The sequence below is a fragment of the Pseudopodoces humilis genome, chromosome 12, assembly GCF_049639895.1.
Source record: "Pseudopodoces humilis isolate 2021_Gansu_Grassland_sample_001 chromosome 12, ASM4963989v1, whole genome shotgun sequence".
NCBI classification, from domain to species: domain Eukaryota; kingdom Metazoa; phylum Chordata; class Aves; order Passeriformes; family Paridae; genus Pseudopodoces; species Pseudopodoces humilis.
In genome coordinates, this window is record NC_142211.1 from 19,837,224 (window position 1) to 19,909,312 (window position 72,089).

The window sequence follows — 72,089 nt, forward strand, 5'->3', positions numbered from 1 at the left end:
GTATAAACATGATCTAGTTCAGCAGCAAGTAATGCCACTGCTTCAAGCCAATTACATTACATTTCTTTATTTTTTTTTTAGTAATGTTATAAATTTGTATTGTGATATTGGCTTTCGCAGACGAATATTATATGTTAAATACTTTTTAGCTATGTATGTACTTTTTTCTTGCTAACAAGTCTTAAGCTTAAAAGAATTTCGTAGGTACAAGGCAAGGAAACCCCAGAGGGCAAGGACAGTGGGGCCCAAACTCTTATCAAGAAAACAATAGAAGCCAAACTGTTATCAGCGGAAGATATGAAACCCATCTGCCCTCAGAAGAAGGATGAGAGGCCCAGACCCTTATCAACAACTGACCATCTGCAGAAAAAAGGAAACCAGACTCCAAAAGAATGCTGACCAGCAAGAATAATGATGACCAGCAAAAAAATTATGATGACCAGCAGAAAATAAAACTGCAAAAGCATGATCTAAGAAGGCGGAACCAGGGAGGGGACATGCTTGAATATGCATTAACCCCTCACAGCAAGGATGGGATAAAAGGGGTATCCATGGGATACCAGGTGTGCTCTTGGCAACGCGCCAAGGCACCCGGCCGTTTTAACCCTTTGCTTTATTTCTTATGTCTCCTAATTGTCTTTTATTTATATTAAATTCTTTTTATAATTTATTAAGTGAATCTCGTTTTTAAGAGTAACTAACCACTCTCTATCTCAATTTTTGCATCAAGTCCATCTTAGGCATAGGGAGGTGACTTACAAATTAACTTCCATTAAGGAAACTCTAATATTTATAACATTTTATAACTTTTAACATTTAAAACTTCTATTAAGGAAAGAAACAAAATACTTTCCTTTAAAGTTTTCTCATAACTTCCACAGAGGAAGTGCATGACAAATACCCAGGCCTTCTATAGGACACTATTTTTACAAGGTTGCAGTTACAGAATTTGCTTTAAGGCTACAACAAACCACAGACTGGTGGGGATGTTCCTCACAAGGTATGACTTGCAGCATTGGCTTCATAACTGAAACTTGCCAATTCTGGCTTTTTACAACAAAACATACAAAAAGCAGAGGGGTATGGTCCCCTCCAAACTGGAGCCATTCTGCACAAAACTTCATGTAGACAAATTAATTAAATCTCCAAATTAATTTACTACAATTTTTACAATTCTTTCAGAGAAAGATGTGTTCAAACTTCTGAGCCCACAGAAGAAACTACAATTCTCACAACTCTTTTGAATGATTAAAAAATTCTTTAGACAATTTTCCCCCTCGGGGATAAAAATTAAGGTGAATCGAGAGGTCTTTGTTTTTACTAAGACACACACTTCTCCTCGATCCAGATCCACTTTAAAAGTTGACAATGGCTCTAGGTTGGTGGATATAATGAGAGCTTTTGACACTCTTAACAATCCATTTCTCTTATCTTCTGGACTTTATCTGCAGTCCAGTTGTTTTTGGCTTTTTTGCAGACATTGCCGTTTTCAGTGTCTTATGCCCTGAAGACAGCACACTGATCCTTTCCCAACCGCTGTTTGGCTTGGGTCTTTCCTGCTGGGGAGAAAAAGCCTCTGCCACGATCCCGTCCCCTCTGTCCCGGGGGACCCCTTGGACCTTGCGGTTTTTCCTTCTTTGGCTTGAAAAAGGCTATCACTTTCGCCTTTCCTCCTTGTGCTCACTCTATTTACTACACACCAAATACCAGAGCCAGTCCCTGTCCTGCCACGTTGTCCAAACAGCTCCTCCCCGCTCCAGTGCTCCCGGTGGGCACGGCCGGCAGCACCACAGGCAGCCAGGGCGTCCTGCAGCCTCAAAGGGCCGGCAGCTGCTGCTGCCCCTGCCCGGGGCCGGTGGGGTCAGGCACTGCCCAGTGCTGAGTCCCAGCAGCTTCACAGGCCCCCAGCCTGTGCTCCTGGTCCCGCACCTCCACTCCTGCTCCCGCACCTCCACTCCTGCTCCCGCACCTCCACTCCTGGTCCCTGCTTCAACCACATCTCTCCACACTCCGCATTAACCAATTCTGTTCCAGCACACCAACACAATCCATCCATCCCCTGCTGTCAAAGACTCTTTCTTGACTCCCCTTATTGCCCCCCCACCCCGGGCGTGGATTCTTGAGATCCCTTCTAGTTCCAGGTGTTGATATGATATGCTGCTCCCTTCCCTCTACACCACTGTTATTTTCAGGTGAAGCTGTAGGAACAGCATTTCCCTGATCCCTTCTAGTTCTGGAAGGTGAGGATACAGGGACTTGCAGCTGGCCTTAGGTCAGCTGGTAACACCGGAGGACAAGACGGGGGAAGGTGATGAAAAACATTTTAATCTTCACTGTTTTCTTCTTCCCCCTCCCCCCCCCCCTTTTTCCTCTTCTCCTTTTTTCTTAACACACAGATTTCTCTTGTTGTTTGTTTAAACCATATCAATCCACATTCCCTTTTAATCCATTTTTTCCAATTCTCCTCTAGATACTGTCATAAATGCAATGGCAAAATAGGGTTAATATAAAAAGCGATTTATTATAAAACAATTTCAATCACAAACAACGAGAGAAAAAAACCACAATAAATCAGCGCAGCACTGGGTGGATAGGGAGACGTCTATAGCCGGAGGTACAGATTTACCCAAATCCACAAAGGAGGGTAGACTGTCCGGGGTTTTTATAGGGATTTTGTGTCCTGAGGCCAAAACTCCGAGCAGTTACTGTTCAACAAAGAGTCTAGATGGTTGGTTGAATGAATTTTCTGGAACCGTGGAACTGAATCAATAGACGACTGGGCAGAGTCTTTTCGCATGTGAAAGGTTCTGAGTGCTTCTTGATTGTATCTTCGGTTGGACTCTCAGGGTGGAGTGTCCAGGTCCGGTGCGGAGTTGATGGATATCTCGGCTGGGCTCTTCTTATTGTCTGGCCTGATTGCATCTTCAGTCGGGGCTTGCAGGGAGGGGTGTCCCGGTGTGGTGTGGAGTCGATGGCCATCTCGGCCTGGCTCCTTTCTTTGTTTAGCTTAATTGTTCGTGTCCTGCTCTTTCTTTCAGGCTGATGAACGTCGCCTAGGGTCGTTACCACCTGAATGGGTAGTTACTGCTGGGTTTGGGGAAATTCTTAGGCCACACTATATTTTATATAATTTTTACATTGTTACAAATCCAGTTATATACTTATTTATTCTTTCACAAATTTTTATCCAAGGTTACATTTATCACAATACCTTCACAGAACTCAACAGAAATGAATTCTGTTTTCTAAGGTGGCCATATAAGTCCATTTGGCAACTTATACTCTGGCCATACATAATAACAATATTTAACCATCATCTCTATAGTTACCTCTGTGTGAATGCATAATCTGTCCCAAGATCTTAGCATTCTTCCCAAGGGACTCTCCGGGGCTATTATGGGATCGTCATCCCTTTTGCCGAGACCCCTTCCCGGCTGTACCCTTGCAACCCTCCATGGGTGCTCTGTTTAGCCTGTGCTACCCTCCATGGGTGCCCTCCCAGGCTTGCCTGTGCTACCCTCCCTGGGTGCCCTCCCAGGCTTCCTCCCCGAAGATCCCATTTTACTCACCGGTGAGGTTTTCAGTGGTCCTTTCTTGTGGACTCTTCACGGACCCCCCTGGTCTGCCACTCGTCTGTCTCCTGGACAGTCTCGGGAACCCAATCGATCGCCCAGTGCTGGCGGCCACCCAGGGGAGCTGATCACCGAAACTGGGTGAGGCGCGCCTTCAGCTCCACTCGCTGCCCACCGCCCCAGACGGTGGAAATATCCTGGACCGAGCCCCCAGAAATATATCTGGAAAATTAATCCAGAAACACCAGAAGTTTATGTCCAAAAAGGAGACAGAGGAGTCCTTTTACTTTATTCGAATAAAGGGAGAGGCCATGGGGCATTCCCCTGGGGTCTCTCAAATTTTTGGAGGGCGCAGCCTCCTTTTTATCCTAATTCCCGGCCGCTTGTCCCTTCTCTCTTTCCCCATAGGCTGAGGTACTTGAGAGGTACAGGCTTCCCGGAACGCCTGATACCGGCGGCGATACCTTCCCCCCCACACCCCCAATGCATAATCCCTTCTTAACTTTTATGGAATTCATAGTGTTCTTTCAGTGCCTCTTTGATCTTCTACTGGAATCCATCCCATTGTTTCCGTCGTCTCTCACTGATAGCTACATCTTATCAACTGACCCACAGCTTGTTTGTAAAGACAAGCTCATCATTCCTCTCATGATGGATGCACCTGCTATGAGTGAGTGAACAGTACTTTGGTTCAGGCATCATCAACAACTAGGCTTGACTGAAGTCATCCTTGATGTGCAGACCTTGAAAATTGTGATAGGCCATATTGTCTCAGGAACTAAGGAGTCTATCAGGAGCTAACAACACTAGCCTGAGCTGGGACTAGACAAAAAACTGATACGATGTTGGAGTCAGAGGCACAAAGAGTGTGCCCTTATCTCTGATACCTGGCTCTGACATCCAAGAAAGAACTGAATTTCATATAACATCCTGAAAACAATTGTTAAGGTTAAATAGAAAAGCTAGGAGTGTAAATGTGTAAATTAGAAAGTTTTCTTGTCACTGGGTGAAAAAGTTAAAGTTTGGAGTTTAAACTAGTTTAGAGAGCAGAAGACAAGATGGAGGACTTAGGGTGTTGTCTCTTGTCCTTCTTTCTTCTTCATCTTCTTCTTCTAGAGGTTTTTGGGTAGTAGTAGGTGATTGGATAGAGAATCCTGCTGATATGCGGATAGAAAGGACTCTATAACTTGCAGAGTAGTTATAAGAGTAGGTATGAATTTATTCAGTGCTGAGGTGCCTGAGGGATATCTCCTCCAAAGGCATGCACACCTCGGAGACTTGTTTCTCCCCTTTTTATTCTCTACAAAGTAGGGTTACACAGTACGCCTAATACATATTCATTTGCTAACCCCGCCTGTCCCCGCTTCATATTAAAATTAGTTCCACGCCTATTTGCAGCTGTGCACTGCTCCTTGTTGGTCACTCTGGTGGTCTTCTGGGGGTCTTTGGGGCTGAAGGCAGCATTTTTCCTTCAGCTGAACTTTTTACCTTGTCTTCTTGCGCATGCTCCCTTCAGTTTTTTGACCCCCCTCTTTCCATTTCCTCTGACTTAGGGGTCCAAAAGAATCCAAGGAAGCCCCTCATCCTATGGCGCATTTAGGCTTGCATCCTGTTTACGTATTCCAGCTCCTTACCTCATCCTATAGTCTTTATTCTCTTCCTGCTATTATGGGAACAGTCAGTATTTCACATGGGTTTTGTAGCCCCTTCTTTTACACAAAGCAATTTTAAAAATTATTCCTAATTCTTAATTTCTCTGTTTCACTGCAGTACAGCACACCAGTATTGGGTCATTGGGTCACTAAGAAAAATAATTTACTTGGCATCTGTTAATTGGGTAAATAGACATATAAAAGACCTTGAAGAAGATCTTTGTTAGCCATTTTTCACCTTTCTATCTTGGTGCACATAGCTCTTTGTACCTTGTATGCATGTAATGCTGATAAGAGAAGAATAAACAACCAAGTCCGAAGGAGGGAAAACTGCCTCTCATCAATTTCAGTTCAAGGGGAGAAAGAACCTAACCACGAGGTCCATATCGAGACACTACAACTGCATTCCTGCACATACACCAAAGGGTGGTTTGACTACAAGTCAATCACTTTATGTTATAAATATCTGTAGCTCCCTTAAACCCATTGAGCTCTCTCGTATGGCAGCAGGCTACACAGCCATGATCTCCCCCTTGAACAGGGATGCCTCTTAAGATTACACCTTGCAGGTGAGACCCCTTATCCAGCATCTGATATCTATAACAAGGTGTAATACATAGCATAAATAAATTCATGCTGAAGTTATAATCTTGTCTGAATAGATTCCTAGCATATTTCCAGGAAACCTTCCCTGACGAGATTATAGCGATATGGAGCAAGGCCAATGTGAATATGCATCTGCAAGGAGCATATTTCCAAGAAACCTCTGTCCGATAAGATTATAACTCACAAATATTCATCTGCAAGAAGTGTATTTCCAAGAGACCCCTGAAAAGCCTAAAAACATATAAAAAGCACCCTGGGACAGTCGCAATTTGTGAAGTACAGTGGAGAGGTGCTATAGAGAGCCCTCTCCCATCTCACCTGATGCTGTTCGCCTGGTAGAGCATCAAACTAACTTTTGCTTGTGGCTTTCTACGATTGTATTTTGATTATAGAATAAATTATTTTTCTATTAATCAAATTGGCTACTAATTTATAACACGAGGTAAGCAACATTTCACATTAGGCCTAAAAGCATATTGTATGCTAGCAACTTTTATATATCTAGCTAGAGCTTACTTATTAAAAGTATAGTAAGTAGTGTAGTGTTTAACTGCTATCAAAATCACTGTCTAAATTGTTAAATCGTTGAAATATTTGTCAAATCACTCTCAAATTACCATTCAATTATTGCTTAATCATTATTTGTCATTTACTTTTTATTCAATCATCAATAACTATCATTTAATCATTAATGATTAATAGAACCCCTTTAGTTAACCCCACAATGATGACTTCTTTTAATAATTCACTTGTGTCACCACTGCACGTGCAAGTTTAAATGGAAATGTTAACTAGGGGCGGGAGGTGTCTGTTATTAGGACAAGTGGATGGGGAAAGGCTTTGTTTCCTCTTTGCGCGCAGCTCCATCCTCTTTCTGTGGACAGGGTGAGGCCGCGCGAGCCAGTTGTCACTGCTCTGGACACAGCTCCTTGCGTTTTCCCCCCCACTGGAGAGCAGACGACATTCTCCGATAACGCGCGGCGTCTGTCCATTCCTTTATAGTCCCTAGTCTCGGGGAGGGGGAGGTTGGTGACTCCGCAGGCAAAGGCGACGGTGCTGTAAGCCGCCTCACGTCTGTTTTGTGCTCTCTTTCCCCTCGTGTAGGACCGCGCTGGTGTGTAGGCCTCAGCAACAGCCACAAGGGGGCGGAGCTGACGCGAGCGGACCAGCTGGTTCAGATCCCTCCTTCATCCACCCTTCTCCCTCAATTATTTTTTTCGTCTTCTTTTCGTCTTTCTCCTGTGCGTTGCGCGTCTCATTCCGTGCTGCTGCCGCAGAAGGAAAGTGATGGTGGCACCGCCAGCTTCTTGCCCCCACACCATCTTGCCTTTCGCTCTCCCAGAAATAGTCTGAAGCCATCTGCAGCGCCTCCGACATCGGCTGTGGGGTTTCTCGCTCCGCCCCCTTCCAGGAGTAGGTACGCGGGCGCTGAAGAGTGGCTGCGGGAGGATGTGGATTCGATTTCTGAGTTGTTAGCGCGGTGGTGTTGTGCGCAAAGGAGCGCTGCGGGGGTGCTTGACCCCCCTCGGGGTGTTTTTGCTGCCTTCCGCGAGGAAGGGCAGGGCATCTATCGTTTTCCCCGGCAGACTCTCACTCTGACACGACGGGTACTGCGGCGGGTGGCCGCGGGCCAGGGTGGCACACACACTACTACTCCCTCCTTAGTTGGGGCAGACAGGGAGCGAGACAATGAAGCTTCCTCAGTCTTCGATGGGAGAGGAGCTGTTTTTTTGTTTGCTTTTTCTCCTTAGAACGGTAGCTTTCACGTCTTTGTGTTTTGGTGTCGGGAGGGGGTGGGGTGAGGCGGGTGTGTGGAGGCGATGGCGACTAAAACCACGCTTTGAGCACTTGGCGGTGCCGCCCTTTTTGTCTGGATTATCGAGCTGCATTTAATTGTCATTGGGAAATGCTTGGGTTTGATTCGCGTTCTTCGCATATACTTCGTCTTTTTGCTTCACCTAGATCACTGTTAGAGAGGTGTATACCTGAAATATCCTTGCTGGGTTTTTTTTGTTTTGTGTTTGTGTTTTTTATGGTCCATTTTCTAGCTGAGGATATTCAGGTAAAAGAAATATTTAACCAGCCAGTTTAGGTTTTATTATTGATTTAAAATTAGTTAGTATTTGTATTCCCTTATTATATTAAGTAATTAAGTTAATCTAGTACCTAAAGGAGGCCTACAATAAAGTAGGTGAGGGATTTTTTACAAGGGCATGTAGTGATAAGAAAAGGGGGAATGGCTTTTAACTAAAAGAGGGTAGGTTTAGATTAGATATTAGGAAGAAATTATTTGCTATAAAGGTGGTGTGACACTGGAACAGGTTGCCCAAAGAAATTGTGGATTCACAATCTCTGGAAGTGTTCAAGGCCGGGCTGGATGGGGCCCTGAGCAACCTCATCTAATGAAAGATTCCCTGACTGTGGCAGGGGGTTGGAACTAGATGATTTTTAAGAACCTTTCCAACCCAAACCATTCTAGGAGTCTGTGAAGTATTAGGGTAACTTGAAATGCTTTTATTATGTATTTCACATAGTTCATAAATTGTTTCTTGGAAGTGCACTTGCTGTGCACAAAAGCTTAATTATATTTGCCACTCAAATAATCTAAATATCTGCTGTTATTAGAGTTGACTATGCCTCAGATTAGTTGTAATTTGGAATGAAAAGATGTCTTAGTTATGAGACTGTTAACTTTAATAATAACAAAGTATTTATGTTCCCCTTTTAGTTTGGCTGGGTAAATTTGCCAGTAACTGTGAAGGTCAGTGGTGTAAATTATTACTGTTTGAGTTAACACACTGAAAAAAATAGCTCCTTTTTATTGTGAGATCAGGGTTAAACAGGGATATCTCTTAAGTGTTAAGACTCTTTTTGGAGGTAAGAGAGATAATTATATTTTTTGTAAAAGTTTGGTTGTAACCAGTCAACCAAAAGCTTGGGGAATGTAAGGTTGTGAGAGTGTAATATGTTAGGTCTCAGATCATAGCCAGTTTTTTGTTCTTGCTGTGAAATAGAGATGAAAATGACTGAGATGACTGCCTCATGATGCTGCATTTTCTTGACTGAAGTATCTGCACTCTCTTTTCCTCTAGAAAAGAAGCTGTAGTCATGTTAATTGAATTTCATGTTTTCCTCTTATAGTGGGTATATGCTTGGCTGCTTCAGTTCTGTGGGTTGTAGGAGTTGGCAGCTTTCAGAGATATAAATAGAAGTTGATTTCAGAGGCCCTTGTTGACAAGGTTTTGTGTCTGAGCCTTTAGATTAGTCTGTCACACTGCAGCCTGGTGACAGGCAGAAGCTAATGTGCTCAACCATGTGACCCAAGTATTATGATCCAATTATTAAAAATTTTTAGAGAGGTGCCTCTGCCCAAATTAAGGTGCAAATGAGAGCATATGCTGAAGTCAATAGTATGGATTTTATTTAATAGTAAATGTGTGTGAGAGAGATAGAAAGAAATAGAAAAAGAGGTGGGGGGGAGAGAAAGAGAATGACAGATTAAGTAGGAAACCTCATCACTCTGGATCCCGACGGTGTCCTGTTGATCCTCTTCTTGTCTTCTCAGTCGTGAGGGTCCAGCAAAACAGAGTTCAATGGATTAATATACGTTTGGGCCAGGTGTGAATGCATAGGTGCCTCCCCTGGGGAGGGCAAGTTTGACACTGTCTCTTGCAACAGACTCTGGATCTGTTGCATTACTTTGCATCATGTGCAGTCGTCTGGTGTAAAGCCTCAGGAACCAGTCTGGTGGGCGCTTCGGGGGGTCTTTGATGGTTTACAACACCTTCTTAAGCTGCCTCTCATGTGAATGTCCCGTGTGGATGTGGCTTTCCCAGGGTGGGGGGTTTTACAACTGAGCCAGCTTGTGTAAAGGAAGATGGATGTTAACACCCTCTGACCAGAGATTACTACACACACCCAAAAACTTTCCTCCTCCTCCCTTGGTTGGGAGCAGTGTGTGCAAACTTGGCCTCAGCAGATGAGCCTGTGGGCTATGGCCTCACCCACCCCAAACCCAGCCAGAGCTGATTTTTAGGACAGCTGCTGGGTTTGGCTTTCTTGTGGATACATTCTTCTCCCTCAGCCTTGTTTACTTCTCCCTAGACCTGAGATAATTGGACAGTAGTGTCACCTTATTTCAGGTTCTATTAGGCAGCTTAACTCACAGTCTAAGGTTCCAGTCAGGAGGCAAATACAGGAAGGGGTGGGCTTTGGTGGTCACAGCTTCTTTATACAGTTTTGCCATAATGGGAAAAATTCATAACAATATTTAAGCTATTAACCATAACATTTCAGTCTCTCACACCAAGTTTCTGAGAAACATTCAGGAAAGCAGATACATAATGATATTTGCTTGTTTTTCAGGGTAATAGAACTGAATTTGTAAGGCCTTAGGTACTGACTGATCTTAGAAAAGTTAGTAAGGAAGAATTGCAGAAGTCTGTAATCTGTCTTTTCAGAAAGCTTTACTTTTGCTGTTGGTTCAAAATATTAAATGGCATATTTTAGTGTTCTGATTATTAGATTAAACTCTGGAAAGTGTATTATAACCTAGTCAGGTGATACCTAGAACTGAAAGAGTGAAAAAGCAAAATTTCTTAAGCATTGGATAACAACTTGATCTTTTTTTTTTTAATAAGCAGCATGTATTTCAGGTAGTGAAGGACTGTGTGAAAAAGAGCTATAAATACTCATTAGTAATATGTTAATATCATCATGTCCTGGTTTAGGGCAAATTTGGGAGAAAACCTCCAATGGGGGCCCCCCCCCAGGAAGCAAACCCATGTGGCCCTTTTCTCTCACCCCCTAACCGGTTCGGGAAGTGATTTCTTTGAGAGAAGTGGAAAAACTTGTTTATTTCATAGGCACAGCACTACCCAGCACAAAAATGAATTATATCAAATTACAAAACTTCTCGCCCTTCAGAAGAGATGACAAACTTCAGAGGGTCTCTTTCCTGTGGGTGTTTGCTCTGTTATCAGTCCCTCTGGCGCTGGAAAATGCCGCTGCTCAGGCTGGGCTCTCGGTAGTCCATGGGTGCAAGCTCCAGGTGCTCCCCTGAGTCCCCAGTCCAGAGCAGGTTCGATTCGTTTCAGAAAAGGGAAAGAAAAGAGTCCAGGAAGACCTCTCTGCTCCGGCTAGTTGGAAAGCCAAGGCGATCTGTGTCTTGTTGTCTGTCTGTGCTGTAGTCAAAACTCCCGATACGGGGGGGGGAGCAAGTACAGTCTCTGATAACAGACTCGGTGCTTCTTTTCCACTCACTTTTACTCTCAGATGGAATTTTAAGGATACAAAACCTGTGTCTGGGTTAGGTGGACGAATGGGGATACAATTTAACATCATCAACCCAGGACATTCCACCCCTTATCCCCATATAGTCGACTTACTACCAAAACTAACATTCCAACTCTGCACACATTTACATACATAGAAACTTCCCCTCCGTTCCACCCAAAAAAATACAAGCAATATATCCATCATGCCCCTGTCAAGCCCCACAACAAGCTACTGAATCCAGACTCCCACGCTGGAGAGCTGCAGGATTCCCCACTCTCTCATTTTACTCACTCAAAACACCATCTTTCACCTGCTCATATACCTTCAACACTTACACATTTCCTTCTATTTCATGTCTGCGTGGTTTAATGTATAGACAATGGCAGTAACCTTTTACCCAATGATCAGGTCTCCCTGAGGTACACATCGTGTTGTTCCATCTATCTGCATTATCCACCATGTACAACCTGGTCCTTGAGCAAAGACAACCCCATGAATGGGTTTGTCTGTGCTCGAGGTAGAATTGACCCAAACTGTCTTCCCTAGCAGACCTCTGACATGTACCACTGGGACTTTGTCTCCGTCTGCTACATGTAAAGACTCAGACTGGGCAGGACCTGCTCGGTTAGTGGAACCTCTGGTGTTGACTAACCAGGTGGCCTTTGCTAGATGTTGCTCCCAGTTTTTAAAAGATCCTCCACCCAGTGCCTTTAAGGTGATTTTTAATAGTCCATTGTACCTCTCCACTTTCCCAGCTGCTGGTGCATGGTAAGGGATATGGTACACCCACTCAATGCCATGTTCCCTAGCCCAGGTGTTTATAAGGCTGTGCTTGAAATGAGTCCCATTGTCTGACTCAATCCTCTCAGGGGTACCATGCCTCCAAAGGACCTGCTTTTCAGGTCCCAGGATGGTGTTACGGGCTGTAGCATGAGGCACAGGGTAGGTTTCCAACCATCCTGTGGTGGCTTCTACCATCGTGAGCACGTAGCGCTTGCCTTGGCGGGTTTGGGGCAGTGTGATGTAGTCAATCTGCCAGGCCTCCCCATACTTGTATCTGGACCACCTCCCACCGTACCAGAGGGGCTTCAACCGCTTGGCCTGCTTGATCGTGGCACATGTCTCACAGTCATGAATAACCTGAGAAATGCTGTCCATGGTTAAATCCACCCCTCGGTCTCGTGCCCACTTATAGGTGGCATCTCTACCCTGATGACCTGAGGCATCATGAGCCCATCGGGCTAGGAACAACTCTCCCTTATGTTCCCAATCCAAATCTATTTTTGACACTTGTATCTTTGCAGCCTGATCTACCTGCTTATTATTTTGGTGTTCCTCATTAGCTCTACTCTTGGGGACATGGGCATCTACGTGGCGGACTTTCACTGGTAGTGTCCCTACCCTGGTAGCAATATCTTTCCACTCTTTAGCAGCCCAAATTGGTTTTCTTCTACACTGTCAATTAGCCTCTATCCACCTCTCCAACCATCCCCACAGAGCATTGGCCACCATCCATGAATCCGTGTAGAGGTAGAGTTTTGGCCACCTCTCTCTTTCAGCAATGTCCAGGGCCAGCTGAACAGCTTTGAGTTCCGCAAGTTGACTTGATTCACCTTCTCCTTCAGTGGCCTCTGCGACCTGTCGTGTGGGGCTCCATACGGCTGCTTTCCACTTCCGGTTCATCCCTACGATGCGACAGGAACCATCAGTGAAAAGAGCGTAGCATGTTTCTTCTGCTGGCAGCTGGTTGTATGGTGGAGCTTCTTCAGCCCTTGTCACTTCCTCTTGTTCTTCATCTGTGAGACCAAAATTTTCACCTTCAGAAGTCCTACTGTAGATGGATTCTCGGACAGTCCAGGCAAGGTGTTCAGTTGCTGGACACCCTCTGTCTCCACAGCTGCTATCCCAAATGCCCACCTGAATCCTTTTGGGTCTTTGAAATACCCACTTCGGAGGTAGTCTATGCCCAAAATGCATGGGGCCTCTGGGCCTGTCACAATAGGGTGTTTCTTCCATTCATTTCCAGTCAGGCTCACGTCTGCTTCCACCAAGGTAAAATCCTGCGATCCCCCTGTCACACCAGCAATAGAAATAGATTCTGCCCCTGTCCTGGTTTAGGGCAAAATTTGGGAGAAAACCTCCAGTGGGGCTCCCCCTGGGAAGCAAACCCACGTGGCCCTTTTTTTCCCACCCCCCAACCGGTTCGGGAAGAGATTTCTCTGAGAGAAGTGGAAAAAACCTGTTTATTTCACAGGCACAGCACTACCCAGCACAAAAATGAACGATATCAAATTACAAAACCTCTCGCCCTTCAGAAGAGATGACAAACTTCAGAGGGTCTCTTTCCTGTAGGTGTTCGCTCTGTTATCAGTCCCTCTGGCGCTGGAAAATGCCGCTGCCCAGGCTGGGCTCTCGGTAGTCCATGGGTGCAAGCTCCAGGTGCTCCCCTGAGTCCCCAGTCCAGAGCAGGTTCGATTCGTTTCAGAAAAGGGAAAGAAAAGAGTCCAGGAAGACCTCTCTGCTCCGGCTAGTTGGAAAGCCAAGGCGATCTGTGTCTTGTTGTCTGTCTGTGCTGTAGTCAAAACTCCCGATACGGGGGGGGGAGCAAGTACAGTCTCTGATAACAGACTCGGTGCTTCTTTTCCACTCACTTTTACTCTCAGATGGAATTTTAAGGATACAAAACCTGTGTCTGGGTTAGGTGGACGAATGGGGATACAATTTAACATCATCAACCCAGGACATTCCACCCCTTATCCCCATATAGTCGACTTACTACCAAAACTAACATTCCAACTCTGCACACATTTACATACATAGAAACTTCCCCTCCGTTCCACCCAAAAAAATACAAGCAATATATCCATCATGCCCCTGTCAAGCCCCACAACAAGCTACTGAATCCAGACTCCCACGCTGGAGAGCTGCAGGATTCCCCACTCTCTCATTTTACTCACTCAAAACACCATCTTTCACCTGCTCATACCTTCAACACTTACACATTTCCTTCTATTTCATGTCTGCGTGGTTTAATGTATAGACAATGGCAGTAACCTTTTACCCAATGATCAGGTCTCCCTGAGGTACACATCGTGTTGTTCCATCTATCTGCATTATCCACCATGTACAACCTGGTCCTTGAGCAAAGACAACCCCATGAATGGGTTTGTCTGTGCTCGAGGTAGAATTGACCCAAACTGTCTTCCCTAGCAGACCTCTGACATGTACCACTGGGACTTTGTCTCCGTCTGCTACATGTAAAGACTCAGACTGGGCAGGACCTGCTCGGTTAGTGGAACCTCTGGTGTTGACTAACCAGGTGGCCTTTGCTAGATGTTGCTCCCAGTTTTTAAAAGATCCTCCACCCAGTGCCTTTAAGGTGATTTTTAATAGTCCATTGTACCTCTCCACTTTCCCAGCTGCTGGTGCATGGTAAGGGATATGGTACACCCACTCAATGCCATGTTCCCTAGCCCAGGTGTTTATAAGGCTGTGCTTGAAATGAGTCCCATTGTCTGACTCAATCCTCTCAGGGGTACCATGCCTCCAAAGGACCTGCTTTTCAGGTCCCAGGATGGTGTTACGGGCTGTAGCATGAGGCACAGGGTAGGTTTCCAACCATCCTGTGGTGGCTTCTACCATCGTGAGCACGTAGCGCTTGCCTTGGCGGGTTTGGGGCAGTGTGATGTAGTCAATCTGCCAGGCCTCCCCATACTTGTATCTGGACCACCTCCCACCGTACCAGAGGGGCTTCAACCGCTTGGCCTGCTTGATCGTGGCACATGTCTCACAGTCATGAATAACCTGAGAAATGCTGTCCATGGTTAAATCCACCCCTCGGTCTCGTGCCCACTTATAGGTGGCATCTCTACCCTGATGACCTGAGGCATCATGAGCCCATCGGGCTAGGAACAACTCTCCCTTATGTTCCCAATCCAAATCTATTTTTGACACTTGTATCTTTGCAGCCTGATCTACCTGCTTATTATTTTGGTGTTCCTCATTAGCTCTACTCTTGGGGACATGGGCATCTACGTGGCGGACTTTCACTGGTAGTGTCCCTACCCTGGTAGCAATATCTTTCCACTCTTTAGCAGCCCAAATTGGTTTTCTTCTACACTGTCAATTAGCCTCTATCCACCTCTCCAACCATCCCCACAGAGCATTGGCCACCATCCATGAATCCGTGTAGAGGTAGAGTTTTGGCCACCTCTCTCTTTCAGCAATGTCCAGGGCCAGCTGAACAGCTTTGAGTTCCGCAAGTTGACTTGATTCACCTTCTCCTTCAGTGGCCTCTGCGACCTGTCGTGTGGGGCTCCATACGGCTGCTTTCCACTTCCGGTTCATCCCTACGATGCGACAGGAACCATCAGTGAAAAGAGCGTAGCGTGTTTCTTCTGCTGGCAGCTGGTTGTATGGTGGAGCTTCTTCAGCCCTTGTCACTTCCTCTTGTTCTTCATCTGTGAGACCAAAATTTTCACCTTCAGAAGTCCTACTGTAGATGGATTCTCGGACAGTCCAGGCAAGGTGTTCAGTTGCTGGACACCCTCTGTCTCCACAGCTGCTATCCCAAATGCCCACCTGAATCCTTTTGGGTCTTTGAAATACCCACTTCGGAGGTAGTCTATGCCCAAAATGCATGGGGCCTCTGGGCCTGTCACAATAGGGTGTTTCTTCCATTCATTTCCAGTCAGGCTCACGTCTGCTTCCACCAAGGTAAAATCCTGCGATCCCCCTGTCACACCAGCAATAGAAATAGATTCTGCCCCTGTCCTGGTTTAGGGCAAAATTTGGGAGAAAACCTCCAGTGGGGCTCCCCCTGGGAAGCAAACCCACGTGGCCCTTTTTTTCCCACCCCCCAACCGGTTCGGGAAGAGATTTCTCTGAGAGAAGTGGAAAAAACCTGTTTATTTCACAGGCACAGCACTACCCAGCACAAAAATGAACGATATCAAATTACAAAACCTCTCGCCCTTCAGAAGAGATGACAAACTTCAGAGGGTCTCTTTCCTGTAGGTGTTCGCTCTGTTATCAGTCCCTCTGGCGCTGGAAAATGCCGCTGCCCAGGCTGGGCTCCCGGTAGTCCACGGGTGCGAGCTCCCGGTGCTCCTCCGAGTACCCAGTCCAGAGCAGGTTCGATTCGTTTCAAAAAAAGGAAAGAAAACAGTCCAGGAAGACCTCTCTGCTCCGGCTAGTTGGAAAGCCAAGGCGATCTGTGTCTTGTTGTCTGTCTGTGCTGTAGTCAAAACTCCCGATGCGGGGGGAGAGCAAGTACAGTCTCTGATAACAGACTCGGTGCTTCTTTTCCACTCACTTTTACTCTCAGATGGAATTTTAAGAATACAAAACCTGTGTCTGGGTTAGGTGGACGAATGGGGATACAATTTAACATCATAATCAACCCAGGACAGCCCCTACATGTCTTGATGGGATCAGCGTGCACTGTGCACCAGTGTCAACCAAAGCCTCATATCATTGTGGTTCTGATGTGCCAGGCCAATGAATCTACACAGTCCAAAAAACATGATTTTCCCTAGCCTCTACCTGGCTAGAGGCAGGGCCCCTCTAAGCCTGGTTATCCTTCTTTCCTTTGGTATATGTCTTGGATGTTCCTTCAAGGGGATCGGACATGTCATCATCATCATACCTGGCAGTTCGGCTACGTGCAACTGGAGCTGCTTCTCTTTTGGTGGAACTTCCTTTGTGACTCTTCTCCTCCTTCAATTCACGCACCCGTTGTGCCAGAGCTGCAGTAGATTTCCCATCTTATCTCCTCATGTTTTCTCCGCAATCACGCAGGAAGAGCCACAGCTCAGCTCGTGGGGTATACCTTCTCTCCCGATCTGGGGAACGCCTGCGTTGAGTGCCAGGTCCTCTGATCTGTACTGCTGAGATTTGGAGAAGGTCCTATTTAATCCCATCTCTACGTTTCTTGTGATTCCCCTCTATCTTATCTTCTAATTTCTGCAGACGTGTTTCCACAGCTGCGATTCTTGCATGTGTGGGGCCATGCACAGCATCTGCATGTGCTTGAAGCTTCTTTGCCATATCCAGCACGGTCTCCTCCCTTTCATCCCGTTTCATCATTGTTAAAGCAGATGCATATTCTTGTGGCCCAAGTCGTACCAATTTTCGCCACATCACAGATGTACATGGCACCAAGTCTGGATTCTTAGTTGGTATGTCATCTGAAAAAACAATCTCTGCCACTGCCATTTCTCTCAGGCGTTGGATCCCTTGTTCGATGGTTTTCCACTGTGTTTGCTGCATGTAGAGGTCATCTACACACAGATATCTTTGGGCTACACTTTCAAGGACCCGTGCCCAGAGACTGTGAGGGTTAGCCCCCCTCATCATCCCCTGGTCGATAACTGGATCATGTGACAGGGATCCCAGATGCCTCGCTTCAGTGCCATCCAGAACTGTAGCTTCACCTGCGGCGTCCCACAGACGGACTAACCAACTAATTATAGATTCATCAGGTCGTCGAGTGTAGTCCTTCCTCAGGCCACGAAGATCTTTCAGGGAAAAGGACTCAATATTAACCTCTGATCTTGTGCCAGTTGCTTTGACTCTTGGTTTTGTGTCAGGGGGCGTTGAGGGTCCTTCTCCTGCATCATCATCATCATCCACTGGTCGATCGGTTTTGTCTGTGCACTTTCCACTTCTTGTGCTAGTAGCAACAGCCATTGGTTGAGGCTTGCTGTCTGGTTTAGCTACCAGCTTTGTAACTGGGAGGTTGGCTGCAGCCTGAGTAATTGGGGTAACTGTTGATTTATCTCCCTGTCCCCTTTCTCCTGTTTGCTGCCCTACAGTATCCAGCAATGTGCGATAAGCATATGCCAGGGCCCAGCTTACTGCAATGATCTTTTTTTCTTTGCAATTATCCTGACACTTCTCTTTCAGGTATTTCCCCACCTCAGCTGGATTCAGAATTTGTTCATGTGGAAAGTCCCAACCTACAGGGTCAGAAAATTCCTTCAGGATTTGGCCCATATCCTCCCATTCTCCACCCCACTCAGGTATTTCCATGCTTGGTTCAGGGGTCTCATCAGTCCCTCTAGAAATCTCAGCCCTCATTCTAGAGAGGCTGAAGACTGTATAGAGGAAACTTGCCAGATTAAATGCCAGAAAGATGGTCTCTTTAACATTCAGGGGAAACTGAACACTCGCCAATAGTGATGTAACCGATTCAGAGGAGAAGAAGGAAAGGAAAGGTTGAAAAGCCTCATCCCCTGCTCTTCCTCCAACAAACTGGGTGCATAACCATACCCATGAATCCTTTATATTTGGAACAGACTGCAGCACCTGAATAAACTTCTTGGAAATCATAATCACTAGGCCCAGCCCAATAGCTATTCTAATCCATGCCCCTCTACTGTAAAAGCTATGTGTTAGGGAAAATACCGGGGCTAGTTGTGGATAAGAAAATAAACCAAGGGACCATAAAGGTATTAAAACCTCAAAAAAGCCTAGCGACCAGAAACACATGAAGGCCTGCACCCCAAAAGACATTATTAATTCAAACAGCATGGCTGGATGGCTAGGGACTGCTTTATCTTATCCCAATACAAAGTAATTGCCACTTCAGTACAGTCAGTACAGGGTTTTTCCACTCTCTCGTGCCACGCGCTGGACGCCAATGAATGTATTTGTCCTGGTTTAGGGCAAATTTGGGAGAAAACCTCCAATGGGGGCCCCCCCCGGGAAGCAAACCCACGTGGCCCTTTTCTCCCACCCCCCAACCGGTTCGGGAAGAGATTTCTCTGAGAGAAGTGGAAAAAACCTGTTTATTTCACAGGCACAGCACTACCCAGCACAGAAATGAACGATATCACATTACAAAACCTCTCGCCCTTCAGAAGAGATGACAAACTTCAGAGGGTCTCTTTCCTGTGGGTGTTCGCTCTGTTATCAGTCCCTCTGGCGCTGGAAAATGCCGCTGCCCAGGCTGGGCTCCCGGTAGTCCACGGGTGCAAGCTCCCGGTGCTCCCCTGAGTCCCCAGTCCAGAGCAGGTTCGATTCGTTTCAGAAAAAGGGAAAGAAAAGAGTCCAGGAAGACCTCTCTGCTCCGGCTAGTTGGAAAGCCAAGGCGATCTGTGTCTTGTTGTCTGTCTGTGCTGTAGTCAAAACTGCCGATGCGGGGGGAGCAAGTACAGTCTCTGATAACAGACTCGGTGCTTCTTTTCCACTCACTTTTACTCTCAGATGGAATTTTAAGGATACAAAACCTGTGTCTGGGTTAGGTGGACGAATGGGGATACAATTTAACGTCATCAACCCAGGACACATCATTAATACCTAAAGCTAAACTTAGTGCTGAAAGATTCTAATTTGAGAGTGGAGCAAATCAAATGAGATTGATGATGATAATGTGTTAGCACTTTTGATAGTGCTTTGAGTGTACCTGCGTGTAATAAGGCCAGAAGTAGTCTTTACTTGTTATAATAACATAGAGCTACAATAAAGATGAGAATATTTTTTAAAGTCTTAGATTTTCTGTTGTGCCCACTGATTCGGTGTATGGCTGTAAAACTGCAAATTCTTAAGTGGTATATCAAAATAAGTACAAATTTGCTTTGTAGTAGTGAAACAAAGGTAGAAATTGTTGAAATCCCATGACCACCAGCAGGCAAGAAGATTGATTTTACTCTTTTCTCCTGCTGTTGATTTACTTGGATCTCAGAAATTTAGATTAACTAGACAAATACTGCTGTCAATTGCAGTTGTCATACTGTTGAGATATATAGTTACAGCTTTTAGTATGGCTATTTTAAGTTATAAAAAGTATTTCTTTATACACTAGAGTTAATTCATGTTTGGTATGCTTGAGTTTTCATGAGCATCAGCAGACAAATTTCCTGTTTTGTGGCTGCCCTTAAAGAGGAAGGCAGTAATCTGAAGTTTTCACTAAAATGTCTAAGTACTATAGGCAGTACTTTCACTAAATCTAAATTTTTGGAGGACAAGTGTGTCCTCAATTTGTAGTAGATTACTTGATTATTATATTCTTAGTTCCCAATGGCAATAAAACTAGGATTTGGTTGCTATATCAGTTTTTCTACTAGCCTTGTTTTGCAGAGGTCAGCTGTCAGTGAAGGTGAAGTATTTTTATTTCTAACTTTTGCAGTTGATGGCAGAGATGAGGGTTAGAATTACCTACCTTTGATAGATGCAGAAGTCTGCCTATATTTTAAAAACAAATTATTTAACTGGCTCTTTGGAAATGCATATAGTGTGCAAATGAAGGTATTTAACAGTCTAAAATAGTTTTATTTTTCTTGGAAGAGCAAAATTTGGTTTAAGCATATTTCAGTAATGCTTTTGGATCATCTGTTTTGAGGGCCTACTGTATGTGTTGTTGCTTGTTAATATTCAGTATTGGGCTATGTATGCAATTTAAGCAAAGTTAAAGGTCTTGTTTTAGAACCGTCCCCTAAAGATATAAAATACAGTTTTAAAATGACTGTTGCCCATCCTTCAGTGATTTTTGTTCTGTTTAACAAATATGTTGTGAAAATACAAACTGCTAACAATGTTATTAGCATCAGAATGATACAAGATCACCATTACTGGAAATGTGGAGCAGTTCTTCTGGAGTCTGCAAAAATAAACTCTGCTAATTACCAAAACTGTTTAGTAGATCCAAACTTGGTCTTGCTTGTTTTACCCATCTAGCTGTGGTTTGTTTGGTTTTTTTCCTACCCTGTAAATGCTCAGAGGTTAATAAATTTTTTGTTGGCCAGTTAATTAAATTTGGTCATAACCTGCACACAGTTTGGTTTCTCATAAGTATATTTCTTCTCAGTATTTCTGTGTGTATTAGGTTTGTGAAGCAGGGTTTTGATAGTGGGGGGGTCACAGGGTGGCTTCTGTGAGAAGCTGCCAGAAGCTTCTGCTATGTCAGATAGAGTCAATGCCAGATGACTTTAAGATGGACCTGCTGCTGGCCAGTCAGAAATGGTGATAGCACCTCTGTGATAACATATTTAAGAAGGGGGGAAAACTGCTGCACAACAGCAGCTGGAAGAGAGAGGCGTGAGAATGTGTGAGAGAAACAACTCTGTAGGCTCACAGATCAGTGGAGGAGGTGCTCCAGGTGATGGAGAGGGGGCTGTGACCCTGAGGGAAGCCCATGCTGGAGCAGGTTTGCTGGTAGCTGTGAAGGACCCATGCTGGAGCAGTCTGTTCCTGAAGGACTGCACCTCATGGAAAGAAAAAGTGGAAGGAACCTACACTGAAGCAGTTTGTGAAGAACTGCAGCATGTGGGAATGACTCACATCAGAAACATTCATGGAAGATTGTTCCCTGTGGGAGGGACCCCACATTGGAGCAGGGGAAGAATGTGAGGAGGGAGGAACAGCAGAGACATGTAACTGACTGCTACCCTCATTCCTTGTAATGCTGGGGGTTGGAAGGCTGGGAGAATAGAAAAATTATGAGTAAAGTTTAGCCCAGGGAGAAGGGAGGGGTGGGGGGAAGGTGTTTTAAGACTTGATTTTGTTTTCTCATTATCCCACTCAGATTTAATTGGTAATAAATTAATTTTTCCCAAATTGAATCTATTTTGTTTGTGATGGTAATTGGTGCATTATCTCCCCTCTCCTTATATCAACTCATGAGCCTTTCATTGTCTTTTTTTCCACCTGACCAGTTAAGGAGGGGGAATGATAGGGCAGCTTGGTGCACACCTGGCATCTAGCCAAGGTCAACCCACTAAACTATGATAATGTTTTTTACCTCTCTTAGATGTTCCTGACAATGTTACTTGTCAATACAATTGAAGTATTGAATTATATATTAACATCCATATAGCCATCTTTAAAAATGCTGATATCACTTTTTGTGGGCAAGGTAAGCAGACCTACTTTAATTCTATAACCCTGTAATCAACTTTGGTGAAATGCCAGTTCTTAATGCAGTTCTTGGTTTTATTTACAGCATTGAAATGGCTCAGGAAACAAACCAGACCCCAGGGCCCATGCTGTGTAGTACAGGATGTGGATTTTATGGAAATCCTAGAACAAATGGCATGTGTTCTGTTTGCTACAAAGAACATCTTCAGCGACAGCAGAATAGTGGTAGAATCAGCCCAATGGGTAAAGGTTTGAGACGTGCTTTTTTTTGTGTGTGTCTTGAAAACATAATGTATAGGTGATGAGATGTATTCAGATTTTCTGATAGCTGCATATTAAAACTATAAATATCAAAGGGGATAATACTTTAAATCACAATAAAAATAAAGATGCTTTTTGTGTAATGTATTCTGGCCTACTTGGTGTTGAACCTTAATTTGGATTTTTACTTACTCTGCTACAGTTGTTTTCTTATACAATCCTTGTGTTTTGGTCATTAACAATATAGTCTATATTAAGAAGATTCAGTAGAATGAGGAATGATTTGAAATGGTTCATAACTGTATTAAAACTTGCTTGACTAACTTGTATTCTATACTTTGTTTACAATTAATTAACTTCTCATATTTCTCTTATATAGGGACAGCTAGTGGTTCAAACAGTCCTACCTCAGACTCTCCATCTGTACAGAGAGCAGATGCTAGCTTAAGCAGCTGTGAAGGCACTGCTAGTAGCACATCTGGAAAATCAAGGTAAGATTATAGAATCATTTAGGTTGGAAAAGACCCTTCAGATCATCGAGTCCAACCATTAACCTAACACTTCCCAGTCCACCACTAAACCATATCCTTAAGTGACCCATCCACATGGCTTTTAAATACCTCCAGGGATGGGGACTCAACCACTTCCCTGGGCAGCCTCTTCCAATGCTTGACCACCCTTTCAGTGAAGAAATTTTTTCTAATATCCAATCTAAACCTCCCCTGGCACAACTTGAGGCCATTTCCTCTTGTCCTATCCCTTGTTACTTGATAGACCAACTCCCACCTCACTACAGCCTCCTTTCAGGTAGTTGTAGAGAGCAATAAGGTCTCCCCTGAGCCTCCTTTTCTCCAGGCCAAACACCCTCAGCCGTTCCTCATAAGACTTGATTTCTAGACCCTTTACCAGATGAAGCTATTATTTTGAGGTTTGAATGAACTGTGAGTATACAGCAAGTTAAAGTAGCATTGCCCTATTACAGAGAGTTTCTGCAGAGGAAAAAATGACAGTGTACTTTACAGTGCTTTATGAATCTTTATAAATTAGGACTAATTAGTGTTTGATGTTGGACTACTACATTTACAAGGACATTTATTGTTTATCTGGGGAAACATTTGCTGCAGTTTGTTTAGTGTCTTCTAGGAAAGAGATAAAAGTACAGGTCAGGAATGTATATCAATGATAACTGATCGGGTAGTCTGATGGATTTTGACAGTTTAAGCTCTTATGTGCTCTAAACTAATGGAATCACCCATTTCACTGTATGTAAACAGAAATGTGCCTGTGGCTGCTTTACCTGTAATGCAGCAAATGACAGAAATGAGCATTTCAAGAGAGGAGAAAGTATCACCAAAAGCAGACATCGAGCCAGGTATGTTTGCAGAGTAATGCTGGATACAACTGACTTAACAGAAGCTGACAATTTATCTACTTTCTCTTAAACAGAAGCTGACAATTTATTTACTTTCTCTTAAATAAGCATCTCTGTGGTGATTTTCTTGAAGAATTGTTGATCATGAATGCTTCTTAAGTATTAATACTCTCAGAATCAAGAAGACTTACTAGTACCAGAACATAGTTTTCAGGTGTGTTCAATTTTAGTACATAACTTTTGACACTTGAGGAGCATTTTGGCTATCAAACCTTCATTTTTTAAAATAAGACACTTAAATTGTATCTGGGTGCAAGATGTTCAATTTTGAAGTCAGTGTTGATTTCTTTATAAAGCCTAGCAGTACAGTTTCTGCTGACTTGTGGTAATCAAAATGGTTTGTTGCATTTGAAGATCAAGGTTTTTAATTCTTCTACAGAAGGATGAGAATGGGGCAGAAGGGAATACTTGATTTAAAATACTAATAAAGACTTCTAAAGGATCTTGTACTAAGTGACTAAAGAGTAGATATAACTGAAATGCTGTTGTGTGGTGTTGTGGTTTTAAAGCAGCAACTAAAAAATCACTAGAAAACTTACTTATTTCTTGCTGTGAGATATGGATTAGAACAAGAGCAAAACAGGCTTAAAACTTAAAAGGAATAAAGAAAGTTTATTAACAAAACTACAAGAATAAGAAAAACAGAATAAAACCTCCAGAAAACCCTTTTCTCCCCCACTACCCAACCATTCTCTTGTTTACATGACAACATAGAGACAAAAAACTTTGGAACTTTGGTGTTTAAAACAGTCCCAATTTCTGCTAGAGTCTTTCCATCAGTCTTTGTAGAGAAACAGAAGTCTTCTTCTGCTAATCTATGGAGTTTCTCACAAGAAAACTATTTCTGTTATAGCTTTCTATTTCTCTGATGCCAGCTGCCTGGAAAAAATCTGCCATCAGTTGTCTCCTCACATTTCACATCACTCTGAGGTGTGTTATGGGTCAAATGAGTCTAGGGATGTCATTTTTAAGGATGAGTTATTCAAAGGCAAAAGTTCTCTTCATATGTCTCTGTGAGCCTCTCTGGAAATGGAAGTTTTCTCTTTGCCTCAAACGGCCCCAAATCTTCAACTATTACTTCTCCCCCTCTGTTCCAGCACTTCACTGTATCATAATTACTCCACTTTTTGCTCAAAATCCACACTTTGAACACTCCATTCCTCCCAATATACTCTGTCATGAATTAAAGGAGTTTTTTTCAGAACACTCTTGTCCATCTTCATAGCTTTAACAGAAAAATATTTCAGCTTATAAAACATCTCCTTGTTCTCTCTTCCCCATCTAAAACTTAATTTTTTCTTTACTGTCTTTGATGGTTTTATGGTATTTTTTTTATGTTGATTATCTCTCTCTCTCTCTCTTCCCCTCTCTCTGGGAAAAGAAGGAGTAATCTGTAAGTCTCATCCAAGTAGTAAAAGAGTTAAAGTCTTGGAAAGCTGCAGATTTTCATGGTGTCAGGTTTCAGTTCAGCGGCAGAAACTGCAAACCAAGTCAGGCCGGCCGGCTCCATTTCTCCCCCCCCCCCCCCCGCCCTCTGCGGCCTTGTCCAGCCTGGAGGGGGAGGGGGGGAAGAGGTCGAGACGGAGCTCTGTTACCTCGTCAGAAGCCAGAAACCAAAGGGAACAAGAGAACCCTGGCTTTACATCTTAAGGTGGTGTTCACAAGTTGATCTCACTTCTTAATGGTTAAAACCGCTGCCAATTCTCAGAAATGACCAATAATTGGTCAGAAGAAAAAACTCGCATCAGCTTTCAGCAGCTTTAACTTCTTTAGCTCTCAAAGCTATCTTAAAGGTAAAGTCACCCCAGGACATGTGGATATAGAGTACTTATGGCATTAATTGTTTAGTAAGAATGTTGAATTTAAAAAGCGAGTGAATTAATGTTCATTATATAGAAGTTTATTCAATATGATATTTTAATGTACTTGTTTGATATCTATAGATATTGATACTTGTTAATTTTAATAGTTCTGAAAGTCTTAAAACACTGAAAGCTGATTTTTAATAGGAAAATGTGTTTGCTACAACTGAAGATAAAAATTACTTATTTTGTGTTGAAAATTCCAGAATGTACCACTAAGCAATGTATTAGATGCATCTTTGTCTTTGTTTAGGACTGCTGTTACAGCTGATAGTTAATTGCTTGGGTTTTGTATACAGGATTTTACTATTTTAGTTGTCATGTTAAAATTGTGACATGAAATAAATTACAGTTGCTTTTACTATATCCTTTTTTGGTTATGTACAGACTGAGGAAGTTTTTACATGTTTCAGCTCCTTGTAGTTTGTGTTATCTGAAGAGACTTATTGTATGTAACTTAGAAATTTATACTTTGTTACAATATTTATAAACCCATATTGTCTTGTTATGTATTGGGACCTGAAAAAGTGATAGGCAGGAAAAAAAGCATAAATTTGTAGTAGTGGTCAAGTTATATCTGAATTTTTTCTTATTAAAATTGCCAATAGGGATTTGTCATTTTGCTAACTATAAAGGCCAGTCTTCTATTTGTGTTGACTCAATATTAATTTTCTTTATAACAAGGCAACTAAATGGTAGTGTCACACAGCACTCTATCGATTAGAATAGGAAGAAGAAAAAAAAAATCCCTAAAAGCAACTCAATATATTAATCTTGCAGCTTGAAACTGATTTGAAACCATTCAAAGCTCTGTTAAAGCTTACATAGAGAACATTTGGAACATGACTGTGGAATTTAAAAGTTTGGAAAACAAACTTCTATAACAAAATTGTCTTCCTTAGTACATATCCTTAAATTCTTGAAACAATCTTCAGCTGATCTAAAAGTTCAAGTTCATCAAGTTGGGAGCAGATTTTAGACAGCGCAGAATAGTGCCTTTGTCTGCTGTTTTTAGATTACTAAGGGTTTATCAGACATTTAAGGTACGTCAAGTGTTTGCTGTATTTACTAGTACATTGATCCTGTGTCTTGCAGTCAAAAAAAGCTGGCCTCAACTTTTTATAAATCCCTATTGTGTTTGGGTTAGTTTCTTTTTTTCCTTTCTTTTTCTGCAGCATCCAATATGTGTTGGTCTCTCTTGAGAAGGAGCTGAAACAATAATAGAGTAGATAATGTCACCTCGTAAAACAAAGCTAATACTTTCTATGAGATGTAGTTCTCTAAGCTAATGCCTGTCATGGTGTTGCTAATGAAAATAGTTTTATCTGTAGTCTCACCTTGGCAATTGAATTTCATAACTGTCTATTAGATGGTTGGTCTGGAACAAAATATGTAGCCTTCAAGCAAAGTAGGTTTGGGTTTGTTTATTTGTCTTAAGCATTATGAAGACTTATTCTCCAAGTCCAAGTTCTAAATAGTTAGGTCTGCACAATTGTCTTTAAGTCTGTGGGCTAAAAGAATACTCTCTTGCTGTTTGGGTTTTAAGTATCTGATCCCAGAGGGTTCTGAAGTTGAAAAAAATGAATCTTAACAGGCTTGAATTTTCTTTTGTTTTTCTCAGGTTGAGGTTGTAATCTGGATTCTCATTCAGAACAAATCGGATCTGAAGGCAATGAATCCTATCTTAGCACTTGAAGGAAGAAAGGCATAACAGATATAACTGGCCTAGTTGGTTATAATTTAGATGTCTAACATGCTATATTTTAACTTGTAATTTCTTAGTTCAACTTTGTCGCTTGTTGTAGTTTTGTAATTGAACTGTGGCATGTGTTCAGTTGCTTATCTGATGAACTGTGTAGAAGTCAATGAAATATAAATACCTTTCTATCGAAACTCCAATTCATAATTGGGCATTAATTATATAATGCATTTTATAGGCCTTTGATCTGCTTCTGCACTTCTTAACTAAGGATTTAATTTTCGTTCAGTCTTGACCATAGTCAGAATATACCCAAAATATTCTAGAGATATTGTTCATATTTGTGGGGGTTTTTTCCCATGCTAACTTACAGGAATTAAATGCCAAAAACCCCTTATATAATTAATTTACTTTCCTTGCATTGATTATTGCATCAGAGCAATGCCATTACTAAGTTGGTGAGACATAGTAGAGGCCTTGAAGAAACCTGTTTTGTTTAAGCAGATTTTTAAGTGGCAATGAAAGATTCATACAAGAGAGCTGACTTGCATATTGAGCACTAAAACTCAACTGTTGTGAAAGCAAGTATGTTCTAATAATCACATTGTATCAAGTATCATAGCATATTTCTAGCATTTTTGTGGGCCACTCCCTTTCTGAATAAATCTCCTCTCAGGGCTGTTAGTGTTTCCAGACTTAAGTAGTCTAGTGTGCATATCAAAAACCTTATTTTTCTGAACCCAGTAATAGCTTTGTTTTACAGAGCAGTGTGGTGAGTTATCACTCTGAAGCCACAGCTGTGCAATAGTGCTGCCTATGAAGAAGGTGAACTGGAACTTGAAATGCATATGGTCTTGTGTAAAATAAGTGTTAAAAATTCTTCCACAAACATTGTTAACTTACAGTCTTATTCCATCCATGTTGTAGCTTGGTCTTCCCACTCCTGAATGTTGTCATACAATGAAATTAATGAGATTATGGTTAGCTCATTTTTCTTTTGGCTATGTACCAAGCCAATATGATAAGTTGTTTTAATGTTCAACACCACAGCTATCTTACCTGCAAGACCCTGTTAAGGGATGCCCTCACTTGTGTTACAGATAAAATCAGTAGCTATGAAATTTACAGTGTGTTACAGAAATTATTCTGAGTAATATTCTGAATATCTTATGAGCTATTGAATGTTCAAGATGATAGATTATATTGCTTGCTTCTTATTTTAATATCTGATCCTGATTTGTTTTCAAACATGGCTATAGTATTTAAATGTAGGTGCTACTTGTAGACAGTTCTTTTGTGGCTGTCAATAAAATCATCAGATATATCAACTTTGTCTTGTGTTCAAAATTACCCTCCCATTTCCCATGTCCACTGTAGCTCAAGTAGATGCCCTCAATTGAAACAATTCTGAACTGAAATGGAACTAATAATCTCCTTGAAGTCTTGAGGTTGTCTATCTTGAAGAATAAGACTGGAGACCAAACTGCTGTTCCTGTGCTTTTTGTGAATGATGTGCTATCAGATCTTTTTGAGAGTTGTGCAAAAGGCCTCAAGTCTTGATGGCAGCCAATCTAAACCATATTTCAGTGTGATACTTAAAATAGGGGTATCTGTTATATTCATGTAAGAGTAAAAATATTCAGTGTGTCTGTTGAGCATGTGAGAGATTAGTTTCATGCTGCAGAAAAATTTTATCCCAGTTCTTTGGCATCAAATTGAATATAGTTTATTCTTTAGCATTTTATCATGGACAGGTAGATCAGAACAGCAGTTGCAGTTTCTAAATAATAAAATATTTATTGTCAAGCTTCATAAAGCATAATAAATACTGTCCATCTTATTTTCATTGACTCAAACTTTATATACAAGTCAGTTGTGTTAATGTGCAGCATAAGAATTATGTAATTTGTAGTATAGTCTTCAGTTTTGGTGCTGTGGAAGTGCTATCTATATGTTTTTCTGATGACTTTTGGGTGCTCTTTGTCTATTACCTTTATCCCTTCTTCTGTTTTATTTTTTCTGGTCCTTCTGTGGTAGGAGTTGGAGTTTACCTTTATGTAAATGTAGTTAGAACACTTAAAACTTTTTTTTTTTTTTTTAATGCTCTCAAGCATTTCACTCTTCACTGGCATGTTTTCTGCTTCCTATTACTGTGGAAGTCAATGAATTTTTTTAAACTGATAGGGTTCTATTTTATTTTCGCTAAGTTTTCTGGGTTATAGGAAGCTTCTAAAACCTTGCTGTTACTTTAGTAGTCCCTTCTGGATTAATTTAATTTATTGCCAATTTAAAAAATAGAGCATGATAGTAAGATAAAAAGAGAACTAAAAATGCCTTCCCTTTACCCCTTTCTTCCAAGACCAATCTTTACTTCCAGACTCTTCTACCTTCTCTCCCTATATTCTGAGTAATGCACGAGGAATGGAGGGTTGCAGTCAGTTCATAACTGTTCTCTGCTGCTTATTCCTTCTTGAACATTTTACCTGCTCCAGCATGGGTCCCTTGCACAGGATACAGTCCTTTATGAACTGCTCCAGCTGTATTGGTTTGTGTAAGGAAAACCACTGTCAGTTCTGAGTCTAGTTACAGAACCACAGAATGGGTCAGGTTGGAAGGGATCAGTGGGCCATCTGGTCTGACCTCCCTCCTCAAGCAGGGTCATCCTAGAGCACATGGCACAGGATTGTGTCCAGGCAGTTCCTGAATATCTCCAATGAGGGAGACTCTACAACCTTTCTAGGCAGTCTGTCCCTGTGCTCAGTCACCTGCACAGTAAAGAAGTTCTTCCTGATGTTCAGGTGGATCTTCCCGTGTTCCAGTTTGTGCCCATTGCCTCTTTTCCTATTGGTTGGCACCACCAAGAGGAGCCTGGCTCCACCCTCTTGACATCCTCCCTTCAGATACTTATAGACATTGATGAGGTCCCCTCCCAGTCATTCTTTCTCAAGGCTGAACAGGCCCAGCTCCCTCAGTCCTCATAAGAGAGGAGCCCAGAATTAGACGCAGCACTCCAGATGTGACCTCACCAGGGCTGAGTAGAGGCAGGATCACCTCCCTTGACCTGCTGGCTCTTCCTAATGCATCCCAGGATTCTGTTGGCCTTCTTGGCCACAAGGGCACTGCTGTCTCATGAACCCAATCATCCTTGACCAAGGGAAAGTCTTCTTTCTAATATACCTTTACCTTGGTCTCCTGAGTCAGAGATCCCTGAGCACTGGCCTTGTCAGTGCAGACTGATGCAAAGAAGGCATTCAGTAACTGCCTTCTCTGCATCCTCTATCACTAGGATCCCCCCTCCATTTAGAAGTGGTCCCGCATTATCCTTAGTTTTCCTTTTATCACTGATGTATTTGAAGAAGTCCTTGTTGTCCTTGACATCCTTGGCCAGGTTTAATTCTTGATGGGCCTTGGTCTTCCTCATCTCATTTCTACTTACTCTGACAACCTCTCTGTTATGAGGTGCCTCAGGGGGGCAAATATTTAGTTTCAGATAAGTATTGTTAAAGTGAAAGGCATGGCTGTAAGCCCGGCTAGTGTGAATTTTGACCTCCTGCTTTGGGGGATGGGCAGTGTGAGCCCTGGATGAAATTGCCCCACCCCAGACCCCTTGTGAGGGGTGGCCCAGGAGTTCTGACTGGGTTTGAGCCCCTGGGGTTTCTCCCTTGCTGTGTTTCTAGTGGTCCCTGACCCTGAACTCCACCTAGTTCTGTCCATCAAAACCCCTCACCCTGCCTTTGTTCGGGGCTCTCTGTCTCTGAATCTGAATTTGTTCCCATGCTGAATAAACGGTTTCATGAACAGAAGCCCATCTCGTTAATGTCCCATGCTGGTTCTTAGTAACTGTAGCTTCTCTGGACATGATCCTGCGGTTGCAGAACGCGACACCTCTCTATATTAATTCCAAGTGGCTTGATACTGTTTCCACCTCCTGTGTGTTTCCTGCTTGTGTTTGAGTAACGACAGGAGTTTTGTATTCATCCATGCAGGTTTCTTGTCCCCTTTGCCTGATTCCTTGCTCATTGGTATACATTGTTCTTGAGCCTGTTAGTACAGTAGTTATTGCTTTTTCAGAAGTCTCAATCACTGTGGGTTTAATACTTTGGGGCCAGTGTAGCATTAGTCTTCCTATTTGCAGGACCTTTCTTTGCGTAGGTTGAACAGCTGTCATGCTGTAGCTTGTGGTTTACTTCCAATCATAAGTAACCTTGCTGTTCTCCCTCTGTCTGCTTTGAAGATGCATCTTACTTAGCGACTGAATGAAGTAAATGTTCCCAAATATACAGTGTAACAGTTGTATTTGTGGGGGTTTTGTTTGTATTTTTATTTTTCAGGCAGTTTTTGTACTAGGATTAGGTTGGTTCCTTATCTTAGCACATTTATGATAATAGAATTGTAGAATTGTTTGGGTTGAAAGGGACCTTAAAGATCATCTAGTTCCAACCCCCCTGCCATGGGCAGGGAACCTTCCACTATCGCAGGTTGTTCAAAGCCCCATTCAACCTTGTCTTGGACACTTCCAGGGATGAGGCAGCCATAGCTTCTCAGGGAACCCTGTGCCAGGACCTCCCCAGCCTCACAGTAAAGAATTTCTTCCTAATATCTAATGTAAACTACCCTCTTTCAGTTTAAAGCCATTCCCCCTTGTCTTATCACTACAAGCCCTTGTAAAAATCCTGCTCCAGCCTACCTGTAGGCCCTCTAGGTACTGGAAGGCTGCTCTAAGGTCTTCCCTGAGCCTTCTTTCTCCAGGCTAAACAGCCCAAACTCTTTCAGCCTGTCTTCATGGGAGAAGTGCTCCAGCCCTCCATCCTGAAGCCTTTCAGTGGTCTATCTCTGGACTTGTATGAACAGGTCCATGCTAGTGTGCACTGGTCTCCACTTGGACATTGAGCTGTTGACCGCAACTCTTTGAGTGCAACCATCCAGCCAATTTCCTATCTACCTAGTGGTCCATCTCTCAACTCTGCATCTCCACTTTAGGGACAAGGATGTTGTGTAGGGCAATATCAAATGCATTGCATAAGCCCAGGTAGATTTTTTTTTTTTGTCACTCTTCCCATATTTGCCAATCCTGTAACCCTTTCATAAAGACCTCCATGATTTTTCCTTAGTGAAGCCATGTTGGTTGTCGCCAATCCCCTCCTTATTTCCCATGTACCTTAGCATAGTCTCCAGGAGGACCTGCTCCACGATTTTTCCAGGCACTGAGGTGAGACTGACTGGCCTGTGGTTTCCTGGGTCTTCCTTATTTCTGTTTATAAAAATGTGGGTTATGTTTCCCCTTTTCCAGTCAATGAGAACTTCACTGGACTGCCATGACTTCTCAATATGATGGATAGTGACTTAGCCACTTCATCCACTACTTCTCTCAGGACCTGCAGATGCATCTTGTCAGGTTCCATGGACTTGTGCACCTGCAGGTTCCTTAGATGCTTTCAAACCTGATCTTCTCCTACAGTGGATGCTTATTTGTTCTCCCAGTCCCTGCCTTTGCCATCCAGGTTTACATCCACCAGTACCCCTAAGTCCTCTTATACAGGGATGATCTCAATCCCTGCATCCCCCAGCCTGCATTGATATCAGGAGTTGTCCTGACCCAAATGCATGACTTTGCACTTTGCCTTGTTGAACCTCAGGAGATTCACATGGGCCTACTTCTTGAGCTTGTCCTGGTCCCTCTGAATGGCATCCCCATGCCTGTTTTGTTATTCCTGATGGCACTGCATTTTACACTGCCTGTGGTTAACTTATTGTTGTATTACTTAATAAAACTTAAAAATCATGTCCATTTCTGGAAACTTCTTTTTGCTCCCAAGTTCTTCAACCTTATAGTAGGAGATCTGGTCTCCTAAAATTGAAGTGAAACAAACCTCATCTAGTAATCTGAGCTGGTGGCTGGCAAGAGAAATAAGCATGGTGGTGAAGAGGGCTACATGCTGTTGTAGTCCACAAACCTCAGGATCTCGTCCAGGGAAGCAGCAGGGTTCTGGGGACCAGCATGGAACACCAACGAGATGGGCCTTTGTTCATGAAACCATTTATTCAGCATGGGAACAAACTCAGATCCAGAACAAAGAGCCCCGAACAAAGGCAGAGCCGGGGTTTTTGAGGGACAGAACTCTTGAGGGTCTCCACCTTTGAGGGTGGAGTTCAGGGTCAGGGACCACTAGAAACACAACAAGGGAGAAACCCCCAGGGACTCAAACCCAATCAGAACTCCTGGGCCACCCTTCACAAGGGGTTCGGGGTGGGACAACTTCATCCAGGGCTCACATGCCCATCCCCCAACACGGGGTCAAAATTCACACACATGGTTTACAGCCATTCCTCTCCTTTCACGATGCTTATCTGAAACTAATTCTGCCTCCCTGAGGCACCTCACAACAGCATGCCAACAGAACCTCTGTTAAGGCAATAAAACATGTTCTGGTGATAAAAAGCTTTGCTCCATATGAATAGGGTTATTGGTACTGAGGAGGCGGGTCTGCAGGTGACAGTAACAACCATTTTCCTACCATGGTTTCAGCTTTTGTCTAGTGATTTATTCCATGGCAATCACTTTGAGTACTTTGCCTGATGATTAACACAGTATGATTTCTGGCTTAAAATTTGTTTAATGTATACTAGAGGGAGCTTTTTGTGACAAGCAGTTGTCAGGATAGTATCTGATGAATATGGGTACTAATGTCACGTCAGAACTAAAACTTACGTTTTATTTGAGATAGTTTGATGAAAAAATGGGGGGGGTTGTTTTTATGTGTGAGCTTTAGTTAAAGGATGTTGTCCCTGTTCTAGCTGTTATGCAAAGCTACTTTGAGGACTTCATTATTAAAACCCATTATTAGATCAAACTGCTGACATAAAAGTGGGTGGATGCCTACTTTTTGCAGGTGTTATCTGTGTTGAGTAATAAATTGAACAATTTTGATTTAGGGCACCCTGTGAAATCTCCTTGTGTTGGGACTTTTCAGTTGCCCATTTCTGCATGTTACCTGCTTTTTGTTTTTGGAATATGTTTTAGTTGTGGAGGAAGGATCCTGTTTGGCAGCTCTTTTCGGAAATGGGCCTTTGCACTTTGGATTATCATCATTGCTTCCTATTTCCCATGTTGCTGGTTGTGGCAGTGAACACCTGTTTCACAGAGTTCACAGAATATTAGGAGCTGGAAGGGACCCACAAGGATTTCAAGTCCAGCTCTTAAGTGAATGGCTCACACAGGGATCAAACCTGTCACCTTGATATTATTAGCACCATGCTCTAACCAACTAAGCTAACCTCAGGGTCAGTATATTTATGTAGAGGAGGAAGTAAGTATATTTGTAGTAGCTGATAACATTTTCCCTCAGATGGATTTTTTTTTAATCTTTCTTTTGTGACACAAAATTACCTAATACGCTATCACGTTTGTCTTGATGGATCAGTGAGCTCAAATCTGGTCACTGCTGCACTTGCACTGCTTCTTGTGAGGTTTGTCCTCCATTGGTTCAGGTGGTTCCTGCTAGAAGTACATCCTATAACATGTAACTCAAATACCAGATTACAACAGTTTAAAGGCATATCTATTACAATCTCTACCATTAATCCCTTTGTACCAGGACATAGGGTTTAACATGGCAATGAACTCCTCCCCTTGCCCCTGGTCTGACTTGGATTTATTCATGGACTGCAGTCCCTTAGGAGTGTGCCTGCTCCAAATGGAGCTTTATCTACGAGCCACAGTCTCTTTAGGGTATACCTTCTGCTGCACAGACTTATCCATAGCCACAGTTGCTTTGAGGTGCACCTGTTCCAGCATGGCCTTTTTCATGGGCCACAATCCTTTCAGAGATGTACCAGCTCCAGTGTGGCTTTACCCACAGCAACAGTCCCTTCAGAAGTGTACCTGCTATGTTAGACTGATCCACAGCCACAGATACTTCAAGGTATACTACTGAGAGACCGCCAGCTATTCACAACCCTTCACAGAAGTAAACGTGAACGCCGTTTATTTCTATCTTTAGCACACTTATATAGGGTTCTACAGGGTCCGCGGGCCAAGCAAGTTACCATTGGCTAATGCACATAGGTTTACATTTTTCCTCCTGTACACAAGGATATTGTTTTGCTTTACTCTCTCTTCTGCAGGAAGGTTTCAAGGACTTTAGCCTTTAATATCACGACTTATTTCAAAGACTGGTTTGTGCAGACAGGCCTTTACTAATATATGAAATATAGCAACAATTTCCCCTTTCTCTTTTTGCACAAACCAGGCTTTGGATGTGACTCATTCTATACTCTTATGAAGACAAGATAACGTACAACTTAGACTTTCAGCCCAATTAACATTATAAGTAAAGTCCGTCCCCCTTCTAGCACAAGAGACCTCAACCATCCAGTGATACCCCAGCTGGCGAACCAAATTCCAATGGGGTCACTATCTTCTTTCAGGGCATGTAACCCATCCTGTAGCTGTTGTAGTTGCTTATGGATGGAAACTGAATGATCAGTAAGATTCAAGCAGCACATGCCTTCAAACTCCTCACAACCATGTCCTTGTGCTAAGAGCAAAAAGTCAATTGCATCTCGATTTTGTAATACTGCATGATGTACACTACTCACATTGGCTGAAAGTTCACTTAACACTGTGGATGTTAAGTTAAATTCTTTCTTAGTTTAACAAGTGAGCCCTTTTTTAGAGTTGTTGAGCCTTAATTCATTCAGGCTTCACTTTGACTGTTTGATGTTTTTTATTTTATCAGCTACATTCAGCAACTGGTGTAAGCTTGGATGGAACCAAGTAAGTTTCCCAAGATAACAGGGTCTTCTATGTGGACTAGCAGGAATCTCATTCCATGCTCTATCTCCACAGATTAGGAATATGGAACTAGGTAATCGCTTTGGTAATTGTCCTGTGAGATTGCACCATGAATAAAGGCTTTACTTTCAGTGTGAGTAACGAGATCAGCTATAGGGTTGACTGCAGCCCAGTGCTGCATTACATTGTTGGAATGACTTTTTGTCAGGGGTTCAAACATTATCCATCCACCTGAGGTATTGGTGGAACCTAATAAATCTAATACTTCTGGGGGCCCTACGGTAACATTGAGAACTTTGATAATTTTCACTTGCCAGCAGGCTTCAAGTTGTCCTAATGTGAAGCCAACAGTGCGATTGCACTCTAGTTACATTGCCAATTGATTCAGTCGAGTCTCATCACCAAATAAAGCTTTAAATGCTGGAGGATCCCATTCAGGGACTCCTACGAGACAGGTGCAAAAAGGATCTCCAGGTGTGGCTAGGCTCAAACACATTGACCTTTGGCCAGTTCAATGTGCCAGAGTGACCCATATGTTCTGTCGCTTTTGGATGTTAGTTAGCAGACAGTTGGTTGGGACTATACACAGCACAATTACCATAAGCAGTTTACCATGTAAATGACACCATACTTGCAAACTCACAGCTAAAACTTAAACGTTAAATGAACTTTCAAAGATGCTTACACTACCTCTTGAAGGGGGGGGAATGCTTATACTTTATACTAATATAACAATTACTACACAGGCTAAACTCTTTATCTTAAACTATTATCTAACTACTTTTAAAACACGTGCTCTGGTATATATGTAGTCTAAGCGTGAAAGCAATTTGCTGAAAGGGTAAAAACACACAACTACAATTTGCTTTATATACAGTTAGATGGAGTCTCTACATTTTTTTAGATTTTCTGCAGAATTTCCTTCACAAACAGACTATGATTTAACACGATTCAGTCTTGGAACATTCACCACTCCCGTGATGTCAGCTGGCAACTGATCGGTGACTGAGGGGTTCGATGTTCAGGTTGTTCTTCACATCCTTCTAAATCTTAAAACAGAAGATAACTGAAAAAAAATTTGTAGACACAATATCATAATAACAACATAAAATTTCTGTTGGCAACTGTCTGTGTAGTGTTCAGACACAACTGTGTCCTGACTGGTTCACTTCTGATCCATGTCTGGAGTACCAAAGCTGTGTGATGACATCTCTGTTCACTGGATCTCATGTGTTCAGAGGCACACAGTCTTGTCAGATGAACAGATGACCTTTTTGAACCTGCCAACAAAACACAGACACTTCTCCCCTTGAAGTTAATGAATTACACTAATTAAATGCTTTTAGGGCATCAATTTCCCCTGTTTTTTTTTTTTTTTTTAAAAATAAAAATGAGATGTACTTCTGTTATACACATCAACATTAACACAAAACCATATACAGAATGAATTAGAACTTATAGCAGTTAAAAATCAATCAAATCATTAACATTATTAATAACATATGTAATACAAAACTACTATTAATTACTAAAACACTGCACCAGCATCCCATAGTTTGCAAACAAACAGAAACAAAAAAAAATCAGTGAAGGATTGGATAACCACCTCCAGAAATGATTCTCCAAGCCCACTTCAAAATTGATCCAGCTGTCATATTAACAGGGTCAAATTGCTGAGTCAAAAAGTGACTCAAATACTGATTTGGTACAGAAAACATCTGGATCTGTTGGCAAACATTCTGTCCAGGTAAAGTCAAGGCTTGGCCAGGGCCTAGGCTTTAAACTGGAAAGATGCCTCTTAACTCATTTCTAAAACAAGGTTCCCAATAGTAGCAGCTATGAGATGCTTACAGCACAGCAAACTGTTAAAATGCATTTGTACAAAGCAAATGATCAGGAGCCTTAGGTACCAGACCAATTAAACCATGCAGCAGTTGGTTTAATTTGAAGCCTCTCCCATGGCAGCTGATTCTCAGCAATGGTACATTTTCTTGGAATTCTGGAAACACTGAAAAATAAGAAAGCTATAACAAACAAAACTGCAGAGATTGCAACAACCAATAGAACTCCTGATGAAGTCAAGGGTGTCACAGACTGCATTCACTTTTATCCACAAGCAGGTGTTCATCAGCGTTCTGTCACAGCTGTTTCAGTTGTAGCTATCTTCATTTCTCTAGGAAAATAACTATACTTTGCAGTTTAGACAAGTGTCTCCAATAAAACATAAAAAAATTTAAATTAAACAATATTTAAACCTAATAAAATTAATTATAACAAAAGGAAATAACAAAACTTAACCTTAAAAGAATATCTAAGTCATAAAACTTAAAAACATTCAAGCCTAAACATAATAAAACTTGACTATCCTTAATTCTATTAACACTTAATCTATATTGAATAAGAGAATAACTTAATCTTATTCTGTTACTACAAAAGGCAACTAAAAGTTTGATATATACCTTTTAAACACAATATAACAATAACATGGATTCACTATAAAGATTATAAAAATGTAACAAATACATCACAATTCTATGTCATCTAGCTTTGAGAATAACCCACAATAACTGCAAATGTTACTAAAAATACTTATTCATAGCAGGAATTTGCCTAGTATATGCTTAAGTTGGTTAGGATTTTAAAGCACAGTTTTTCTAGAGAAAAACCACAACACAGGATTTGGCAAGTTGCCATTTTGCTTTTGTAGCACTTTTCAGAAACATAAAGTCCAATTCTTAATTGAAATCCAAAATCTAAATTTGTATATATGCAGTTCTATGTGTTTTATATAACAAAAGGACTCACATTGAAATTACCTTATTAAAATTGTGGAGAAAACAAGCAAATAGATAATATATGCTCTAACTTAACTTTGTCTTGTACAGTAAAGTTCTCTTAACTAATTATTTTTTAAACCACAAATCTCTTCTGTAGATAACATTAATTGGAAGGTTTTCCTAGTAGCTGTAAATCATACCATATTTTTTAACCTTAGGTTTTAAAGCTAATTATTGCAAGGTAACTTCTGTTAATATTCACCTTAAACACTTTTTTTTTCTTTTTTTTTTTTAACTTTCAAAGAATCACAATAATTTCTCTAGTAAAACTCTAAAAACTGCAACTGCATCAACTCATAATTACTTAAAACACAAAATCAACTCTAAAAGGGTATATAAAACCAGTTTAAAAAAACCAATGAATCATGACTTTTTAACAAACTGGGTACTATCCCGGTGCTTTTTCTTAGAGAGGGAGCAGGGGGGTGGACTGCCCGCTATGCTGCTTCTCTCTGCTGCTATCTTTCTTCACATCCTCCACACATACTCTCGCAGAGAGGAAAAACTGAGAGAAAGAAAAAAAAAACCTCACAAGATTAACACATACAGTTTTTCTCTCAATTTCTCTCTCGTCGTTTGCAGTAGAGGAAAAAGGGCACGATTTTTACAAAAGCAGGCGATGTTACACGAAAAGTGTCTCATGGCCAGGTGCTAACAACGGTGACCATTGCAGCTTATCAACTTCTAATTACAGTGATGAATTTTGAACTAGATACCATATAGTTAGTGATTTTTTGGCTATTTTGTCTCTCTTTGAAGCTGTCTGAGCCACCTGTTTCTGCTCAACTGCTCCTGTAATTTTTCAGCGTGGCCTTGGAACTTTTCTTGCACTGCCTCTGCCTTGGGGGTGCCTCCGCTCTCTGCGCACACCTCAGAGCTCCCCCATTTTATCTCTGGTTCGGGTGGAAACCAATCTAAATTTGGCTTCTTTTCTTCCAGGGTAGTAAGGTTGGAACTTAAATAAGATTGTAGTGTTAAAAGTGACTCCAAAAGTGAAGCAAATAGTTCCGGATGTATCACATCCTGCCGTAACTGAACAGATTCTGTTCGTTATTTCGATGTTTGATGCCAAGCTACTTTCTCTTGATAACACTGTACTTTGTTTTCACGTAGTGTCTGCTCAATCTGAGCTTGCAGCTGGTGCACGAGCTATTCTATTTGTTGTTGCCTCCCTAATAGATCTTTTTTAAATGCACCATTGCAATTTACTGATTCTTCTCCTGCCGGTGGTTGCCTGTCTGTTGAATGTATCAACACGCCAAGGGGGGAGAGGGACGTCCTGCAGCTTTCCCCAGTGAACAGTAGATGGGAGCTGGCAATCTGGGGCTCTGATTTCTGATGACGTATGAGGCTCCGCCCACCTGGGGCTGTCGCCGTCTCCTTCCGGAGACGAGTCATTTCTACATCCGCATTCGGCGGAAAAACTTCCGGTTTGGGCTCTGCTGAGGTGGTCCTGCTCGCCCCGACACACTCCTGAGATTTTAAATGTTCCGATACAGTGCTACGCTGCCTCCCTGTGAGCCCCTTCGCTGGCCGAACGTGCCCAACCCCAAAGAAAGCACCCAGACAGCTGATTGGTGTGTCAGGAGGTGACTGCTGCGGCACGTCTGTCTCGGGCCACGCCATGGCTTCTAAGGTGGCGGCTACGACCCTGGACTCCGCCTTCCTATCTTTTAAGGTATCCAACACAAGTTTCCATATCGAACCGAGCGCTACTACGTCTTTACTCTTTTCCATGATTGCCGTTTCCCAGATCAGAGCCCTTATTTCCGTCCATTCATCAACTGCAAAGAGCAGTGGGGGCACTACTAAATGCCCATGATAATTAGCCCATATAATGAGCATATCCAGGTCGTTTTCCCGGGCTGCTTTACCTCGTTTAACGAGAATACAAAGAAGCAGTTTTTTAGCTGCCACAGACTCCACATTCATTTTTCCTGCGGCCATGGTGGGGGGAGGGTCGCGACCCCTCTCTTACCCCTCTGCCTTCGGACTCCTCCAGCGACTCACCCCCCTTTATTCGCGGGTCGCCTATCCAGTACTGATCCAAGGCAGCGTCTATCTGCGCTCCGATCCGCTCCACCAACCTTGGTCCAAGGCTTCGTCCCACCATGCGTGGACCCACCGAAGACCCCCTGCCCGCAGAGTGTCCCATTCGAGCGCCAAATATTGAGAGACCGCCAGCTATTCACAACCCTTCACAGAAGTAAACGTGAACGCCGTTTATTTCTATCTTTAGCACACTTATATAGGGTTCTACAGGGTCCGCGGGCCAAGCAAGTTACCATTGGCTAATGTACATAGGTTTACATTTTTCCTCCTGTACACAAGGATATTGTTTTGCTTTACTCTCTCTTCTGCAGGAAGGTTTCAAGGACTTTAGCCTTTAATATCACGACTTATTTCAAAGACTGGTTTGTGCAGACAGGCCTTTACTAATATATGAAATATAGCAACAGTATACCTTCTCCAGTGTGGACTTCTTGAGCTACAATCCTTTTAGACGTGCACCTACTCTGGCACAGATGTGACCATGGCCACGGATGCTTCAGGGTATCCTGTTCCCATGGGGACTTATCCACAGGTCACAGTCCCTTTGACTTCACACAATGAAAGGAATGACTCCCTTTGAGTTCACACAGAGTTCCAGCCTGTCCAGCACAGCAGCAATGCCCTGGCTGTTTGCCAGCCCATGTGCATGTATGGTCATTGCTGTTATCAAAATGTTTCCAGGCACAGCAAAGTAAGATGCTAAGCAGCAAAAGCAAAAATCAGCCACTAATGAGCACTAGAGTTTAATTTGTAGTCAGGCAAGCAAGCCCATGGCAAGCCTGGGAGCCTGCTGATTACTAGTTAAACAGCACTAACAGCTGTAAATTTGACCTAGCACATTCCACTCAAGTCTGTTGTTATGTCAAACCCTTCAAGCCTTTTGTTGGGTGCCAGAAAGGTCTGTTGTGGTTTAACCCTAGTAGACAGCTAAGCACACACAGCTGCTCACTCTCTCACTCCACCAGAGAATTGGAAGGTTCCTTTTTTCCATCTGCCATAGCTTACAACTAGCATTTCTTTTTTAACAGACTGGTAATATAACAAATCAAAAAGGAGCTTGACCATGCTGCTTGATTTGGGAGATGTTTAGTCAATTTCTTAATTTCTGTCAGCTAAGGTGTGTGGTATCCAACAGGCTTACACTGTGGTGTCAGTGTTTTTAACCTGATTTTTTTTGGTCATAGGCTTTCAACTAGATTATCTGATACTGAACAATACTTTCCTTGGGGTTTAAAGATGAGTTCAAAAGGTTATATCTGTTCATTTTGAAAATATTAATTGTCAAGACAGAAGAATTGCTTAATTAAAAAAAAAAACAGCTGTCGAAATTACTCTGAAAAGTATTAATAACAGTTATTATTGTAGTGCCATACCTTTGCTTTTTATTAATAGCATGTTTAAGTATGCAAAAAACATATATCCAAGACTGGATAGTATTGTTGTCCTCAGAATTAACAAAATAGTGTTGATGCTGAACTCTTCACACTTTCTAGAAGAATCTATAGAATGTTCAAAAATAAAGTCAGTAAAGAGCTTGAGTTGTTCCCTAGGACTTGCAGCTATGATATTGTATAAGAAAATACCAATTTCCTGTATAAGATTTTTTGGGTATGAACACTGAAAGTTCCTTGTTGCCTCTAAAAGTTTGTTACTACTGAATCTTGTTTACAATCTGAAATATGAACTGACTGGATACTCTCTTTGTTCACTTCTAAAATGAATTGTGAAATAGGGCTTGGATTTGTGAGGCTTTGTGTTAGTAGTAATAGGCATATGAACATAATAGAAATAAAATCTTATAAGAGCAGGTATTAATAGTAAGGATAATAAAATGTTAACTATAGTTAACCCCCTTATAAGGGGTTCATGATGTGGAAAATTCCACTTTCAAAATGCAATGCTTACTGATCCAAAAGTATCTTAACTAAGAAATCATATTTGCGTGCATAAAGTTGGTTACAAGTGAGTCCTTTAAAACCTATATCCTCAATCATTAATTATGGAGTGTATTTTATAGTTTGTTCATTATTTTTTTAAAACAATAGATGTAATCATACAATTGAGTGTCCAGGAAAACTGAACAGGGACAGACTCTCTGAGTTGTATGCATTAAAGTTTGCCTGCAAACACATCTTTCTTGTGTTTCCTCTGCACTAATTTGGGTATTTAAAGTATTTTTAAAACAGCTCATAAAAAATTTAATTTTTCGAAGTAAACTAACAGATCCACAGAAGTTCACTGAAGGACCTATTTTTATCCTGCATAGAACTTGGATAAAAAGTGAGAAATGTAAACAAAAGTGTTCATGACAAAGGCAATTAAAAAATAAGACATTTTGACTCAAACTGCCTGATCATTAAGGTTGACTATAGTACAAGGATACTGATATCAAATGTAAATATGTACTTTTTTATTTAAATTACTGAAAAAAAGTGTCTGAAATAAGGGCTTTTTTGAGCTGTGTGTCTTGTAGTAGTATGTTTGGTATATCATAAAATCAGTTGTTTGAAGCTCAAGAATGTTAGGTGTTGTACTGTTTGAGGTTTTAGATCATCTGAATTTTCAAGTATAGTGGCAGAGTAACTTGGTACTATGACAAAAAATCATTACTGTAAATGTCATTCATTTCTAAAATATGGTCCTATTGACTATTTTCCACAAGTATCCCCTCTGTTCAACAACTTTGACAGTGTTGTTATTGTTTTAGATTAATTTAAACTGGATCATATTACTTTTAACATTGTGTGTACAGGACCTATATGGCTGTATACAGGTGATAACACTAGGTATACTGCATTTTCTAGATGATGGAACAGTGGGGAAAACTTGATTATTTTCTGTAGAGATAAAAGGGAAGTTAGTAGAATGCCTATTCTACTTACCACTTCAGACAATAAACTTCAGGGTCTTAGTAGAGGGGAATTTACTGTTAATAAATACAAACATGCTAGTGAAGTCAAGAAAAAGAAGAAAATAACCTTTATTTCTTTTGTTTGCTTTAACAGTTGTTACTCAACCAAGCCCATCAGTTTCTCAACCTAGTACTTCACAGAGTGAAGAGAAAGCTTCTGAACTGCCTAAACCAAAGAAGAACAGATGTTTCACATGCAGAAAAAAGGTTGGCCTTACAGGTATGATAATACTTTGTCATTATTGAGTAGATTTATATTATTAGTTGCCTCTTACTAGATTAATTTTGTTGAAATCTGTAGGCATTAAACTTTTGCTTGCTGTTACAAAATCCGTGTTAGATCCCTTAATAAAGCTGATATTTGAAAATATTCATTCCACTTAATCTATTTGATACAGAAGATGCACATACCCCCTTTGAACTGGCTAAGCTTCTAATTTATATCTTTCTTAAGTCTGAAGCTTCCTAGTGATGTTGCTTTTCCTTTTCTTTATACAGGGTTTGATTGCCGATGTGGAAACTTATTTTGTGGACTTCACCGTTATTCTGACAAGCATAACTGTCCGTATGATTACAAAGCAGAAGCTGCAGCAAAAATCAGGAAAGAGAATCCAGTTGTGGTGGCTGAAAAAATCCAGAGAATATAAACTAGTCTATTTGTGAAAAGACTCACTTTTATTTGTTTTATTTTAATATGCCCTATGAAAGCATTAAAGAGCAGATACATGACCATTTTCCTTTGTTCTCCAAAGTTTTAATTTTAGCCTTGTCTGTCTTAATGTTTTTTCACAATGTTTGGGTGTTTGATACAGGCGGAATTGGATAGATACAGTCTTTGAAAATGTATATGCTCTCCTCAGAATATGATTGGATGGCTAGAACCTGCACAGGAATACACATGCACAGAAGACAGGCTCTAGTTCACATGTTCTAAACATGTTTTCTTCATGTTTGCAGCAGATCTGCCTTTTGAGATGTTCAAGGTGTTTATGACTAGCCAAAGACTGTGCCTGTTTGGGAGAAGGATATGTCAGAAAGGCTGATGGTCTACTTCTATCCATTTAAAATCTTATTCTACTTTTCATCTCCATGTTCCATTGTATTCCAGCAGAATATAAGACATGTAGAGGGCTCTACCATCCAGTGACTGTTGGTGCCATATTTAATAACAAGTCATTTAGTAACTGCAATGAGAAAAATGGAAAAAAATCAGATATGTATGAGAAGAAAATTATTTTAGAACAGATAACATTAACTTTAGAATAATGAAAATTATAATAATTTCCCAAAGGAAATGTCCTGTTAGAAACTTAAGAACTGTCCTGCAACAGCTGTCTAGTTTTCCTTGCATGGCTAATAATGTTGTGTGGCACAATATTGTGCTAAGATTGACTTAGAAAACAAAAGCTATGGGTGGGATTTTTAGACATACCACAGCAACTCTATCAAGTGACACATGCATGTATGTAAGTTGCAGAAGTATTTGAGCAGTCTACTATTCATGTGCTTCTTAAATTCAGCACATTCTGTGTTCAAAAGACTATTAGGAGCTTTTTCCAGTTAAAAGAAAAAAAGTTTTAAATGTAACAATTGTTGTGTATGGGAATCATACCCAACATGACTCTTGTAGACTTAAGTGGGAGCTGAAACCACTCTTGGAAGGCTGCTTTATCATTTTTAATTGTATTGGGGTGTAGGAGTGTTGTATTCTTGGGTGTATTGCATGGGCTCCATTATCTACAGCTTTGTATAATAACTAGAAAGGACAGTATAGTTCACTGATGCTTGTCTGGTAATATAATTTCTGTGTTATAATGGAAGGGGGTTTTGTGATGTATGAAGCTTGTGGTGGTTTTTTATATAATCAAGTATAGTGTAGACTAGTGTTATAATGCCTCCTCATGTGTATGTACACAAGATGCTACTTATGACTTTTATTGCAGTGTTCAATCTTAGTTTTTTAGTTCACTATTAAAAAATAAAGCTTTTGCTTTAAATTTGTTCTTTCAATTTAGTTATCAGATATGCAGGTATGTACAGATAGTTCATACTTAGGTATTGCACATAATCACACTATCCAGCATCTATGCTCTGCTGTATTATGTAAATAATAAAAATCATGTACATAAGGAAATACTTTTTGTGGTAGTTCATTGGTTTTAGTTATTGCTGTAACTTAAAAGTATCCCTGTGGTGGTTGGGATACAAAACTAATACTATAGATTTTTTTTCTTAAACCATTCTAACCTCCTTATTTCTAACTTTGACATACTGACTTCTTTAAGATGACTTGTTGAGGTCAGAAAAGCATGAACAGCTGGAATACAGGTAACTACTTGATGACCAGATAAAGATGTCAGCAACATGCTTAAAAGGGAATGAAGGAAATATTACTAGTGAACTTGAAACATTTCTGTTCTGTTGTGGGTTTTGGGTTGTTTTTTTCTCTTTTTGGCTACAGAAGTTATTTCCGGTGGATCTGTTCTAATACAGCCAGTGTACCGACTGCATTGTTTTGTTAAAATCTTCATTAGAAGGCCTGGGCAGAGTTGTCAGGGTCTGTATCCAAATACAAATGTCATATATGCCATACGTACCTTTCCCAAGGAAAAACAAAAGTACAGAGCACACAGCACATGAACTTGAAAGAAGCTATCTTTGCTGGTGAATAATACATAATAATGTCTTAGTTTGAAAAGACAAGTGTCTGCTAAGGAAGGCAGAAGCCTCCCTTGAAATGGAAAATGTAAACCCCCTCCCTCTGAATTATAATAATTTGGAATTAAGGGGTTCTCAGGCAATGATATGGGAATAGGAATAACAGTTATTTATTAGTATGTATAAATAAAAAACCCTACAACTTAATAGGAAAATTAAAATAAAATGGAGTAGTAAAAAAACCACTGACAGAGTCAGAATACAACCTCACACTCTGTTGGTCAGGGTGTTGCTAGCAGTTAGATTAAGTGGTGGCTGCAGTCTTCCTGGAGTGACAGACTGGTTCTGTTGAAGCGGTGATCCTGTAGAAGGGTGTAATTTTCCTCTGAAGGTCCAGTGGTGATGTAGAATGGTCTGGTCTTCCTCTTCAAATCCAGTGAAAAAGGCTGTCTGTGGTGTTTTGTCAAGTTGTTCTTGGGGGTCTCCGGGTCTTTAAGGAGACAAGAGCAGTTGTTGGTAGCTATAAAGATGTTTATTGTATAAATGCATCTGTCTCAAAGGCAAAGAGTTCAGAGAGTTAAAGTCCTTGCAAAAAGCTTTTGGTATAAAATCCCAAATTCTGAGCAGCAGCTTTCCATCATAGAGTTCCGTTGGTCCGGACAGCAGAAGCAGTTGCAGTAGTTCTTCTTCTGGTGATGATGATGGTGCTGTTGTTGTTGTTCTTTGTGTGTGTGTATGTGTGTGTGCCTCTTTTCAGTACAGGGGATTAAATTTGTAAATCATCCAATCAGCTTAAAACGCAATTCTAAAATACTTTTTCTACACCAATCTAAGCTTAATTCTTAATTCACGAAAGCAGTGTCAGTTTTACCTAAATCCTATGCATACAGCATTATCTGTTTACGTGAATAGTCCTATCTGTTCTATCTAAGAATGCAAGCTATGTTTTCATTGTGTCTGGGACTAAGTTGAATCTGTGAAGGGTATCATTACTGAACTTTAAACTAGGCCTTAGGGCTTTTCACTAGCTAACACAGACTCTTAAGGAACTTAAGCTATATTTTTACTTACTTAAAACTAAAACCTACACTCTTACTTTATATCTATATGGTTTAATATATTTTAGTTCCTTTCTCTCTCTGAGGGACTCAGAGAGGTTTTTATTTCGTGTTCCAACAGTGTTCCAAGTCTCAGATTATATCCAGGTATGAATGCTTGGCTCCTCCCCCTGGGTGGAGCATTTACCATGGGGATGATGTTATTTTATCAGTCATGCAGTGAAACTCAATGGCCCATTAACAGAAGATATCCCCCTGGAGGGAGGATTCGTCATGGAAGAGATAAAGAACACTGCCCCACCTGGTTTTAACAGATGGAAATAGAATACATACTTTTGGTTACATCTTGCAATGCAACCTAAGACAAATAATTACTGCTGCCACTATATATGCTTCTGATAAGGGCACAAGGGCATGTTCTGGGCCTTCATATGCCAGGATGAATTTTAATTTTTTTAATTGTGGAGCTGTTATAATCATGAAAGTTATATTTTTTCTACTTTTTTGTATTAAAGTCAAATCAACCCAACTGCATTATAAAAACCTCATTCAGTTTGAGGATGAGGGGGTTTCTGTTTGCTTGTTTTGTGAATGCATCTTGGAACTGGATATTTGGGGAGAATGTATCCAGATTTGTGATATTGTCAGGGTGAGAGTATTTTAGGAAGGATAACCATACTGATACTAGTACTTAGTAATTCTGATGGTCCCTCTTGCATTCATTTGCTTTTTTAATCTGCACAAAGGCTTGATTAATTTAACTCAATAAATCTGAGGAGGAAAGTATGGAATGAAAAATCTCTCATTGTTCTATAAAATCATTAACTGTATCATGTGTAAATTGTTGACAGGTGGGATAGGAGCCTGTATTCAAAACTAAGCTTTATTCTATTAATAATTCATATAGGGTCTATAATCATTCAGGAGCACAAATTCCATTGAGGCTCATTGAACTTTCAAACAAAGGGAAGGCTAATAAGTAAGAGTTGGTACTGAAAAGTCTGATAAATGGATCTTTAAATTTTAGTGCAAACAGTGTGGTACATATCCCTTGGCAAAAACAATATGAATATAGGTGCAGAACACTTTGGATTTTAGTTGTTTGGTCCTTAAATCTAAAGTGATAAATGGTTATGACAAGGTTATCCACCTAGTTGATCAAGGGAAGCCAGTTGATAAGACAAATTATACATTACTACATCATATGACAAAACAACTTTGTAAAGTCCTGGGAAATGCAGACGAGCTCTGGGGGCATAAATAAGATAAAAGCAATCTTGCTAATTGCTAGAAACAAACTGCGCATGTTCAAAACCAGGGGTCAACCAGAAGACACCACAATTTGGGGGACAGACCACCAGAGACCCTGAAAGAGACCCCTGAGGACCAAATAAGGACTTCTGATAGGGATGGGACTATGCAAAACAGGACAATGAATATACATCAAGCAAACGAGGATACCTGAAGAATATGTAAACAATATGTATAATAAAAAGCCTGTCTTGGGTTACAAGAGATTAGAGGAAAAATTCCTCCTCATGTCCAGCACGCTGCAATAAAGAATGCCTGCTTTCTAATACTCAGAACTGTGTTAGTTTTTATCTGGCTGATTTCAGTATCAGAATTGGCACCTCAGATGGGAAAATCTGACTGAATTTCCCTGGATCCCGGGATCTCTGGATCTTCATGCAAGCACTGGGACTTTCCTGAAGGAGACCACAGATTCCTGGTCCAGCCTGGGACACAGGTGTGATAAATGTAACCTTGGATAAAAATTCGTGAAAGAATAAATAAGTATATAACTGGATTTGTAACAATGTAAAAATTATATAAAATATAGTGTGGCCTAAGAATTTCCCCCAAACCCAGCAGTAACTACCCATTCAGGCGGTAACGACCCTAGGTGACGTTCATCAGCCTGAAAGAAAGAGCAGGACACGAACAATTAAGCTAAACAAAGAAAGGAGCCAGGCTGAGATGGCCATCGACTCCACACCACACCGGGGCACCCCTTCCTGCAAGCCCCGACTGAAGATGCAATCAGGCCAGACAATAGGAAGAGCCCAGCCGAGATATCCATCGACTCCGCACCGGACTTGGACACTTCACCCTGAGAGTCCAACCGAAGATACAATCAAGAAGCACTCAGAACCTTTCACATGTGAGAGGACTCTGCCCAGTCGTCTATTGATTCAGTTCCACGGTTCCAGGAAATTCATTCAACCAGCCATCTAAACTCTTTGTTGAACAGTAACTGCCCGGAGTTTTGGCCTCAGGACACAAAATCCCTATAAAAACCCAGGCCAGAGAACCCTCGAGCATGGATTTGGGAACACCTATACCTTTGGGTATAGACCCCTGTCCACCCAGCACTGCGCTGTTTATTTTATTGTGGTTTTTTCCTCGTTGTTTATTTTTATTATAAAAATTGTTCTATAATAAACTGTTCTTTTATTTAACCTAAATTTGCCTTTGCATTTATAACAAATTGGTGCCGTGAACTCGGATCGGAGAAACTGCGGGGAATCTCACTGCCCAGGACGGGTACCCCCGCTGATTTTGGCGGCCTGGTGAGTTGAGAGCCCCCGTAGCTCGTTCCGACGTCCGAACCAAATTTAGGCTGAGATAAAAACCACAATAAAAAGGAAAAGGATCCGGATCGGAGAGCTCGAGAAGGCACGGAGCCTTCGGGAAGCCGCGGCTTGTTTTGCTCGTAAAACGTCTATTGTGCACAAAGACACCCACGCAGGAAAATAGCTGTAAGTACTGCTGGTTGAGTGGGCGATCGGGCGAGTGTGTGAGACGTGATCTGATCACGGGGCGAGTGTGGACTTCAAGGCCGCGTTTCCATCCTCCCGCGAGGGAATTGGCCGGCCGCGAAGGAAGCGATCCAGAGTGAAAGCTTTTTTTCTCGACACACGCTTGTAAAAACCTGAGGCCAAAGGGTGTCTCGGGGGACTGATCGCAAGGAACTAAAAGGGGAAGGATACGTCCTGTCGAGCTCGGGAACTGGTAAACCCTTTTAGTTAACGGACCCAGGTAGAGGTCCGGAAGAGGATCAAAAGTACCGATTACAAGAAACCTTAGCTCAGCTCGCTGAAGGGTGAGTATCGGCAAAATTTTGATTCCTAGAGTAAGTACACAACGCAGAAACTGATACCGACTCACGGAGAAGTAGAAGACAGGTAAGAAAATATATTTGCAAAGTATGGGGCAGAAAAAGAGTAAGCTTCAAAGAAGAAGCACAGGGAAAAATCCCTCCGATCAGGGGGAGGAATCACCAGACATCCCGCTGGAAAGTCCCTTGGGGTGGATGCTAAAACACTGGGAAGATTGTCCCCAGAGGAAGGGGAAATCAAAGGCAAAATTGATACATTATTGTATGGAGGTTTGGGGAGGACAGGAGTTGAGAAGTCACCTCACTTGGCCAGTGTTAGGCACATTTGAAAAATGGACATGTAATAAGTTATTCTCCTATGTGGAGAACAAGGTCCCCTCAGATCCTGAGGAGAGGGAATATGCTAAGCTCTGGGTAAACATCAGAGTAGGGCTATTCCCAATGAAACAAAAAGAAAAACGTGAGTCGAGAGCTGAGTCCTGGGAACCCCTCGACCACTTACCACCCCCATATCATGAACCGGCGGGACCTTCCTCTGTAGATCAAGTGGTGCCTTCAGCACCCTTGGGCCCCCGAGACCAACCCACTGAGATACATGTGTCTCAAGCGGGAGACTCAGTGCCGGCAGCGATGCCGGCAGCCCTTCCCCTTTCCCCGCCTGCAAACACCGTAGCCACAGTAGCCTCTTCGGAGGTTTCTCCTGCACAAGGCTGGGGATCACCCTATCCGTCCTTGCCGGTCCAGCCGCCACAACCGGGACCCTCCCATATAACGGAGGGGATCCCTCCCGTCAACCGGGTGGCGGCGGAGTTCCCACAATTGATAACGGGGAGGCAACCCACAATCACCAACTCCCCTCCCGCAAGTAGAAACCGTTTGAGAGCGAGAATGGTGGATAATGAATGGGGAGAGAGTGAAGAGGGGCACCGGTTGTTCCCTCTTAGGGAAGTACTGACGGCCCCGGGAGTGATCGGTTTTGTGAATGTACCCCTTAACTCTGGAGATGTAAGGGCATTTAAGAAAGAGATGGGGCGGTTGTTGGATGATACTTTTGGTGTGGCTGAGAGGTTAGACGAATTTTTAGGGAGTAGTATTTATACCTTTGACGATCTTATGGCAATCCTGAGATCATTGTTTAATCAGGAGGAAAGAGAGATGATTAAACAAGCCGGTATCAGAGACTGGGACAGACGCAATCCACAGGGGACGCCAGGTAACCAGAAATGGCCTGGCGTAAGCCCGAGCTGGAATGCACAGACGGAGGAAGGCAGACGGAACATGATGGATTTAAGGAGCATAATTGTACAAGGTATAAGAGAAGCGGTCCCTAGGGGCCAGAATATTAGCAAAGTTTTTGGAGAGTGTCAAGGGAAAGAGGAACCACCCACTGAATGGATCGAGAGATTACGGCAAAGTTTACAGATTTATTCTGGGACTGCCCCGAACTCTCCTGTGGGAGAGGTTCTGTTAAAAACACAATTTGTTGCTAAATCTTGGGAGGACATTAGGAGAAAATTAGAAAAGATCGAGGGGTGGCAAGATAAAAGCCTCCAGGAGCTCCTAAGGGAAGCTCAAAAAGTATACATGAGGAGAGAAGATGAGAAGCAGAAATTGCAAGCTAAGGTTTTAGTAACTGCAGTGAAAGAGGTCCAGAAACAAGAGCAGATGCAGGGTAAGTTTAAAACACTGCCCAGAAAAGGTCGAGGTTCTCACCGGGCAGCCCCGGCCCCACGGAGAGAACCCCCTGAATGCTACTACTGTAAAAAGGTAGGACACGTTCAGCGGAATTGTAAACAAAGAATAAAAGACGAGAAAATTTTTCAGGAAGATTAGGGGTGTCAGGGGCTCTTTAATTTGGGGACCGGAACATCCAAGGAGCCCTTGATAAAATTAAAAGTGGGCCCCCAACGACAGGAGGTAAGTTTTCTTGTGGATACTGGGGCAGAGAGAAGTACCCTGCAGAAATTGCCATACGGATGTGTGGCTAGCAGAGAAAAAGTTTTTGTAATCGGTGCCAAGGGAGACCCCTTTGAAGTGCCTGTAATAAAAGATGTGGAAATAGAATCTGAAAATAAAATTTGCTTAGGGAATTTGCTATTAATGGAAGAAGCAGATTACAATTTATTAGGAAGGGACATGATTGTCGCTTTAAGAATTAATATCATTATTAAAAATTCTGAATTGGTGGTGAAAATATTTAAGTTGAACTCCTAAAGATGAGGAGAAAATAAACCCTGAAGTATGGCATTCAAAGGGAGAGGTAGGAAAGCTAGATATCAAACCTATCAAAATAGAAATCGAGAACTCTGAGGACCCTATAAGGGTTAAACAATATCCCATCCGATAGAGGGGAGAAGGGGGTTGAAACAAGTAATTGATGACCTCCTAAAAGGAGGTACTTTAGAACCTTGCATGTCTCAACACAACACCCCCATCCTGGCTGTAAAGAAGACGGATGGCAGCTTCCGATTGGTCCAGGACCTAAGAGCGGTAAACGCTAGGACCCGGACTAGATTCCCGGTGGTGGCCAACCCCTATACTTTACTAAATAGACTCTCACCAGAAGATGTGTGGTATAGTGTGATTGATTTGAAAGATGCTTTTTAGACTTGCCCTCTGGATGAAAGGAGTAGAGATTATTTTGCATTTCAGTGGGAGGACCCAGATACAAACCGTAAGCAACAGCTAAGGTGGACGGTCCTCCCCCAGGCGTTCGTGGAGTCTCCGAACCTTTTCGGGCAAGCTTTAGAACAAATGTTAACCCAATTTGTTCTTGAGGACAGGACAAAGCTTTTGCAGTATGTAGATGACTTGCTAATAGCTAGACCGACTGAAGAGAGCGTGAGGAAAAGCACGATTGCCTTATTAAACTTTCTAGGAAAGAAGGGTTTGAAAGTCTCAAAATGTAAGCTGCAATTCACAGAGCCCGAAATAAAATACCTCGGACATTGAATATCTCAAGGGAAAAAAAATTGGACCCAGAGAGGGTAGCAGGCATCCTTGCATTGCCTGCACCAAAAACAAAAAGGCAAATTAGACAAATTCTAGGGCTCTTGGGATATTGCAGGCAGTGGATTGAGGGTTTCAGTGAAAAAGTGAAGTTTTTGTATGAAAGATTAAACACTGACAGGCTGAAGTGGACTGAATAGGATGAGTCTAATTTCCAGAAATTAAAAACTGTTCTTATGACTGCCCCGGTACTAACTCTACCAGATACGAATAAAGAATTTCAGTTGTTTGTAGATGTGAGTGGACAAACAGCACAGGGAGTCCTGATTCAGGAATGGGCAGGCAAAAGGAAGCCTATAGGGTTTCTTTCAAAAATCTTAGATCCTGTTAGTCGGGGTTGGCCTATGTGTTTACAAGCAATTGTAGCAGTGGCTCTGTTGGTGGGAGAGGCAAAGAAAATAACTTTTGGGGCTCCTCTGGTAGTTTACACTCCCCACGATGTGAGAAACATATTGCAGCAAAAAGCAGAGAAGTGGCTGACTGATTCTAGGCTTCTAAAATATGAAGCCATCTTAATCAGCTCACCCGGTTTGGAATTGAAAACCACTTCTGCACAAAATCCTGCTCAGTTTCTATTCAGAAAAATTAGTACATGATTGTTCTGAGATCGTAGAGCTGCAGACCAGATAAGTTACATCAACGCAAACTGTGATTGTTTTCCATTTATACATTTTAAATGTGCTTATTGTAAACAAATTTGGGTAACCCACTGTTGGGGAGAGTACAGGCCTAAGGGATTGTGTACCGATTGTCTGACTAAAGAACAGGAGCTGACTAGCCGTTTCTTAATACTTGTCACCCAGGCGGGGTTTTTAGAACTTGACTCTCCTGAGTGGTACCTGCTTTTTCAAAAGGGGATTAGAGGTAAACTAGACTCCAAGGCAGAAGCTTTAGAAATCGAGTGCCAAAAGACAGTCAAGGTACCGTGCAGGACAGACAAGATTAAGTCGTCTCGGTGGGCTACTTTCAAGAGAAGGTACGCCATAAGGACTACAAGGGCCCCTGAAGAATATCCTTGCTGCCGAGAAGATGGTAATCCCCGCCGTATATTTCTATACGGGTGAAGGGCAAGGCAGAGGGATACACCGGTGGGGAATCCTGACTATCCTGAGTCTAGCCGTATGCTTGGCCGAGAGAATGATTCCCGAGGTACCTCCGGGGGAGCGTCCCCTGGGGAAGTGTGAGCAGTGTCTGACTGCCATAGATACCAGACGAATAATTAACTGTCCTCCGGAACGTTGTTTGTCTAACGGCACTCAGTATAATCTTTGTGAATTAAAGGGGGAGGTCTGGTGTTACCACTCAGGGGCAGGTTTTAAGGACGGGCAGTCTAAGACTCCTATGAGAAGAAAAACCAAAGCTACCCACTTCAGGTATAAGAGAGAAGTGGGAATGCTTCCTCCAATTCCAATCTGCAGCCAATGTAACAAAACTGTCTGGATAGGAGGAAAAAGACAATCCACCTTTTTAGCATATTATAAAGTCAACCCTTTGTGTTACAATAAAGCAAACTTAAAAATGTGTACCATAAGGGGGAAAGTGTATTGCGAAGATAAAAATTTAAAACATGAAGAGAAAGCCTCCTTTAGTAATGAACCGATAATTCTTGATTTGTTAAAAAGTGATGATGACCGAGTATGTTTGCAATTCTATCAAGTGTTCTGCTTCTCCAGAGATGAGGAAGGGATAGAATCTGATAACAAGATAATACAACTAACCCTAGAATTAAGGAGGCGAGAAGTAGAAATTCGGAAAAAGAGACTAGAACAAGAGAAGCTTAACTCTCTTAGTGAGCACTATGAGCAATTAGAGAGACAATACAGCAATTGGGGATTGCCAGCCCCCAACCAGAATCTTTTCATAGACCTAATGCAAGAAATAGCCACAGAATTAGGTCTATCTAACTGTTGGATCTGTGGCGGTTTAAAGTCGGCTGAAAGGTGGCCTTGGAAGGGAGAGGGACTCACCCCAGAGCAACTCCTAAAATGGGAAGGCTCAAAAATGTCAAAAACAAAACGAAGACCCGAGGGATGGGTTATAGACCAAAGGATAATTGGTACCGTCTGCATTAGCAGAGAAGGAAAAGAATTCACTGATTTAGTAGGCTATACCCCGTGTGTAAGCACACTCACAGTGAATTCTGACAGTAAATCAAAAACTTGGCAACCTGAACCACCCGCGGGCTATTGGAGTCGCACCCGGGGTAATCACTGCGAATGGGTTGAAATAATTGAACTATGTTGGTACAAAAGCTCCGGGGCCAATCCCTTCCAAGCACTAGAAGGCCTGAAAGAATATTGGGATGATCCGGCAAGAACAAACAAAGGCTGGGAAGCTCCCGATAGCATTTACTGGAAAAAAAGCATATAGTGAGCTACCTAAGAAATGGAAGGGGTCTTGCACTCTCGGAATAATTAGACCCTTTTTCTTTACTCTACCCAGAACAGAAAGTAAATTGCTGGGAGCTCCCCTCTTTGAAACATTAAATAGACAAAAGAGGGAATTAAAACGGGAACTACCCATGGCAGGAGGCAGTCAGAAATGGAAAGAAGAAGAATGGCCTGCCGAAAGAATCATTAAGTATTATGGGCCTGCCACTTGGGCAAACAATGGCAGTTGGGGTTACAGGACTCCCATTTACCTTCTCAACAGACTTATCAGGTTACAAACGGTAGTAGAAGTAGTTTCCAACCACACCTCAGAGGCCCTAGAACTCCTAGCGAAGCAACATTCGCAAATGAGAGCTTTTATGTACCCAGACTAGCTCTCGATTATTTGTTAGCCGAGGAAGGAGGAGTGTGCGGTAAATACAATGAATCCGAGTGTTGCATGGAAATAGATGATTATGGAGAGACAATAAAAGAACTAGCTGCCGAAATAAAAAAGGTAGCACATGTGCCAGTTCAAAAATGGAATTCAATTCTGCAAGCCTCCTGGTGGGACCAGATATTTGGACAAGGGGTTTGGTGGAAAAAGTTAGTGTTCTTTATATCTTGTTCAATTGCCGGAATCATCTTTCTCCCGTGTTTGATTCCTTGCTTCATCAGGTTGATTCATTCTGTTGTGCAAGGAATGCAAATTGCCACTCTTCCAATTGACCCAGAAAAGGCACCAGGGAAACCCACTCTTTTCTCTAAACTAATGAAGTTAGAGGAGAAAAGAGAGAACCAGAAGGCAGTTGAAACCTTAAAGAAATTTGAATATAAAAACAACCCTTCTCAAGAATACTGTGAGAATTCACTTACAGACTGGGAAAAAGACAAATATAGTTAAAACTACGCAGTTCTCCCTCAATAGAAATGAATGAAATAACACGAATTTTAATGTGATAAATTATTAGGCGGGGGACTGTGATAAATGTAACCTTGGATAAAAATTCGTGAAAGAACAAATAAGTATATAACTGGATTTGTAACAATGTAAAAATTATATAAAATATAGTGTGGCCTAAGAATTTCCCCCAAACCCAGCAGTAACTACCCATTCAGGCGGTAACGACCCTAGGCGACGTTCATCAGCCTGAAAGAAAGAGCAGGACATGAACAATTAAGCTAAACAAAGAAAGGAGCCAGGCCGAGATGCCCATCGACTCCACATCGCACCGGGGTACCCCTTCCTGCAAGCCCCAACTGAAGATGCAATCAGGCCAGACAATAGGAAGAGCCCAGCCGAGATATCCATCGACTCCGCACCGGACTTGGACACTTCACCCTGAGAGTCCAACCGAAGATACAATCAAGAAGCACTCAGAACCTTTCACATGCGAGAGGACTCTGCCCAGTCGTCTATTGATTCAGTTCCACGGTTCCAGGAAATTCATTCAACCAGCCATCTAAACTCTTTGTTGAAGAGTAACTGCCCGGAGTTTTGGCCTCAGGACACAAAATCCCTATAAAAACCCAGGCCAGAGAACCCTCGAGCGTGGATTTGGGAACACCTATACCTTTGGGTATAGACCCCTGTCCACCCAGCGCTGCGCTGATTTATTTTATTGTGGTTTTTTCCTCGTTGCTTATTTTTATTATAAAAATTGTTTTATAATAAACTGTTCTTTTATTTAACCTAAATTTGCCTTCGCATTTATAACACAGGTAAGATCGCACCTGTTAAGACATTCTTTCTGGGAACCCTGTGCACATGAGATGTGAGGATTTTCCAGTGCTGTGGGTGGGTTATTTGGTATTCCAGAATTTGGTATTTGTTTTTGTTATTATTGATCGATAATTGTTTTCTGTTTGTGCAACTGTTTTGTATTGTATTGTAACATTTTGGGGTCCCCTGTTCAGCAGTGGGCAGTGGACAATCTAAAGGGGGCATTCTAAGAAGTCCCCACTTGCTTGTATTTTAAGACACTGGGGAAAAAGCAGTGAGCCCCCCTGGGGTAGAATTTGATGAAGTGTTGCGACGTGCCTCGGGGGACACAAAGAATTACATTGTCCCACCCCAAACGCCTTGTGAGGGGCAGCCCAGGTGCTCTGAATGGGTTTGAGTCCCTGGGGGGGTTTCTCCCTTGCTATGTTTCTAGTGGTCCCTTGTTGGGGAGGATGAAACAGGGAAACCTTGTGAATATGATTGTTTAACGAAAGATTCTGAAGGTATGAGGCCTAGAATTGAGATAGAAATGAAAGCCTGCTTTGAGTCATAAGATACAGAGTACTGGTTACTATATGACCAGAGAACAATAGCCTAGCCAGCTGAAGGAGAATCCCTGCTGACAAAACAATGTCCTTCTGCTGATAGAAAAGTCCAAAGGTAAAGAAGCAAGGAAAGAACTTGTAAAGCTTTGTAGAGTCTAAAATGCAACATTGTATGTTAATATAGGGAAGCTCATAGGCTGTATGTACGTTTTTAGTGGGTGTGTCTCATGGTGATTGGTCACTGGGAATTAGAATATTCACTACAGAAAAAGATATATTGGGTTGTAACAAGAACTTCGCTCTTTTAGCTTTTCTCTTACCTCTGAACCCTTCTCCCTTACCTCTTACCCCTTTACCCCTCTGTCATGGGGTGACTTTACTTTTAAGGTGGTTTTGGGAGCTAAGGAAGTTGAAGTTGCTGGGGACTGATGGGAGTCTTTTCTCCTGACCAATTATCGGTCATTACTGGGAATTGACAGCAGTTTTTGACCATTGAAAAGTGGGATCAACTTGTGAACCCTACCTTAAGAGGTAAAGCCAGAGCTCTCTTGGCTCTCTGTTTCCTGGCTGTGAAAGGTAACAGAGATCCGGCTAGCCTCCCTCTACCTGCCCGGCCATGCGGCCGGGTGGGGGCTGGGCTAAGCCTGCCGCGTCTCTTGGCCGGGAGATGGGGGCCTGCGGGGGGCTTGCCCCGGGCTCTGGCCGGGCCAAGCCGGTCTCTGGCTAAGCTGCAGTGACAGAATTCACCAGAAACTGCCGAGTAAAGAAGGAAAAAAAAAAGCTCTAGACCTGCGGCAAGCTGAGACAGCGACTACACTCTCCAGAGCAGCCATGAGGAATTTTCTATCATAGACAGCTCCAGCTCCTACACCAGCAGAGGTCACAGAACCATCTACAAAGCCTGGGCAAGATTTTAAACTTTTCATTACCCAGATGAGACTTGCAGATTAATCCTTTTATCTACAGAGAGGAAAAGAGAGTGATCAACATGTAAAGAGACTTTATAAACTATCAGAGACAGTAAAGAAAAAGAAGTTTCAGAAAAGGTAGAGAATAAAGAGATGCTTTTATGAGCTGAAATACCTTTCTGTTGAAGCTATGGAAATGGACAATAAAGTCTTGAAAAAACTCCTTTAATTCATGACAGTATATAAGGAGGAATGGAGTGTTCAAAGTGTAAATTTTAAATAAAAAGTAGAGTGATTGTGATACAGTGAAGTACTAGAATAGAGTGAAGCGAAGATTTGAAGCCTTGGGAGGCAATGAGAAAACTGTTTTCTAGTGAAGCTCACAGAGACAGATGAAGAAGACTTTTGCCTTTGAATAACTCATCCTTAAAATGACATCCCTAGACTCATGGCCCATACACACCTCAGAGTGAGGTGAAATGAGAGAAGTGAGCTCTGATAACAGCAGTTCTAGGCAGCTGACATCAAGGCAATAGAAAACTATAACAGAAGTAGTTTTCTTGTGCGAAACTCCATAAATTAACAGAAAGAGACTTCTGTTTCTCTACAAAAACTGGTGAAAAGACTGTAGCAAGAATTGAGACTGTTTTAACCACCAAAGTTCCAAAGTTTTTGTCTCTGTTATCATGTGAACAAGGGAATGGTGAGTAGTAAAGGATAAAAAGGGTTTTTCTGAAAGTTTATTCTGGTGTTCTTATTATTGTAGTTTGTTAATAAACTTTCTTTAATCCTTTTAAGTTTTAAGCCTGTTTTGCTCTTGTTCTAATCCATATCTCACAGCAAGAAATAAGTAATTTTTTTTACTTACTGGTTTAAAACCATTACACCCTCTCCCCCACTCTTAACTCTCAGCCCCCTCTCCCTGCTCCTACCCCTCTCACCAGTCTTCTCTGCTCCCTCCCTCTGGTTTTTCCCTATTTCCCTCTGTTGCTCTTACTCCCTCCTTCCCCTTTTCCAACCTCTCCTCCCCTGCTCTGCCCCCTCTCTCCCTCCTCCCCCTGACCACGTGGACGCCGAGGCTGGTGGCGGACACGGGTCTCCCCTCTTTTTACCCTTATAATAAATTGCTTATACTTGAACAGCTTGACCCTGGAGAAGTCTCTCACCGCGAATGAGCGTTTTTACACAGCAATAGTCCCTGACCCTGAACTCCACCCTCAAGTGTGGAGACCCTCGGGAGTTCTGTCCCTCAAAAACCCTGGCTCTGCCTTTGTTCGGGGCTCTTTGTTCTGGATCTGAGTTTGTTCCCATGCTGAATAAATGGTTTCATGAACCGGGAGCCCGTCTCGTTGGTGTTCCATGCTGGTCCCCAGAACCCTGCTGCTTCCCTGGACGAGATCCTGAGGTTGCAGACTGCAGCATATGGTGAGAGAATGTGTGGCATCCAGTGAAGCACCAGAACAGCAGGACCTGGCTCCATGGACACTCCGTAAATCCCTGGCTGATGGCTGAGAGCCGGCGAGACCCCCGCCTTAGAAAGGAGGACTCGAGAGTACCTGGCAGGAGGGCCACGTTGAGAGTGCCTCAGGCATGGGGGAAAGAGGGCTTATGGAGGTGGGGGAGCCAAGACCAGACACTGGGACAAACATCTAACATCACCCAACGAGACGTATTATGGACGGTTTTGATTATTTTTTTTTATATACATGGGAAGGACCTTTATGGACGATATTAACATTATAGACGATTATAGATGATTATGGGCGGGATGGCCCTTCCTGTGAACTGTTTTATGTTTTCTGTGAAGTTCCTCATTTTTTTTGGTGTATACCTCCCTGTGTCTTCCCCTCTCCCATGTTCCTAAGGGCAGGACAAAAGGTAAAAAATGCCAAGATGGCTCGGGGTTGCTGCCATCTCCCCGTCACCCCTGTATCTTTCTGCCATCCCATCCCCTGTTTTCCTAAAGGCAGGCAAGGGACGGGGAGCATCCAGAGTGATGCAGGTCTGCTGCCGTCTGCCTGCCGTTCTGTGTCCTCCTTCACCCCCTGTCTTTCCATATTCCCCGTTCCCGGTCCGGGAAAGTCTGTCCTGGACCACCCCCCCCTTCCCAAGATGGCGCTGGCCACGCGGCTTGGGATCCCTTTTTCCCTCCTTGCTCCTTCTTTTCCGGCCCCTAATCTTCCCTTCCCCAGTAACTCCTGCTTCGGTCCCACCCCTTTCTTTGGCTGCTCCAACCCTGAGGGCTGTGCCTTTTCCATCGTGGGGAACACTCCCTCTGGGGAAATCGAAACTGTAACCCAAGCTCGAAAGCCAGCATTTCACCAAGAACATCTAAAGTAGCGACGCCCACACCCACGGGACCAGAACCGAAGCTGGAGATCTAAGAACTCTGCCCCTCGTGAGAGGAGATCTAAGAGCTGCACTCTTCCTAAAAGAAACACCTGAACTGGAAGAGACTGAACTAAAAAACCGTTATGTTTGTATTAAGTACCATCACTGTTTAATTTGCCCGGCTGTGGTCCAGGATTTAAATGTTTGTTTTTAATTTTGTTTTTTTGTTTGTTTGCTTAATGTGTTTTGTTGAGCTTTTAGTGTCCCACTAAGCAAAGTGGTTGCTCTGTGGAGGAGGTGAGATTTTATGGTGTAAGTTTTAGAAACATTTTAAGCTCCTAATTAAAATTTGAAAAAAAAAAAAAAAAAAAAGGAACAGATGTTGCGACGTGCCTCAGGGAGACAAAGAGTTACATTGTCCCACCCCAAACCCCTTGTGAAAGGCGACCCAGGTGCTCTGATTGGGTTTGAGTCCCTGGGGGGTCACTCCCTTGCTGTGTTTCTAGTGGTCCCTGACCCTGAACTCCACCCTCAAGGGTGGAGACCCTCGGGAGTTCTGTCCCTCAAAAACCCCGGCTCTGCCTTTGTTCGGGGCTCTTTGTTCTGGATCTGAGTTTGTTCCCATGCTGAATAAATGGTTTAATGAACAAAGGCCCATCTCGTTGGTGTTCCATGCTGGTCCCCAGAACCCTGCTGCTTCCCTGGACGAGATCCTGAGGTTGCAGACTGCAACAATGAAGTATTGTCATCAATAGTGGTCATTGTATAAACTATATTCTGGAGAAAAATGGCCACACAACGGAACCTTGAAATAATGTTGTTTAAAAATTATAACAGAAATGGGCTAGAAATATCATGGGAAAAGCCCAAATGTTGAAGTGCAGAAACCTTTTTAAAAAAAAAACTAAAAAACCCCACAATCCCCCCCAAAAAAAGTCCCTCCACAAATGGGTGAGAACTGTTAAACATAATCCACCCAAGAGAAATGGGCTATGGAGAACTACCTTGGCTTTGGGAATACAGAGAGATGTCTCGCAAGCAAAGTGGGGGGCAAGTGGCAGTTTTAAACCCAAACCTCCTACAGAAAGAGAAAAAAAAAGCTTCCGGTTCCTTTGCAATACAGAAGGAAAAAGAAAACAAACCTTAAGTGCTGGTTAATGGAAAACCGCTCAGACTATTCACTGAGTCCTCATAGAGGTATAGCGAATGTCGTTTATTTCTGTCTTTAGCAATGTCTTTTATTTCTATCTTTCTCTTTCTGAGAGAAAGAAGAAGAAGTATTCCACAAAATGAAGTGTGGTGACATACATCAAAACTCTATTTAATGTTTCTTTTGCTAGCTTTAATATATAAGTGCTTTAATGTTGTTGCTTTAATATAGTGCACTTTGCCATTTTATGTTATAGTCAACTAGTGCTTTTAGCTTTTATAGTGTGTAGTAAGTAATTCTGATTAAGGTCTTCTGTCTGTTCATTTGTCTTAATTAATCTTTCATAAATATATCTGATTTGCCATCATTAAAACTTGTGGGATATGGTGACTGCACAGACTCAGATTGGTGGGGATACTCAGATGTTTATTGCAAAAAGCAAACTCTTTTTATACACTTCTTCAAGACACCATCTTTCCTTATATGGTATTTCTTCACTAAGCACTCATCCGACAGGCTCTGGCAGGCTTGTCTCTGTAGGGCATCTGCTGTGTGGCATTTCTTCCTTTTAAGGTCAGGCAGAGACATGCTTCTCTGTGCTGCCATGGCATGCTGCAGGCACATCCCACGGCCTGCAGCTCAATTCCATCTTATCTCCCTCTACATCTCCCAATTTTTTGTTTTCAAACTGTACTACCATAACTTTTTTCAGTACTTGTTCAGCTATACAAACAAGAAGCATGAAAAAAAACACTTCCAATGTTAGAACAGGTGTGATGGATTGGCATTTAAGAAAAAAGTGAGGAACACCCACGGAAGTTAGGGCTCTGAGAAAGGCTGTTAGGAGTTTCTTCTCTGCTTGAGACCTGGCCAATAGCTGGTCATTTCTGAGAATTGACAGTATTGTTCACCAATGAAAAAGTGGGATCAACTCTGTGAACACCACCTTTTAAACTTCTAGCTCTCTGTTTCCGGCTTTGAAAGGTAACAGAGCTCTGGCTGGCTCCCCTTCCGTGGCCCCAACCCCACCCCACCCCCCCAGGCCTGTGCAGCTGGGTGGGGGCTGGGCTCGGCCTCCCGCGACTCCCGGGTGGGGGATGGAGCCTGCGGGAATTCTCCCTGGCCCCAGGCCAGGGCCGGGTTCTGCTGCAGCCCTCCCAGGAAGCCTTCCAGGTCCCATTCCTGTGGGGTAGCTGAAGCCTTTCCCAGGGGGGCCCCAGCCCTAGGCTCCTAGGCTGGACTGGTCCATGGCTGCTGACATCTCGCTGATATGCACACCCCCCCCCGCCATGGCCTGCAAGGACGGCTCCAGGCCGAAAAAGCAGCCAAAAACTGTCCACTGCGGCTTGACCCAGATTTAACCCTTGCACTACCCAGATGAGACCTGCAGATTTAATCCTTTTTCCAGAGAGAGGAAAGCGAGAGTGATCAACATGTAGAGACAACATAAACCATTAAAGTCACTGAAGGAAGGAATCAAGCTTCAGATGAGAAGAGAATGAGGAGATTCTTTAATAAGCTGAAATATTCTTTTGTTAAGGCTATGGAGATGGACAACAATGTTCTGAAAAACTCCTTTAATTCATGAAACAGTATTTTGGGGGGAATGAAGTATTTCCAAGTGTAGATTTAAGCAAAGGTATCCATTGACGAAGCTGAGCAGATGGTGGAGTACTTGTGATCCCATGAGATGCTGGATCAGAGAGAGAGAAGTGAGAGTTGATGAAGACCCTTGGCCTCCACAGAGGAAAAAGAGAAAACCTCTGTTCTCAGAGATGATCACAGAAACAGATGAAGAGAACCTTTGCCTTTGAAGAACTCATCCTTAAAATAATACCCCTTGAGTTCATGGCCCATGAACACACCTCAGGGTGGTGTGAAAATGGGAGGAGGGCATGATGGCAGAGTTTTTCCGGGCAGCTGCCATCATGGGAATGAAAAGCTATGAGAAAACTTTTCTTGTGGAGAACTCTCCATGGAATGACAAGAGAGAACTCCTTTCTGTACAAAGACTGATGAAAAGAATATTGCCAAATTGTGACTGCTTTAACCACCAGGTTTTGTCTCTATGTTTTCAGTTGGACAAGGGAAAGGTTGGGGGGTGGGGAGGAAGGGTTTCTAGAAGTTTTATTCTGGTTTCTTATTCTTGTAGTTCTGTTAATAAACTTTCTTTATTCCTTTTAAGTTTTGAGTCTCTTCTGCCCTTCTCTTAATCCATATCTCACCGCAAGAGATGAGTAAGTTTTCTGGTGATTTTTAGCTAGTGCTTTAAAACCACCACAACAGGTTTGACCCACGGCCTGAACCCTACAAACCCCATTAATCTTGTTCCCTCAGTTTCCCAACAAGCTGATGATGAAGCTGGAGCAACCAAGGCTGGTCAGACTACCCTTGCAGGTACCCATCGTGGACTGGAATCTGTGGAAACACATGCATCTCCTCGTCCCCAGGTTATCAATGGAAAGGGTCCTTCCCATTTTCTACTTTCAAGATTGTTAATAAGTACTTGAGCTTTTTCTAAGTGAGCCTGTGATCCACTAAAATGGCATTGAACAGGGGTTAGGTCATTCTGAATGTGATTCAAAAAATTAAGAACATATAAGGCTTGTTTCAGTCTTTTGTGGGGGGTATATCCCATCCCTACACTCCCTCTTTTTTGTTTTAACAACATGGACTTGAGAGTGCTATGGGCCCTTTCAACAATTGCTTGAACTGTAGAGGAATGTGGAATACCCATGACATGGTGTATCCCCCACAAATTAAAAAAATCAACCATCCATTTGGATGTATAGGCCGGCCCATTATCAGTCTTTATGGAGACAGGTACTCCAACGGCTGCAAAAGCAGACAAAAAATGATGGTGAATATCTTACCAAATTCAGGAAAATGTGTAACATCAATTTGCCAGATTTCTAGAGCTTGAAGTCCCTGGGGATTGACTCTGAGGGTAGGCAAGGGTGCCACCTGTTGACACTCATCACAGGCTTGCACAATTTGCCATGCTTGCTTGTGTGTAAGCTCAAATTATTTTCAAAGAGCTGCTGCACTCTGACACAGAAACAGTCCCAGCTAACTGGCCTGCACTGGCATTACCTTCAGATATGGGGCCAGGAAGACCAGTATGGAAACGTACATGTAGGATATAATACCTTTTCATATGCAACTGCACTGCAAAATGCAAGTATAATAATAAAATGTTGGAGTCTGAGAGACAGAGTGTGTGCCCTTGTTTCTGATACTTAACTCTAAGATCCAGAAAAACACTGAATTTCATATAACATGAAATTCATGAGCATGTTTTCATGGTGATACATGAAAACAACTGTTAAAATTAGATAGAAAAAGCTAAAAGTGTGAATGTGTAGATTAGAGAGTTTTCTTAAGTCACTGAGTGAAAAAGTTAGTTTAGAGTTTAAGTTAGTTTAGAAAGCAGAAGGCAAAATGGAGGATTAAAAATGTTGTTTCTTTTCCTTCTTTCTTCTTCATGTTCTTCTTCTAGAGGTTTTTGGGTAATAGTGATTGGTTAGAAAATGCCGCAGTGTAGCACAGAGGTGATGGGTCATTGGGTCATTAAGAAAAATAATATACGTGTCTATTGTTAATTGGGTAAGAATAAGTATAAAGATAAAAGAACTGCGTAGTTCTGAGCCATTTTGTGCTTTCAAACACAAAGTGAGCCACAAGGCCATTCTGTACCATCAGAAGAAAATGAGCCAGGTTGTGGTGAATTAAGCTTGTGCAGCTAGTCTGGAGAGACTTGCCATGTTTTGTGATAACATCCTAATAAACACAAGAAACAAGATTCTAAAAAGCTTGAGAGTGTGATAAATGTAACCTTGGATAAAAATTCGTGAAAGAATAAATAAGTATATAACTGTATTTGTAACAATGTAAAAATTATATAAAATATAGTGTGGCCTAAGGATTTCTCCCCAGACCCAGCAGTAACTACCCATTCAGGCGGTAACGACCCTAGGCGACGTTTATCAGCCTGAAAGAAAGAGCAGGACACGGACAATCAGGCTAAACAATGAGAGGAGCCAGCCTGAGATGCCCATCGGCTCCGCACCGGACCTGGACACTCCACCCTGAGAGTCCAACCGAAGATATCGGGAAGCACTCAGAACCTTTCACATGCGAAAGGACTCTGCCCAGTCGTCTATTGATTCAGTTCCACGGTTCCAGGAAATTCATTCAACCAACCATCTAAACTCTTTGTTGAACAGTAACTGCTCGGAGTTTTGGCCTCAGGACACAAAATCCCTATAAAAACCCCGGACAGTCTACCCTCCTTCGTGGATTTGGGTAAATCTGTGCCTCTGGGTATAGACCCCTGTCTACCCAGCGCTGCGCTGATTTATTTTATTGCGGTTTTTTCTCTCGTTGTTTGTGATTGAAATTGTTTTATAATAAATCGCTTTTTATATTAACCCTATTTTGCCATTGCATTTATAACAAGAGATTTCTTCAAACCCAGAGAACTGACATAAGTGAGACTCCCCACGAGGGAGGATCCCAAAGGAGCTCAGTTCAGAGGAGACTGAGAAATCCAGGAGTAGAAAGAAAAATACAGAAGTGGTGAAGCAGAATCAGAGAAAGAGAAAAAAGAAACTAAAAAGAATTTTTTAGAAAAAGTTACAAAAAAGATCAATGGGTTAGTTACTTCTTTGATATAAGATTCTTTTATTTTGGTTACTATACCTGCAACATAAGTGGAGTCAGTAACGATATTAAGCTCATTCTGGAATTTTTCAAAAGCGCTAATCACAGCTGCTGGTTTTACTAATTGTGAAGAACCACAAACTACTTCTATATCTTGCAGCCTGTTATGAACGCACTCAAGAGAGTGATATGGTAAAAATTTTATTAATTACAGCAAGCAAGCAATAAGCAAAAAATCAGCGCTGGGCGGCAGGGGAGTCTCTGCTCCTTTGGCTGCCGCGCTTCCGATTTCCGTGTTCTCCCTTTTAAGTGGTCCGACTTCCGGGTTACGTGTCCTTTTTTGGGTGTCTCTGCGCATGTGCCTCCGGTCACTGGTGGTCGCTTTCTGCCTTCTGGTGGTCGCAGGATGAAGATCAGGAGTCTTCCTCTTTTGACCTTTCCTCACTGTTCTCCTTTTAAGGCTTATCTGAGTGGCTTAACTTTCTGGAATTCAAGAGAGCTTGCAAGGCTGTTCTCATAATTATACAGACGTCAGCAGCAGCCTTCAACCTCATCCCTATTACACAAAGCATAGTTTTGCAAAGCATCGTATCTTACATGTTTAGGCGAACAAAAGGGTCTCTATTTATTACAATTCTCCCCTTTTTCTATTGCTTACTTTTGTTCGTTAAATCTTTGTAGTTCTCTTTTACTTAACTCTAAATAATCTTCTGTCTCTTCCCCATTTAAGGCTTCATATGTGGCTCGTATTAGCATAAGGTGAGCTGCTTCTAACCTGCTTCTCACAATGCTAATGATTTTGTTAAAAATACAAGGTCCAAACATAAGTCCTAAGATTAGTAAAATTAGCGGTCCTGCTATAGTAATTACAGGGTAATTACAATATCCTCTGCCTGGATTAGAAGCTGGGCACATATATAGTACCTTATACCCAGGCGGTTTATAACTAGTACCCTTCCACTCAATGAGAGAGTCTAGTGTAACTTGAAAGCTAGGGGCTTCAGAGGTGATCTGTGATTGGATAACGACCTGGTCTTCCCATCGGATTAAGGACCAATTGAAGGGCTCGGGAGTTTTGCTTGTACTAATATTAAATGTGTTAATTAAGATTATAACTGTTACTGACTTCTTTAATGAGCATTGGCTTCCCCTACTATAATAGAGGCTTTTCCTTTGTGAGGTGTCAATTTGGATTCCCCAGAAATTACTTCGCTGGGTTGTCTCATTCCCACTCTTGTGGCATTTCCAGAACCATGATCCTTTGGTCCTATGTATATTGGAATGCTTCCCTCAACGGTTTTTTTACTCCTCTGCCTCCCTCGTCGACCCAGTTGCCTCGGGACACGGGGTGTACCATCTTCTCGACAGCAAGAGTACTCTTCAGGAGGGGAATTATTTCCTCTTTTATTAATTCTTTGTATGTATTTTTCCCAACTTTTATGCTTTATTAAAGGGGTATAACACCCTAATTTCTGGAGCCACCGTCTGCACAACCCAGCTACTACATTTGCTACAAAAGGCGTAGGTTCGTTTGGATGATAACAATAATACAAGGGATTGACCCCTTTTGAGTAGATGGCCCACCACTTCTCTGATCCCTTTTCAAATTCTCCTGCTTGTATTCTAGTTACTAGAGCCCAATCAGTGAGATCCCTCTGGGCAGTGTAGCAAAAGTTACACACGCCTCTTGGTGGGTAGCCTCTATGACAGTGGGTCCACCAGAGTTCTTCACATATTATACATTTAAAACAGACAAAAGGGTAACAATTTTGGCATAACGTACAGCCTATTTTAACACCTCTATTATATATTTCCTCACCACTAGATGGAGGTATCTTATATTCTATATAAAAGCCTTTATGGAATTTATTATTCATAAGTTTCTAAGCAAATTAATAGTTCTGGGATGTTATTTTGTTCAGGATATCTTAAGTCTCAAGTCCCAGCCGGGCTACCCACTTCTCAGTTATTAGATTTTGGTGGTTTCACAGGTCCTTTTATTCGACTCGCATGTGTCCAGCCTTTTTTCCGCTGTTCGAACTGCAGAGTCAGTTGTTAGTAAGACTTGATACGGCCCCTCCCACTTCGGTGTTAGGGGATTTTCTTTCCAACTTCTTATCAGCACCCACTCTCCGGGTTGTACCTGGTGCAATATAAAATCTAATGGTGGTCTTTGAGCTAGCATCCCTTTTTCCCACAATGCCTTTTTAAACTTCATTAATTTTATCAAATACTCATTGATGTATTGATCACTCACATTTGGATGTGTTTGAACTTCTTCTATATTATAGGGCATACCGTATAGCATCTCAAAAGGGGAAATTCCCAAATCTGCCCTTGGCTGGGTTCGAATATTCAGAAGGGCCAGTGGAATACACTTGACCCATGATAGTTTTGTTTCCATTACTAGCTTAGTATGTTGCTTCTTTATTTCTCCATTCATCCTTTCCACCTTTCCACTTTCCCTGAACTTTGAGGGTGCCAAGGGGTGTGTTGTTCCCACTTTATTCTTAATGCTTCTGGTATTAACAAAAAAATTCCTCAACTCAATTTTTGACTCTGATTCTATCATCACATTTTTAATAACCCTCACTTCAAAGGGTTCCCCCTTTGCCCCTACTACCATAGTAGTTTCTTTGGATATACTACATCCTTTAGGTAAAAACTGAATTGTTGATCTCTCAGCTCCAGTATCTACCAAGAATGTTATTTCTTGGTGCTGGGGACCCACTTTTAACTTTATCAAGGGCTCTTTCTGATGTTCTCGGGTCCCCATAATAAAGAGCCCCTGACCCCCCCTAATCTTCTTTAAACATCTTTTCATCCTGGATTCTTACCCTACATTCTTTCTTAAAGTGTCCTTTCTTTCCACAGTAAAAACAAACTTTAGTGTTCTGTCTTTCCTTTGAATCTCTGATTGGTCTCTGTTGTTTCCCTTTCCAGGTTTGATCTCTACTTTCTCTCATAGCAGCCACCATCATCTTAATTTGCCGCTTCTGAGCCTCCTCTTCTCTCCTAACATACACTTTTTGTGCCTCCCACAAAAGCTCATCCAAACCTCTGTCTTGCCACCCATCTAATTTTTCTATCTTCCTCCGAATATCCTCCCAGGCTTTTGCCACAAATTGTGCTTTAAGCAATGCCTGCCCCAATTGGGTGTCTGGATCCATTCCTGAATATAGTTGAAAATTCTTTCTTAGCCTTTCTAACCATTCTGTAGGAGTTTCATCTTTCTTCTGTCTCTCATTAAAAGCTTTATTGATATTATGACCCCTCGGGACTGCTTCCCTAATCCCTTGAATTATAATAGTCCTCAAATCCTGCATATGTACTCTGTGCGCTGGATTTTGATGATCCCAATGGGGATTTTGGAGGGGCTATTTTACATCTGCCAGTGGTCCCTGGGCATGCTGAGCATCCCAAATGCGCATTCCTTCCCTTCTAATCATGTTTTTCTCTTCTGCCGTAAATAAAATATTTAAAATAGATTGTAATTCCTCCCATGTATACATATTGGGTCCTAAGAATTGATCCACTCTTTCTGCAACCCCCAATGGGTCTTCCAGCAAATGCCCCATTTCCTTTTTGAACTCTCTGACATCCCCCGAACTGAGAGGGACAGATATAAACCCTATTCCCGCTTGGGGACCACCCATTGGCATTTCCCTTAATGGGAATAGATTCTCTTGTTTCTTTCTGGATCTACTCCTGGTAACAGGTCCCACATCTGGCACGTCTAAATCCTCCTCCTTGGGGTTCGGAGGGGGAGGGACCCGTGGAGGAGGTGGTGGTACAAATGGAGGGGGAATTATCAAAGTATTTTCTTTCCGAGGTTTCTTTTTCTTTCCCTTCCCCTCCTCCGAATTCTCTGTCAGCTTAAATATAAAAACCTCGGGATTTACTACCCAGATCTCTGCATAAGCACTTTCCTCTGAACTAAAGGGGATCTTTGTGTTTACCCAGGAATTTAACTTTTGTCTAACCCAATCTTCGGTTGATCTAAATATAGGCCAAAATACCTTCTTTGAAATTTCCTTTCCTCCCCATACTTCTACACAATAATGAATCATTTTCGCCTTAGCTTTATTTTCTGTTCCGGGGAAATACTGCCAATTTTCTAACATATGACCTAACGGACTATCTCTAGGTACCGGTGGGAGTTTAATAGATACAGGGGGCTTGCTTTTCCCCTGCCCCATTCTTCCAGAGTGCCTTCCAAATCACACAGTCTCTTTCGCTTCCCCTTGTTCGTGGCCCACTCCCTCGCGGGCTAATGGGAGACGCACTAATTAAGGGTCCGCTCTCACTTGGGGAATCTGGCTGCCAGTTCCCCTCCCACACACACACCACGTCGCCGCACTCTGGGATCCCGACCCCTACCGAACGGTTCCCCGTTATACTCACGCGTCCCACATCCCGCGTCTTCGTCCGGACTCTGTGCACAGATTTTAAGGGGTCGACCGGTCTCCCTTTTGCTTATTGCTTTAATTTTAGGTTCGTCGGTGCAATCGAGGCAGAAACCGGCCCCCGCTAAATAATAGCGGGGCGCCCCCTGGTAGTGCCGAGAATCTGTCCTACAGATTGCATCCGAGTCACGGCACCAAATTGTTATGAACGCACTCAAGAGAGTGATATGGTAAAAATTTTATTAATTACAGCAAGCAAGCAATAAGCAAAAAATCTGGCGGCAGGGGAGTCTCTGCTCCTTTGGCTGCCGCGCTTCCGATTTCTGTGTTCTCCCTTTTA

At 42.3% G+C, this 72,089-nt stretch overlaps 1 protein-coding gene across 8 annotated transcripts; it reads left to right on the forward strand.

Moving 5' to 3' along the window:
- Nucleotides 1-6,987: 6,987 nt before the first annotated feature.
- Nucleotides 6,988-45,948, forward strand: LOC148183476 (AN1-type zinc finger protein 5-like). 8 transcript variants are annotated; one of them, XM_088061508.1, is made up of 8 exons: nt 7,111-7,247; nt 21,858-21,962; nt 22,050-22,213; nt 22,605-22,716; nt 23,500-23,597; nt 40,349-40,527; nt 43,907-44,032; nt 44,311-45,948. In XM_088061508.1, the coding sequence occupies exons 3-8, from the start codon at nt 22,057-22,059 to the stop codon at nt 44,473-44,475; spliced, it is 837 nt and encodes a 278-aa protein (XP_087917634.1). In that variant the 5' UTR covers nt 7,111-7,247; nt 21,858-21,962; nt 22,050-22,056; the 3' UTR covers nt 44,476-45,948. The 8 variants fall into 8 exon arrangements, with proteins under 8 accessions (XP_087917640.1, XP_087917641.1, XP_087917634.1 ...); XM_088061511.1 differs by having other exon boundaries at nt 22,050-22,207; XM_088061514.1 differs by lacking the exon at nt 21,858-21,962 and having other exon boundaries at nt 6,988-7,247.
- Nucleotides 45,949-72,089: the final 26,141 nt, after the last annotated feature.

Bases quoted from the DNA above. Each gene is read 5' to 3' on its own strand.
- LOC148183476 (XM_088061514.1), top strand. From the start codon at position 22,057: ATGGCTCAGGAAACAAACCAGACCCCAGGGCCCATGCTGTGTAGTACA. The intron at 22,214-22,604 runs GTTTGAGACGTG...TCTCTTATATAG, and splicing joins AATCAGCCCAATGGGTAAAG to GGACAGCTAGTGGTTCAAAC. The intron at 22,717-23,499 runs GTAAGATTATAG...GTATGTAAACAG, and splicing joins AGCACATCTGGAAAATCAAG to AAATGTGCCTGTGGCTGCTT.